Source organism: Idiotropiscis lumnitzeri, chromosome 9 (genome assembly GCF_059441095.1).
Source record: "Idiotropiscis lumnitzeri isolate Australia: NSW breed Sydney's pygmy pipehorse chromosome 9, RoL_Ilum_1.0, whole genome shotgun sequence".
Taxonomy (NCBI): domain Eukaryota; kingdom Metazoa; phylum Chordata; class Actinopteri; order Syngnathiformes; family Syngnathidae; genus Idiotropiscis; species Idiotropiscis lumnitzeri.
In genome coordinates this window covers 6,199,393-6,269,111 of record NC_142399.1, presented here as the reverse complement: position 1 = coordinate 6,269,111, position 69,719 = coordinate 6,199,393, and the positions used below count along the sequence as shown (strand labels likewise).

Sequence of the window (69,719 nt, the reverse complement as noted above, 5' to 3'; positions counted from 1 at the left end):
CCCCCTATTTGAGAAGCACTGGGTTAAAGTCATGAACAAATCTATACTGTATATAAAATTTTGGACTCAGCGCTGGGTTAGCTACTTCACCTGATTTTTTATCTAGCCGTATTAAGAGTGCAAATTGTGACAGGGTTGACATACTTGATCACCGACTTCTATTATAGCTTACATAGTAATCCAGAGAATTTTGCTGCCTTTGCAGAGGTGGAACAACATCTCACCCATTTTACCACCTGTTAAACTGTGACAGGGAATTGCTGTTAGCTAGTTAGTTTCAAGACGAGCGTGTGCCACACAGCTGGAAGAAAAGGTCAATGGGTTGGTTTCGGATTTATCACCCGGCATGTGTACAGACAGTCACTCTTGCAAGTGCTGTGAGTCACAGCACATCACTTATGCAACAACGTGCCGGCTCACAAGCCAGGGCTGGATTAAGGTTTTGTCACTGACCCACACAACACACAGTACAGTGTCAATACTGTGAAGTTTGACACCCTTTCCACGAATGCCCACAGCGACCCTCCTGTCTATTTTCATCTGAAAAACAAGCGCACCCTTTGTCTTTTTCATTCACAATACCACTGGCAGGGGAAGACAAACCGTTAACCCACTTCGGTTTGATGAAACACTTTCCACCATAATAAGCCCATAATAACATAAGTGCATCAGTAAATTAGCCAGCTAATATTTTTTATAGGGGTTGTGGTATTTCCTGCCACCCTTGTAACGGTATCCCTCAGTAGCAGGTGGGAGGCGCTGCTTAAGCGTTGTCAGAATAAGGAAATACAGGCATGCTTAAATGTGCGCTGTTGTCTCACATCTCATCTTTCAAAAAAAAAAATCATATATTTATTTATAGATAGCTACAACCTAGCTGTCTAGAGTTACATTTGTAGTCAAGCTAGCTTCCACTTGCTAGCTAGCTTTAGCTTTGACTTAGAAGCTTGTCTCATCTACAAGTCGCTAACAACATTTTAGCGACTACATTTCCATCTTGGTAGCTACGAATGTACGCGGCAGCTTGTTACCTTCCGCCATAAAGTACATTTTATAATTTTTGATGCTTTCTTCCCAGCATGATGCGCAACATCTGTGTCAACAAGTGGACATTTTGTCATGGGCAATGCTGTCAGTCAACATAAGGAAACTTTACAACGTGGATAACCTTTCGCAGCCACAAGATGACGAAGCAAAAAAGAAACAAAAAAATGTGAGCTTTGACCCTTCTGCTGTAGCCAGCGCTTTCAACGCAGCATTAAATCCTTTTCCTACATGCTTGTTTTTATCTTTAGTTGTCACACGTGAGCTTGTGTCTGTGCTGGTGTGGATTCTTGGAGATCATGAGTGATGGGAGTTCCTCTGAAAGGCTGCAACGCAAATAGAGCACAGCTGGCGAGAAGACAGCTTTTTTTTTCCCACACCGAAACACACAAGGGCTTCTTTTTTTTTTTTTTTTCACTTTTGGCCCTCTTCCCACCCCTTTTCAATGGCAAAACCTCCAACTCCTGCAAATGATCGGGTGACATAATGATCTGCCCTCATTAGCTGACGAGGGGAGAAAAAGAAAACCTGGGAAGTTTGGCCGTTTCTATTTGTCTTGGATATCTTCTGAGAAGTTTACGAAAATACAAGTTTTACCGCTTCAAACCAAAATGAGTGACAGACTTTGTGTGCCATTTCAGGCACGGGGTCATTGAGAATTTTACATTTGTCTTGATATGATAGGCACATTAAACAAATTTTGTGTCAATTTAAATAAGCTGAGGCTAGTACGGAAACATTATTTACCGGTACTAATGTAATCTAGTGAGCTCGCTGTATGTAGCGACATAGCTAAAGATAGCATGTTGAAAGTATTATATTAGCAGGCCAACCTAAGTAAGCTAATTTGCTAACTAGCTGTAGAGCACAATGTACCTAACGTAAATCTGTCCTGCCAAGATATACTTAGCAACATAGCTGACAATAGCTACCAATTTGAAGCTAATAAATAAAGCTAATGAGTTAGTCAAAATCAGCTTGGCTATTAAATCTATTCATCCATCTATTATCAAAGATTCTTCTAAGTCTAAATGCTAAATTCGTACTAATACTAATATCAAAATCGACTAAATGTACTATATCTAGCCAGCTAAGTAGCTAACATAGTTAGTGACAGATAGACATGACTCAAAGAGAAGCTGGAAGCTGAAGCTAATACAAATTTAGCTACCAGGTACTAGTTACAGAGTTAACGCGAGAAAGAAAACTTGCTAACTAGCTTTAGCCCACATGATTTGCTAGTGATGAACCTAAATCTAGAGAACAAGCTGGAACTAGAACATACTGAGCTACATAAAGTACCTAAAACAAACTAGCGGGTTCAAAATAATACATAATACGAGTTTGTGGCTAACCAGACTGAAAGTAATAAACTAACTAGCAAGATAAGGCAAGTTAAGTTACAGGAAAGGAGCAAAGGAGCAAAAAAACTAAATAATGAGCTAAAACTACAGAAAGCATATAGTTACCAAATATGTAGCTATTAAGTAGACACATAATGAACTACTAACATAAACTACCCAGCAGGAAGGCGCTAACTAATTTAGCAACATAGAATACACAAATAGATAAAAACCACTAACTAACTAGCTATCTAGCTACAGTAGCTAACCAACTATGGCTCGCAAAAGGAGTCGATATATTAAAAAAAAAAAGACTTTAAATGCAAGTATTTGGAAAGATTACAATGTGTAGCATTATTCCACATTCTCTGACCTTTTAGTTTACAAATATTGTGGTGGCTTGAGATTGTTCACCAGTTGAAATGTGTTGAAGAATTTCAGTTAAAAAAGAGAACTAAAAGTGCTTTCGGTCAGGCTCTTCACATGTACAATGAATATATGCTTAAATCCAAATGTAATTTGTGAGAATGCTGCATGATCATCATACTTTGATGCAGTGCTTTGCGAGTTAAAAAAAAAAAACGGCAAATGTCAAAGGCCTCACTTAATTACATCACAGCAAAAAGGGAGCATGACTGTAATTATGTTACGTTTACACTACGATAACCATTTCTAAAGTTTTAATGGGAGTTTTAACTATGTTGCGAGAATCTGAATTAAAAAAATACACATATAAAGAATAAAGTCAGTATATGAAATGAAACAAAACTTCACTTTCCTTAAAAATATTGATAATAAATAAATAAAATAAAAATAGTTGAACTTACATCAGTTTCCCGACATCATGCCTCCAGAAACCTTGAGGAGGGGAGTCTTGCTGGGCCTCCTGCGACACCGTGGAGGTGTTCTGCAACACTTGTGGCTGAGCAAACAACATATATATATACACACACACACACACACACACGTGTGTGTGCCGGTGAGGAGGGGGGGAGGAGAATCCTTGCATTATTCCCAACACTACACGTCACTATACTGTGTGTGTGTTGTCGTTAGCTGAGCGTTATACAAAGTTTTGACTCCTACAATGTAAGTTGCCACACACGTTACAAACAAATATTTAAAAAAATTAATTAATTCACTGAAAATGTTCAATTAACCTAAAATCAACAACAAAAATATAGTTAGTTTTGCAAAGTCCACTGTTTGTGAGTAATAAGTATTAAGAACACTGATTTCAGCCAATTTCACTTTTATTTCTTTTGAGAAAAAGTCTTGTTCAAATCATTACATATGCTTTGCACATGACCTTTTTTTGTTTTTAGTTAAAAGCAGCAGAAATGACGACACTGAGATGTATTGAAAATAGTTTTCTAACATTATTTATATCACCTATCACGCAATTGCCGTATCGTGATACCATTGCTAGTTTTTGAAAAATATTGTAATATTACAGTTTTCATTTATCAAATTTTGTATGTAATTTTTTACCATTATGTGTTAATTTTTGTCAGGGAAAAAATGTTTCGTGGTACCATTGGTGTCGTGGGAACATAATCCCATTCGACTCAGTTATGTTCGTATGTATTTATAATTAATTTTACATAGTTTTCTTCCTATATATAAATTTACACTTACCAAGTATTGTTGAGATTATTCCCTCGATATCAATTATTACACAATCGCTGTATGGAGTTTACGATTGCTATCGCTACAAATACATTATGATAGCAATGTAACATAAGTTTTCCTTAGTAAGGCCTACTTTATATTGTATGAATTACCATGCTATTACTGTATTGCAATACCATTTTGTATCGTTGGAAAAATATTGGCGTATCACATCGGGAGTTTTCGTTAATTTCAGAAACATTGCGACATATGGTTAATGACTCCCCTCCACTATATCAATTATTCTGTATCTTGATATCATTTGTATCACGATACAGACAATGTATGTGAAAGCTGGCCATGTTAAAACAAGAGACAAATTGCTGGTGTAAGATAGATCATTATTGTTATTAATATTTACAAAAATCTCAGTTTATATACACACACATACACAACTAATTAAACATGTCAAGCATTCCAGACAATCGTTTAAATCATCGTTTTATCCCCCCATATCGCTAGTTTAAAGGCTTGGACTGGTCAACAGGATGTTTGTTTGACAACCAACGAGGAATAAACTGAACAAAAATAACAATATTATCTTTTTCAAGTTGTGCAAGAGGCAATCACGTCACAATAAGCCAGGTCGACACAGATACAAAGCACTCATCGTGAAACATTTGTCCACCCGAACTGGTGTTAAATGGCCAAAAAAATGAAAAAAAACCCACGTTCGCCTTTAATGACATTCAAATAAAAATCAGCAGGACAAGATGAAAAGGAGGAGGAATTCTCTCTCGTTCCTGTCACGATTGCATATCCAAGGGGGCCTGTTTTTTTTTGTTTTTTTTAGCATGTGACAAAAATCTTACTAGTACATGGACATTAAATGGATACCAGTGATATAAATAAATGCACACCTGCTTCCATACATCAGGATGTTACCGGCAGAGCAAAGGAGCTCATGGGTGAAAATTATTTGAATATAAGGATGGTCCCAGCACTTTGTTGCATTCGCATTGTTGCTGACACAGAAATCATCGCATAATTGAACAAGGTTCAACAGGAAAACAAACACGAGAAAACAAATAATTGACATGTTCGCATGAATATCGTAATATAAAATCACGAGCGATTGTATGAGGCGTACCTTAACTTACAGGGTTTTTCCGACAAATAAAATTTGGAGGTGGCCATCTCGTCCTAATTTCGGGCTCTGACATTATGAAAACTGGCTATTCATCCGACCAGCGTTGCAATTGCTGGGTTCATTTTGAACAGAAATAGCGATATTCCGTATTAGAAATTCTGCTAAAATCCTGATTTTCTTGACAACTGCCAAATTTCGGGATGATTTCGGAATTATTACATACATACAGAATGACAGGGATGCCCATATATTTAAAATGTTAAATGACGCGTGCACATGAGCAAAATGGTGCCACCTCAGCTTTGATTTAAGCCAGGAAAAACCCTGTTTTTATATTATATGTTAGTCATTAAAAAAAAAAAAAATCTGTAGTGTGCTTGGTGTTTTTAACCACAAAATGGCCGCCCGGGAAGAACTTTTGTGGTTTGGATTTACCACATACTCACAGTCATAACAGAACTTGTAAACCAACATGAAAAAATAAACAAACAAACAATTAAATATTAATAACAAGAATAATTAAATAAAACAATCCAGTTGTATGTACAGTATCTGATGATAGTTATTGAGGTTTTTCAAATTTTAGTACCACTGCGTAACAAGAGGGTTTACAGCGCAGACATGGAATGAGGGAACAATCTATTCGGCAATATTCCGGCTTCGGAGGAAGTAACAGAGCCGTAACAAAGGCGGGATTTGTGTAAAAACGGTAAGGCCGGGATAGCGGTGGGACACGGGTGGGAAGACTTGACACTCTCTTCTCACACCTTGTTGTGGTGAAAGCAATTGTCAACGTTTGACAGCTATCATATACACGTCGGAGGTAGTATCAGAGCCGTAACAGGAGGTGGGATTGTGGAAAAAATAAAGTGGGAAGACCTGACACACACTTCTCCCGCCATATTGTGTCAACGCCCGTCCTGATCATCTGTTAAGGCTCCGCTACTAACCATTTTGTGGACTCATCATGTGCAAGAGGCAAAAGACACTGAAGTGAAAAAACAATGAGGAGCACATGTTAGGTTACAAACATGAAGGCATCGACGCCTACAGACGGTGTTACGGGGTGGTAGGGATGGGGCGGGGGATTTGAGGTCAGCGGGTTTGAGGCCACGCTTGAGCATCACCAAGGCAACAAGCACAAAAAAAAAAAGAGTAAAAAGCGGTTGGTTAATTTTTGATCAGAGTCTAGCTGATGGTTAACGTGCGTGAAACCTTTGAGACGTTCGGCTAGCTGCGAGCTAGCTTTGACTTCACGTGCAATAAACACGGATGAAAGTGGGGGAAAGGAAGGGTCCAAGAGAGCAGCAAAAATATACAAAATAGTGGATTCCAAAGGTGTATTTCACACCTATAGTTTGCTCCAGTAGTGTCATCTCAACTTGGGTCTGACCACATCATCTTCTTCTCCTTTTGGTCAGGAGAACCTCAACAGGAAGTGCGTTTGGCTAACAGGCTAGCGCTAACAAACAAGTAACAAAGACAATCAAGAGAGGGCGCGGAATTCCATCAAGCTAGCCGTGTGCACTTTTACGTTTATATCTTGACCTGCTAACGCTAACTACCTCTGGTTGTGTTACTATTACAAAGTTTTGGGTCACATCGGATTCTTACAAGACTCATAAAACATACCAGGGAGGGTAAGAACTCCAGTTTGAGGAAAAGAAATGACAGAACTAAATGCTAAATGCTAAACATTCATGCGAAAATATATTGGCAAGAGATGTTACAGAGGTAATTAACTCAAGGGTTGATGACATGGCACAGAGAAGCATAAAAAAAGGTGGAAGGAAAGTGGCAGAGGAGGTTTAGTGTCAAGCAAACAAAGAGGGGGGGGGGGAATCAATTAAGTCAAGAATCTGGCAAGGCTGTGAAACACAGCGAATAGCGGAGTGCACTTTTCAGGGTACGGTAACCATCTATGATTATTACTTTTGTTCAGACTTGACCAAATGAACCACCTGGGAAGGAATCAGTTCCATAAAAAAGAAACAATTATACGCACTAATTTTAAATTCCGAAGAGAGTCAGCGGTAGGGTTGACAGCACAAAGAAGCGTGACAGAAGGCGTAGGGACCGGCAGAGGAGCTTTTAGCTAGTTTGCTTTTAGCATCTTAGCATTAAGCATCAAATGGGATGTGGAAGGCCATGTTTAGCGCTTACTTTGGCAAGTTTCTGCCTCCTTGATTTGCAGTTGGCTTGACAGGATTACCTTTAGCTACTCGGTTAGCTTCTTGTGCGAGCTGGACTTGGATATCTTGGGACTAGCATCAACTGCTACATTAGCTTCTCGCAAGAGCTGCTCACGAGTTAGCTCCACTTTTAGCAACAAGTGGGTCCATAAATATCGGGACATGGACAGCTACATCTTGGTCCAAGTGGTGTGATGGCGAGGAATAGCTTGGCGCCGGTAAAACAAGGCAAGGAAATGCAAGACAAACACAACAGATGCTAACTGAAGCGCAGCTTAGAAGAAGACACGATGTTGGTCCACACTGGGAGTCACTGAGGGAAACAAAAAGCAAAAAGGCCACGTGCAGTGACGTTCCTATTTGACCACCATGGGGCAATTTCTGCATTAGCTTAGCCACATTTTGGCTAATCCCCTGCTCGAGTTTGTCTTATCTTAAATAGATGCCCCCTTTTGTGGGGGTGTGATGCTACAGTAGCTTGTCATCCAAAACTCAGGCAAGGACAAAGTCAATTAGCATAAATTAGTGATTACAATAGTACAACCTCTACGCTTCGATGGCTATGTACACAGTCCGCCGATAGTTTTTCCCCACTTTCTCTCGCTTTCTTGTGTCTTGTATTGATTTCTTTAGCAGCCTCTGCGGCACTCGCAGCGTTTCCAGAGTTGATGACATCACAGCATTGGAAGGAGGGAGGCCACTCAGGGGTCCTCTGTGGTCTTGAGAAGCTCCATCAACGCGCCCACGGCTCCAAAGTAACCCTGACGGGGGCCACAGGAGCGTGTTTATTTAATTTAGCAGCTTGTTTCTAAACAAAATGCCTCAATTGGCTCTTTTTGATGGATTTGAGTCCGTCTGGTCGAGACGTTGGACAAGAAGAAGCAAAGCGTGAGTGACCATGCGGACCGCTATGTTAGCTAGCCGCACTAGCCACTAGCTAGTTCCACGGCCATCAGACAACTTTTTGTGGGGGGGAAAAAAAGGACTGGAATTTCACTGTTCTCTGATTTAAGTGAGTCCAAAACAAAGAGCATTGAGTGACCTATGTTAGCTTCTCATGCAAACTGCTAGCTCGTTCCATTTACATACACGATAATCGATTTCGTCTCAACCAGCTTTGTTTCATAAGAGTCTTATGTTGTCTTGCTATGTTCAAAGAGTACGCGATTGAATCCTAATTAAAAATGGTTGAGTGCAGCTTTGGTAAGTTATTGTTGACTTTTTACCTCATGTTCTAGGAAGAGTGCCCGCAGCTGTCCTTTGGACCAGAAGTCCATGGCGTAGGCCAGCAGTTTGGTGGACACCGTGTTGATGCGCAGAAAGTTGCCCACAAACACCACACGCTCGATTTTCTGCCAATTTAAACATTTCCTGATTGTCATCAAAATTATAATAAAAGTCATATGTACATCATTAAAAGTAGATAATACGTCCATGTGTCATCAATCACAAAAATAAAGGCGCAAAGTCCAATGCCATTTTCTCGCCACATGGTGGTGTAGGTGAGCTAACTCATCAACAGATTGGAGGATTGGAGAAACCATGACAGAGTAGGTACGGGAAAACAGTCAGATTGTTTTTTTTTAACACCCCAAAAATAAAACTACAATATGCGTTTTCCTACCCAAAATAAATACATTTAAAAAAAAGAATTATGTGTTATTTAACACATTTATTACAATTATTGCTGGATTATTTTTTTAAAAATACATACTATTTCATCTGTTATCTATCAATGTATTTTTGCATTTATTATTATTATTAATGATTTTTTTTAATTTCATACAAGATGCATTACATTATAAATATAATTCTAAATGTGTTATTGCATATTTAAAAATATATTTTGGTTGAATGAAAAAAAAAAAAATCCAAATCAATAATGAGTCTAATAAATATTCCAGTCTATTCCTATATTTTAAAAATTAGCAATTTTCCACCCTATTTCTGTGGCGTGTGAACATCTGCTGCATCTCTGCTTGCCGTGATAGCCCTGTACAATGCTGCTTGATCGCCATTGCCACAAGGCAACACTGTAAAGAAGCCCACCGCACGCAGAAAAGTCACAAGTCCTTCTGTTTTACTCCTTCATAACACACCGTTTACCTCATTGACAGCGCACATGCGTGCGATGGAGCCGATGTTATTAGTGATGGTGACCAGCGTGGCTCGGGCCAGGTCCTCCTTGCTGATGGTGTCTCGCTTCTCTTTGCCCATCATGTGACCAAAACTGAAGAACAAGAAGATCACATTCAACGTGCCGGATTGTGTTGTTTTTGACACATCAACAGATAACAACGCAGCGACAGAGATAAAAAATGGCCGTGTTTTTGGTCAAACTTTTGATTTACAGCTCAACCTTTGATCTGAGTTGAACGCAGATTACCAGGCAAAAAGTCTAACTGGGGTTTGTGTTGTTTGCAGTTACCGCATTTTTACCAGGCTTTGCACTGTTTCCTGAATGTTTGCTCAGATGCATTGTATAAAACGCCGGTTGCACTCACTCACCTGGACGCCACAGCCGAGCCCTGCAGGCCGAAGCGCTCGTAGTCGCCGCCGTAGATGTCCTTGACCAGCTTGTCCACGTTGGTGGAGTCGCCCTTGCTCGCCATCTCCAGAGCTTCCTCAAACGTCTCGCAGCCCGTCAGCAGGCAGCAAAGGCCGAGGAAGGTACCACCTCCCAGACTGGAGGGGGAAAGAACACAAATGAATGACTGAAATGGTTTTATAGTTTATAGTGTCCATTCAACAAATATTATTTTTATGCAGTTGATGTCTCGCGGATTCACAGTTTGTCATTTATGAATTCACCTATGATTTTACACCCAAATATTGATAAATACATAAAAAAAATATATATATATGCGAGTGCACAGGACAGAATCCAGCTACCAAGTTGTCACTTAACTCATTCATTGCCATTGACGGATAAATACGTCATTCATTCTTTTTACAGCCCAGGTAAAATGAATGCACTTTTTGGCTTCTATAGCCGTCATCGGCAGTGGATGAGTTAAGTGCAATATTATTATTTTGATATTTAATATAATTTATTTCATTTTATGTTCAGATTATAAATTCCTATATAAGTATATCTAATAATTCAGAAATTATTTAGTCGTATCTTTGAATTGAATTAAACATTATTATAATTTAAAAATTTGATATTAGATGATACATACTTATACACATCAAAACAATTAAAAAAAAACTGAAAATCCAAGCGCAACACTAGGGCGTGATGAAGAGACATAATTGGGAAAGGAAAAAAAAAGGCAACGCAAATACCTGCGAATCAATACTTCCTTTAATTATGTTAAAATAAACTTGATGACACATGACACCTCACCTCAGGCAAAACAGCAAATCCCTTGTATGATTTTCCTGTTACCAGGAACTTGTCTAACCAAAATCATTATCACAATTAATTCAATTACATTTATAAATATGACTGAGAAAATGAAGATGTTGACAGGGACCAATTTGAACTACTATAAGTAATGTGGTAAAACTTCCCATGTGATGACATAAATGACTTCTCTAATCTTATCTTATCTGTTGCGTAATGCAAGGAGATATTACATAAAGACGAGCGGCGTAAATATCTTAACTATGTTCACCTTTAGCATGTTTTCTTTGTGACAAAGTGGCTTTGTCAGTCATATATTAGACAGTGTGGGGAAACCTTAGCGCTTTTAATCTCAAAAGACGTTTTTAGGTGTTCTTACCGCATATCTTGACCATATAGTAATATAAAATACACAACTACTGTACTAGAATTTTGACTATAGTACAGTAATAAAGAGTATCTTATATACAGCATAAAAATTTGTTTTTATTGTATGATATATATATATATATGTATAATTAATAATACGGCAAAAGATAGTGAAACTATGCATAATTTAAACACCACTGGGATTAAATAGAGGCGAGTAGAATTCATTGTACTTAAATAATTAAATGAAAATTAACTCCAAACAAGTTAAATAACAAATGTACTTAAATAATTTTTTTTTTTTAAATGTAAGCGTCAATCTTTAGTACACTCAAGTGACCCTTTAAAGAATAAATGCAAATGTACTTAAAAGTTAAATATAACTGAACTGTAACTGTACATTCATCTGCATCTCCCTTCATTTTTTGGCAGTGCAATGTTCATTCATTCTAATATGCAGTATTACAATTTATGTTAAATTAAATGTATTTCCCTTGTATATTTTTAGAGAAATTATGCTTTCACAGACCACCAAAGGAAGCCCCTGTACCACACTTTGAAAATCAGTGAAGTGTTCCTAATATTCTATTCTTCCTAATAGGAGAGGATATCATCCTCTTTTATGTGCCTATCCCTAATAAACCGCTCAAAGGCACTGACCTGGTCCCGGTGACGCGTTTGTAGTCATCCTCGGAGTAGACGGCCAGGATGGAGACGCCGGAGCCGATGTTGACCAGCAGCATTGGGAAAGGGTTGTCCAGCGTGCACTGCTGCTTGACGCAGCTCTGTGTGTCCGAAGGGTTGTGGAAGTAGTAGCACTCGGGGTGGCCGTTGAAGCCCACCCGGTCCATGAAGAGCAGCCCGCGGATTAGGCAGTCCAGCTCATCCAGTTTCAGCAGCTCCAGTTGGGCCAGCTGGACAAGAACGCAGGATAGTGTTAGGGTTGAAATGGAGAAAATAGCATTCTCTAGCTCAAGCTGTACTTTTATCCAGATTCTCACCCAAATAACACATCTGTTGCTGCTTTGATAACTAAACATAAAACAAAGAGAAACACTTTGTCTGACAAGTCTGCTAGCTTAATGCTAACACACAAAAGGCTACCAAAAAGAGCATCAACATTGCAGTGATATAACTAAGCTCTGCCTGGCTGATTCAATTGGCCGATATTAGCTCGTTTAAAATTCCTTTTTTGGTCGATATTTATTTATTTTTTACACACATAACGCATAACAAACACCCCCCCCCCCAAAAAAAAAAAGCAATAACATGTGTGGCTAAGCATCTGCTAGCTTAATGCTAACACAGAAAAGGCTACCAAAAAGAGCATCAACATCACAATGATATAGCTGAGCTCTGGCCGGCCGATATTAGCTCATTTAAAATTCATTTTTTTGGTCGAGATTTATTTATTTTTACACATTTTAACACATAACAAACCTTCCCCCCAAAAAACAATAACATGTTCTGTGGCTAATCAAACAGTAAAACTTTAGCCTAGCGAAGGTTTGCTAGCTCGATGATAACAAACAAGACAAGAAAAAACAAGAGAAAGGCTACCAAAAATATCACCAATGATGTGGTGATATAATTAAGCCCCGATCTATTAATCAGCCCGCCGATTAGTTCTTTTAAAATCTTCTTTTTCTTGGTTTACACATTAATTAACACTTTACAACATATGTCTAAAGATAATGACATTCAACTCAGCGCATAAATCGGCCCATTTTTGATGACTTTTTCTCTCTGATGTAAAGTTAAACAAATATAGCGAACCATGCCTACTGATGTTTAGCCATATCGTGGATTTTTCCCCAATATTTTTTACCACTTTTTTTGTGTTTGTTTTTATCCCCTCATTATCATAGAAAACACATTGAATGTTTATTAATGCTTTTCGGGAAGAATTTTCTCTCCAATCAATTCTAAACGGCCTTTCACGGTCCCTAGGACATGGCGTGTCTGTGAGGTAACACTCACGGTGCGGAAGTCGTCCTCGAACTTGTATGCGCCGCCGCCCGTGGCGCAGAGCGTGGTGTGCAGACTGGAAAAATTCTTGTCGTGGCCCATCTGGATGAAGCGCGGCATGGCCTGCGTGGGGAAGCGGATGAAGTGCAGGTTGCCCGTACGGCCGCACATGGTCAGGTTGCGCAACTCCAGGTGGACGTCGCGTACGCCCGTCTTGCCTGGCAGAGGGGACATCGTCTCACACGTCCGTCCATAATCGTGTGCACGGTCAAATCTCGCCTATTTGTCAACTTTTGTGAGGAGCGTAACTAAAAGCATTCACTTAGAAACCCACGAAATGGTGGATTTTTAAGCGATGTTTTTTTTTTTTAAATGAATTTTTTGACACTATACAGCCAAGTCGAAAATTTTGAGTCACATGCCTTCAGTGTATTGTCACATTTAGGTTCATAATTACGGCGATGCTGTTTTATGTTTGCCCCTCTTTAACGTTTCACACTCAGGTGCACTGTGTGTTTGTTTGTCTTTTTTGTTTTTACCATAGGCTACATTTGAGGTAAGGTATCTGCGGATGGACTTGAGGTTCTCCACCTCCTCCTGCTCTTCTTCCGCCGTGATGTCCACCGGCTCAAAATAGACCAGCTTGACTAGCGTGCCGCCGATGTCCATCCCGAACCATGGGAATGCTGCCGGGAAACAAAGGAGGATGCGTCATTTCTTTTCATCTCAACTACAACAAAAGGCTATCGAATAACAAAAGGTTATCTCGTGTGACACGGGTTGCCGGTGGGTATAAGGAGCACAACCTGCTCGTCGGGTTGCCGAGAACATGGAGTACTGCGCGGTTGCCATGGAAACAGACAAGACTCCATAATCGCCATCAATCATCCTTCTTTTTTGGTTGTTTTTTTTACACGTCTCTGTGGTCTTCATTCCAATATCTTCTAATCCCAGATTGATGAAAATTGACAAATGAAAATTTTTAAGACTGTGAGAAAATTGAATTTTATTTAATTTCAGTACATTTTCAAGAAAGTCAGAATTTTACAAAAAGTGTAAAAATCTCCCGGAGGTAACGTAAATTTTTTTGAAAGTATGAAATGATCATTTTATTATAATAAAATGGTAATAAGGAAAAAACAAATATTCTAACTTCATCCTCAAAAAAAAGGATTAAGGACAACAACTTTTATCATATAAAATGATTTATGTCATATCAAAAATTCCTTGTCATATGACATATAAATATATATTTTATAAATATTTATAAATTATTATTTTCCTAAAATTGACATTTCTTTCCCTCTTAAAATTTGGGTTTCTTTCCACATATTTCGACTTCATCCCTATTAAGATAAAACTTCATTCTCATTACATTATGACTTTTTATTTTATATACATAAAACTAGGACTGTATTGTCACAAATTTAAGACCCTCATAATAGTCTAACTTCACTCCTGTAATATTACTTCACTTGTGCAATAGCTTCCTTTCTCATAATATTCAGACTTAATTCTCCTAAAATTTACATTTTTTTATCCATAAAACTAGAACTTTATGATCAACAGCTTAAATATTTTTCCCCACTTTTTATTATGATTTTCCCATAAAATTATCCTTTTATTCTTACAAGAGGATTATTATATTATTTTATTCTCTCTGCAAGTAAAAATCAAGGTGTAATACAATAGAAGAGTAAAAAAAAAAGCAAGAATAAAGGCGTGATTCTGAATACTGAGAGGGGGGAAAATTATAATCCTCAATGAGTAGAAGTTGTCATCGCTCCAAAGGAAGGAACTACAGAGTGTATCGTCTTTCTTTCACATATAATATTTTACAAAATACTGTATGTCTTAATATTTCTCCAGGGGGGCGCTGCTATTTTTAGAAGCAGCACAAGCATGTCGATCAGATGCGACGAGACTCGACGCAGGCAACAGACATGGCGAAGGAGAGTGGCACAGGAGGGTTTGCTCGAGGTCAAGTGGAGCCTGTCATTTGTGTGGCGTGAATCCATGTTGTGATGACATTTCCACCAATTACAGCGCCAACAATGCAGAGCTTGTGCGCCTGCTAGTGAAAGCATGTTCACTATTTTGCAGGAGTGTCATAACTGACAACCTAATCACGTGCAGGTAAAAAAAAACAAAAAAAAAACAAAAAGAAAACAGATAAGCAGCACTCAGAGCAGGGGTGCCCGAGTCTGGTCCTCGAGAGCACCTATCCTGTCTGTTTTAGATGTTTCCCTCCTCCAACACACCTGACAAAAATGATCAGCTCACCAGCAGGTTTTGCAGAATCCTGTATATTTTGAGCAGAATTTTATGCTGAATATTTTACTCTCAAATTTTACTCACTAATCACTGTAAAATGCTGCGTAAAATTTACTATGAGAATTTTACACTGAATATTTGACTCTCTAATCAGAGAAAAATTCTTTGTTAAATTTACTCCGAGAATTTTACGCTTAATATTTTACTCTCAAATTTTATTGTGTTTAATAGTGTTGAGTTGTTCGTGAGCGATTCATTAAAAAAGAAGGAATTTTTTTTCCCATTTTTTTCCTCAAGTGATTCGTTCTGTTCTCGGTACATTCGAGCTCAGGAACGCGTATTTCGTCAATCATCGTGAACGGCCAATCAGCAGCCAGAGTCAGGTGGAGAAGCAATTCTACTGAAAACGATTCAGTGAACGAATCTTTTGAACGATTCTTTTTTATCAACTGATTCAGTTTACTAAAAACGACTGTCTTGCCCAACGCTGCTGTTTTCTGGGATCAAATAGTTTTTTTTTTACAGTAAACTGTACTCTACAAAATTTGCTGTGTAGTTCTTTGAGTTAACAACCCTGCTAGCTTTGAGAGGTAACCTTTGAGCTAGCGTCTGCAGCTCCGATTAGGTCCTTTAAGTTCCAGAAATCACACGCACCCTGCTAGTGGGGTTGTATTTTCAAGGGTCTGGACCATTAGGAGACATGCTAACCGCAGGAACAAGAAACTAAGTTGACTGGATAAAGTACGGTCTCAAGTAAAATCATTGGGGCAGAAGAAAAACCCTTTTAGAGTTAGTAGTTTCAGAAACCTTTGGGGCCAATCTGACCAGATCTGATCGACGACACTGAGAGACTTTTAAACCTATGACAACGTTAGGCCAATGGAATCTCTTTAGGGCCAGGAACTGCAGCTGCTAATTAGAAAACGTTTCTGGAAAATCCCTTCCCACGTCATCACAATAGCCCGGACAGGGCAGTCAGGAGATCAGGAGATTTTCATTTCCACCATGTTGCACCTGCTGCTCATGACGCAGCCAATGGATGAACAGTGTCCCGTTTCCAAACCCGGCCGGGTCACCTCGACTCTTGTTCCGCTACCCTCTCACCTACTGACCTGATCTCAGTTCTGTAAACATGAGCTCCCCCTCCCGAAAAAACACAACATCAAACAACAATGTATCAAATCCACATCACACGCACAAGTATGTCCTTGCAACAGGCAGTCGTCTCTTTTTTTTTTTTTTTTTTTTTTTTTAAATTTAGTATAAAGTATTAGGACCATATTGAACGGAAAAGTAAACACCCAAATAATTGGTGTTAATAAAAGATAAAAAATATAAATTATTTATTAAATATTTAAACCACATACCACAAACCGTGGTCCCATAGCATTTCAAACAAATTTTGAATTTTTGCCTTGACAAAAATTTAGTAATCGGGCTAGGATCCAAAAGAAAATCCAGAATTAATTTACATTTGCAAATGCCGAACTGCAACTATGCGGGGGAGCAATATAAAAAAAAAAAAAACAACACGTAATATTACCAAAAAAAAACGTTTTTTTTCCTTTGGTGACAAAATAAATGAATTCATTTTTAGAAGAAAAAAAATGCCCCAACCTAAAAAAAAATCATTAATTCATGCATGAAAACAAGACTAAAGTCTTAATCTTAAAATAGCATTGTCGCAAATTTAAAATAAAAAAAAAAAGAATGAAGTTTTAATATTACAAGAAAGTATCATTTTACAAGAATAAGGTTGCATCATGATTAGAAAATACAATACCTGAAAAACACGAGCTCCACATGTTTCTTTGTCGTTTGTTACTTCGTTGGTTACATTCATTTCATCTGTCATGACTGTGATTTTATTATCCTTTGCTTTAAAATCTGGCACAAAGTGTTGCTTGCTTGTTTTTGAGGTAATCTCGTAGCAACTCCACAACATAACTTGTTTCTATACAGTCAAAAACTGATATGTCATGCTTATCACCCGCACACACGGACAAACACACACACACAGAGACGTTTTGTCATCCAGACAAGGGTCAACATGACAAGGAGGAAGATTTGGGAGCGGGTGGCGTTTACGTCCATGTAGATTAAAACGACTGTTTGTGTGTAATAGCTGACCAATCTATATCCATGCTTCTTGATCAGCCTCTTCGCACGACTTTGCTTTTTCTCTTTACTTTCCACTTAACTAACCTTTTAAGCTCATCTTTCACTTGAGTCGTAAGAGTGATAAAAAAAAAAAAGCGGCTTGATTAAAGTGACGCACAGTAAGTTCAGTATTCGTCACATTCTGATTCACAGCTTGTTGACGTTTAACTTTATGATTCCATCAAAATCATTCACCGTCGGAACCTTGAACAGCGGCGCCTACTTCCCAAACCGAGCGAAATTATTCATCAACTTCCTGAGCGTCCCACCGATGACTCGAGGGTGAGGCAGGCGTCCGTCAAATAAACTAAAGTCAATAGTTGCAATTACCGCATAGTTATCAAGGACAAACAGAGGCGCCACGTTTAATTCCAACTACAGGCAGTGTTGTACAACAAGTCGACTGAGTCAGGATTCTTCTGAGTGCGTTTTACGGCAGGGCCCTGTTAGACATTTCTTGTTGGCGACAAAGTGCAAGGTTATATTTGACTCATAAAACAATCAGATTGAACAATAGAGTTGGCGACAAGCATTTATTGGACTGGCAAATTTGGCTGCAATCCATGACAATTTAAACCAATTTAAGGCTCTGTGTGCTGTATATAAGCAGCAGATTTTGATTTTTTTTTTTAATTAATTGTTCACTGCACGTACAGAATGATTTTGTACTGTGAATGCACATAAAGGTCCATAAACGGATTGTTAAAACAGTGCCTTTTAGCAACGGCAACAACTTTGCTAATTAAAAGAGAAAAGAAAAAAAATAAATCAATAAATCAAGATTTATTTCGCGTATTTTCTGAAGTGTAGAGTGCCCCTACTGGTGAAAGAAAAATCCACAGAAAAGCTGCACCGTTGTATTAGCCGCATGGTTCAAAATCTAGGAAAAAAATAGCGTCTTATAGTCCGGAAAAAAAAACATTGCATTTTGATGCAACTGCAGCGGCTCGGCTTCTTAAGGCTAATATTTTTGGGCAATCTGTCAAATTTATTAACTCGTTTCAAATGGTATGTTTTATTGGATTTTTCTAAATAGGAAAAGCTTTTAATTATAGCTGAAGAATTTTTTTTCTCTCTTTACTTTTTCATTTATCGGATAACTTACAAATAACTCAGTATTTTTCCATTTTATATGTCATGAAAACTGTTCCGGTTCACGCAAAAAAAAAAAAAAAAAAATATATATATATATATATATATACGTTTTGCAGTTTTTGACCCTTTCTGGACGCAATGTGAACCGCATCACAATTTTAAAACCAAGGTGACATGATTTTTTTGCCATCCCATTATGCTACTTCTTAACGACCAAATCAACAAAGGTGGCCAACTGGGTTACTTGTGCTAGCATCACTTCTTCATCTTCATCTTTCCGAGAGCCATCTCCATACTGAACTCTCACACACACACGAGACCACCCTAACCTTGCAAAACAGCATTGTGATGTGTTTCTATATGCCCTATTCAGTACTGAATTCCATTGCACTGTCTTCTTTATTTATCTAATTTATATATTTGTCTGTATTATTGTTGTATTGCACTGGAGAGGGGAGCCCTCTAATCTCGTTGCACACTTGAGTACAATGACAATAAAGGGATTTCTATTCTATTCTATTATATTCTATCTGTGTGCATTTAATACATTCATGGTGGAACATTACTCACATTACTTACGAAAAGGCAAAGATGAAGGCTGATGTACAGTAGGTTATTATTTCTTCCCATAATGACACCGACAATTACCGGCCTGGCATACAGATTACAGCAGTGTCATTTTTACTGGTTTGTATGAATAGCGATCGTTTTACGGAGTCGTTTTACAGACTTTTCATAAAAGGTCGAGGAATAAAGTTTCCCCTCTTATTCTACGTCATTTAAACATACCCTAAGGCTAATGCTATGAGATAAAAGAACGGCTTTTGTGCTAAAATGTGGAGCAGGAAACAAACATGGGGTTCAAAATCACACGCTTGAAGGGACAAACGTTCCTGTCGAAATGCTCTCAGTGGCATTTGGGTTCATCGGGATGGCGGACTGGCCTTCATCCAAAGATAACATGGCCATAAAAGAGGTGGTGGTGTGTAAGCGGGACCCCCGCAACCACAATTACGTAAGGGGGACGGTTCTTTGGATGTTTGCAGCTTGCTATTTAATGCACGTTCATCGTTGATTTTGGTTAAGTTGTCATTTGTCACCTGGAAGTCTACTTTGTGTACACTGGGATGGTTCCGGTCTTGAGACAGAATGTCACTCACACTTTAGTGAAACTATAACTAAATTAATGTAGTCGTGTAGCTGTAAAGAGGTTAAAAATAAAATCCCGAATTTTTTTTCACCTTTAATCTGATTTCCGATTTTTAACGATTTATGACTCCCCCAAAAATGATTACTCGCTCAGCCCCAAGCTATAGTAAAGGTTTTATAATGCATTCTTTGAAAAATATAGTTAGAAAGCAAAAATTGCCCCAAATACCTGAACAAAATGATGAAAATTATCTAGTTTGCGTTTATTATTTGTTAAAACAAATACGTTTTTAAATACATATTTGGTTGCCACAACTCCCACCCAATACACAACACTATATTAGTGACACATGATTTCCATCGTCAATCAGAAAAGAACGATTCACATAATGTAAAAAAAAAAATTAAAAATCACATTATACTGTTTTATACAGTAAGAATTATGACAACAATAAAACCTGTTTTGTGTGCTTAATTTCTTTTTAATCTTGCAACGAGGACAATCATTATTTCCCTCATATTATTCTTACACTTTCTCAAAGGTAAAACTTCTAAATGGTTGGCTTGATATGTGCCAAGCTTAACATGAATTTCAAAACATCAAACACTTGGAGTGACAGCATGCTGACATTTTTGCGGTTTGATGCGATACGCGATAAACTTGAATCATTATTTGAGACCAGATAAAAAAATTTAGTGTATGTGGCCAGTAGCTTTTTACAACAAAAAAAAATAAGTTATTTGGAGCTTTCCAGATGAAGAGAATATTTTTCAAGACTCACAGTTGCATTTTAAGAAAGACAGAATCATTAAAGAACAAAAGACATGTAAATACTTGTGCAAATGACAAGAATGCTACCACCTCTGCCTCACTTTGAGCCAGGAAATACCCTGCGATTATCAAGAAACTTTCAGAGCAAATAAAATGGTGAGGAGGGGGCAATCTGTTTGAAACAATAATAATGTAGTCTCGAACCAACTCACTGCAGTTTCCTTGAGAGTGGAAACACAAAATGCTAAAAGCCATGTACCCAGTCACACCCAGCCCCCCCCCCTTCCTCCGCCTCCTTTAAGTTCGGAATGTTGACAGTGTACACTTATCACCAAGCCCCTAAACGTGCAACAAATCTCTGCCAGCTGCACAATAATGGCTGGTTTTGTCACAACAACAAGCCCCCCTCTGTTCATCTCAATGATATGCCAAGAAGCGTCATACCGGAGAGACATAAAACCCTGTAAAGTCATTATTGTTTTAAACTTGGATTAAATATTAAAATGGTGAGAAAATATCATGTCCAGACGCATTAAAAATGTGGCAAAATACTACAAATAAAAAAAACACTTACCAGGTTTCTTTTGATTTCTCAGCTTCATAATGAGGCACAATATCAGCTCACGAACTTAAAACAACGGTCACAGAAGTGTACTAAAACTGCAAAACACTCAAGTGTAAAAGCCCACTCGTGTACTTTTCAATATTCTGCACTATTAAAACCCTCCCAAAGTTTTCAACTGGGTGATTATTTTCACTCACATTGCCCAGGAACGCTGGGTAAATACGGGGGCGTGGCCTTGTCCCATTCGCACGCCGGCTTGGAGACAAGAGTCGAATGCTGATTGGCCGCCCCAAGCCAAGCCCACTTATCAGGAGCTTTTCCACTGCCGGGTGTCGACCAATCAGAGCGCGGCTAACGCAGGCGAGGGTATATAAACGCAGAGAAGGCGATATCGTCTGACTGTATACGACACAGGTTGGTGATACTAGACTAATAAAACGATGAATATTCAACCACAACATGTTTGTACAGTCTTTACTTTTGCTAAAAAAAAGACAAAGTGACACGGCATTGTTGTGCAAATAATCATTGATTCGACAAACATTTGCTCCCAAGTGTGGCCCACACTTACGTGGTCTGTGCCGCCTAATCGATTCGGTCCTCCTCCGCAGCCTGGTCTTCTTGGCCGGCGAGCCGTTGCACTCCATATCATCCGCTCGGTGCATATGGCGACTGGTCTCGTACTGACCGCCGTCGCTGCTGCTGATCGAAGCGAGCGCGCCGCTGTTGCCACCGCAACCGTTGATGTGCCCGTTGTAGCTCCTCTGACTCGGGCCGTTGTTGACGTGGAAGGGTCCCGACGCCCCCTTTTTATCCACCATTGACTTTGCTTTATCCATAGCAAGCAGCAAGAGCTACCCAACCTGGCTTCCGCAATGGGAAAGCGAGTCTCTAAAACCGGGTAGAAATTGGCCTAGTCTCGCTGTAGCATCTACGGGTGCCGGGAAGCGAGCGGCAAGCGCAAAATTAGCCTAGCTTCGCTTTGGCAACTATGGGGTGAAGGTAACACGATAGCTAAATTAGCCTTAGCCTGCTCACTGTAGAAACAGCCGCGCCGTCCTCACAAATGAGCCGAACCGAACCCCTACCTGGCGGGTCGAACGCCTTCTATCGTGGGCGCATTTCTTGCCAGATAAAAAGCATTAGCGACGCTGATTGTTGCTAAAACAACACAGCAGTCGCTTCGAGGTCACTCGCGGTCATTTCACTACATTAACAAAACGACGAGAACCGGGAGACGGACCGATCGACTTCTGCGTTGTCCGTCGACGTCAGCAAGCGAGGCCGCGACAAAACCCGTTCACCTCCTTGGACCGGTTTTCTTCCTTACAACTCTGTCGAAACATAAACGAGTTCACTCTGCCTGCTCCGATCCGCGTTAAAAACGAGGGTGTATTTTCTCATGCAGACAGGCAGACAGGGAGTGCAGCTGCGGGGGGCTTTATTTATAAGAGCCGCTGTCATTCCCTGTGCTGCGTGTTGTGCACCCCCTCCCCTCTACATACCCGACTGATGTGCACAAAGCCGCCTGTCAACACAGAGTCGCAACATGGTGCTGTTATTGCATGCCAAAGCAAAATTAGACATTGATCGGTTCAACGCAAGAATACAAAGTACAATGCAGAAAAAAAAACGCTCGGTTCCAATTGATAAATTGACAATCACAAGGGATCTTCACGAAGCAATTGCCATGTTTAAAAAAAATGCAATGATCGTTTATTTTGCGCGTGCAAGCTTGTCGCGCAAATGGAACTGCATATGTTGTGGAAATGGATGGAAATGAGCATTTTTTTTTTTGCTCGCGCTTTTGCGCAATTTCATTCTTTAATAGCGGCAGAGTTTTTTTTAATATCAAGGTACCTTTCACCATCTGGCGTTGGGTTGAAGTAAGACACACAGGATAGCTCCTACTGCACACTAGTCAGAGGGGCCCACATGGGACCATTAAGTACAAGATATCTTTTTTTCCCCACAAAAATCAACTCAGTCGATAATTTAGTATTTTTTGTAAAGATTTTTTTGTGGGTTTGTAAAAAAAAAAAAAAATTCTGTGGGCCACCAGTTGACCATGCCCAGTATAATACAATCTTTTTTTAAAGCAGATATAGAAAATGTGACTCACAGTTGAAACATGGGCTGTCAGTAAATAATAATCAAATGGTTGCCATCAGATAAAAATGGAGAAAATACAATTTTTCTTTTAAATTGAGAAAAACAAACAGCATTGAAATAATGTTAAAAACGTTTTCTTTTGAGAAAACAATGCCCAGTGTAGTTTCAATGAAAAAGAAAATGACTTTTTCTGGGGTATGACCCTACACCCAAAAGTTATACGCTAGCTACTATCTAATAATAGAAGCGGGTTGTTCTCAGATAAATCTAAATAAGACCTGTAACCTACAAAAGAATTTCTCCCCCTTTAAAAAAAATTACCCAGATTTAATGAACGAACTTTTAGGAATTACTTAAATTTTAATGCACTTTCAATCATCACACTGTACTATGTTGTTCTCGTTAGTTCACAGAATTTGGCAGAATTTCCAAACATGAGTGGTCAGGCAAAACACATTCATCTTAACGGGATTTAATTCAACGTTAAGGCATTTCAGAGTAGCACAATCGTTATACAAAAAAAAACAGAAAATAATGAAATTGTCCCTGATCAGTCATATTTTCTGGAAAATTGTCAATATTTCCCAAATTCTACCAAGGATTGTAAACTTAAGAGCACAACTTTACAGTATTTTAATCAAAATCCCTGCACACCACATTATATAACTCAAATGATTAGGATTAAAATGAAACGTCCTTGTTCCTAAATCTGTCGCCAAGCAATTTGCTACCAGGGCAGTTGAGTACCATCCCAGCTGTAGGCGTTGCCCGTCTTTTCCACATCCAGCGCTTCTACGATGCCCATCAGGTATTCCACAGAGCTCTCTGTACTGAACAATTTCCCCTCGGGTACGTTCTTGTGATACGGTCTTGACAAATCTGTGTCTAATGTTCCTGGGTGCAAGGAAACACACAGCACCTGGGGTGAAAAGAAAATGAGCAAATCATTCGGCAGGCCATTGTTATTTTATTGAAAAATGCAAGTAAGGATAAATTACCTTGGGTCGACTGCGGCCCAGCTCGATGGAAAGATTTTTTGTGGCCATGTTTAAAGCCGCTTTAGACATTCTGTAGCTGTACCAGCCTCCAAGACCTTCAATGTAAAGAATGGTCATTAAGTGCACTCAAACACAATCATATATACAGGATGAAGTGGAACCTCAAAATAAGTCAGAAATTAAGCTTTGGATGGCCGAGTGGTCTAAGGCGCCGCGTTCAGGACCCAGTCTCCCCAGGAGGCCTGGGTTCGAATCTCGAATTTCCCCATTGTGGGACTAATAAAGGCATTATTATTATTATTATTATTATTAATAACATATAGTAGTTACTTTATTGTTTTTACCCTTTTAAAACAGTTCAAATGGTTTCAAATATTTACCATTGTCGCCAATAGAGCCGACTTTGGCTGTGACATTGACGATAATGGCGCTGTGCCGCTTGGCCTTGTCCGTCGGCTGTCGACCGAAGCCACCGCCGCCCTTTTGCAGGAGAGGAGCAAAGTACTTGGCCATCACTAGAGGACCCACAGTGTTGGTTGTCAAGGTAGCAATGATGCCCTAACCGGAAGAAAAACACAAATGTGGTGACAGCAGAACATAGGTTGAGGAGTAACATGTAAGTAAAGTGATGGAAAAATCAGCATTCATTCAGGATAAAATTGCATAAAAAGATGATGATTTAAGAAAAAGCATTTTTTGTGAATGGAGTTAGGGGGAGACATTTTATAATGAGGGAAATTTCAATTAAAACTGACGTTGAAAACACACACACAGTAAAGTATGAGCAACAAATACAGAGATGGAAAAAAATGATATTCACCCATACCACGCGACTTAATCTAGCAGGCAATTTTACAGCATTTGGACGTTGGCCCGCATGACTTTCGAAACAATTTGAAGGGCAAAAGTTTAATTATAAACAGATGTGATTTTAAAACCTAGAAGCCGAACACCATTTAAAAATTAAATGTAAATACAGCTATCAAACAATCAGGAAAACTAGATATCTAAGAATCAGTATTTTTGTCAATGGCGTTTAGTCCGTAATGTGAGACTTACTGAAGGGCGACAAATTTCAACAAAACTAACGCGACATTAAAATCCAGGAGCAGAGATATTCTTTGACGAGTAACTTGAAAATAAGTTGATGAAGAAATAAAGCATTCATTAATGTGAAAATGTGTCGAGGTGCAATTTAAGAAACAGCGTTTCTGTCAATGGAGTTTGGTGCGACTGTTTACATTTTCAAGCGAATATCATACATGTGCAGAAACATCCCTCAGGCTGGTCTCTCCTTTCCCGGAGGGGTGAAGCAAAGCAGACGAGTTGACCATCAAATCAAGCCGTCCAAAGCTCTCCTTCACCCGCTTGGCTGCCTCCCGGACGTCCTCCTCGCGATTCACGTCCAGCTGAAGCACCATCAGCCGGTCCGAGTGTTGTCCGACCAGCCCTTGAAGCTCTATGGCCCCATCCGGGTTCCGACATGTTGCTATAACACTTGCTGGGTGTTTATTTTTTAAAATATATTTGCAAAACTGCAGACCGAGTCCCCGACTGGCACCTTGAACGAGGGCCACGGGGGCCGCCATGATACCAGAATGACATAATGCTAAACAGAAGATAGTGAAACATGTTTGTTGCGTTCACGGTCGAAAAAAATCTTTGGGATTTTAAATTACTTACTTGTTCTCGAATGTGGTGAATAATACTAAACCACCTAGATGGAGTTAAAGCGTTCTTTTATGGATGAATATTCACAATTGTATAATATTATATTTTCACAGTCAATTGAATACTGCTCTCATTTCGTTTTGACGATGAACATAACCCGGAAGCAGAAACAGGTTAGAGTAGTTTGACTTTACCCGGAAGTATACCTTGGCTGCTTAGCAACCGGCGGACCAATGGGCGCGCGGCGTCGCATCGCAGCTGGTTAGCTTACTAGCTTGCTCGGCTAGCTAGCATTTACAAATCGAAATGATAATGGATAAAAAGGGCGCTTAAATGCCGCCCAGGGGGAAGGGCCCCCTCCAGCAGGTCCACAGAGAGGTGGACGACATGAGGGTGCAGGTTTGTCATAGAAAGGGCTCACTTTTATGACGTTAAACTCGAGAGGGTGTTTCGGAATATGTCAGAAACAAGCTAGCTTTAGCATCTAAACACTTTTTGCTGGATAATATGGCAATCATACAACCTGTAGACAGTTAAAAGCTAAACTTGCATATATTTTTTGTTATAGTTGTTCAAATGACACATTCTGTTCATATGTAGAGACGATTCACATGTGTTTATTTCTAGCTGGAGAGTCTGTTGAAAGATGTTAAGGGTGAGGTGGAAACCGAAGAAGAGTCCTTTAGGAGGTGAACGACTCCCCCTTTCAAGACTATTTAACACATAAATTAGTTATTTTTCCATGTGTGCTGTGTCTAAAAGTGTCACAAATTTAAACAGATGCCAAGAACTTCAGATATCCGCAGAGAAAACACTGAAGAATTTGACCAAACTGACCAAGGTGACAATTTTTACAATGTGCATTTAGGTTGCTTTGTTTCAGGACATTTATAGGTAACAATTTGTGTGCATTTTAGGCTGATGAGATCGCTCCAGTGGGCAACTACGACCAGAGAAAACTTGAGGAGCAAGGACGACTGCACAACGTCCTGGAGCAGCTGAACAAACTCTCGGTGGAGCTCTCGCCACCGGGACCCAGCACAGAGCCACCTACAGGGTCTGTAGCTTTACTCACTTCACCATAGCATGGTTTCTCAAGGCAATACCCCTCACAAAGTCATGGAATAACCTCATTTTTTATCATACAGTGATGCCCAGAAGGAAGTTGGTGGGAATGCAACTGAAGACAGTGATGAGGACGACAGCGATGAAGACACTGCCGATAAGGACGAAAGCCCCAAAAGCGAGAGTCATGCATCAACTGCGCCCCCGCAGTTGGTGCCCCCGCAGTTGGAGCCTTGCGTCTACACAGTGCTCAGTGATTTCAAAGGCGACCAGGAAGGAGATTTGGCTGTTCAGGTGATGTGATGTATTTATATTGGGGTTTGGAACATACCGAGAGTAGCTTCCAATGTTGTCCTTTAAACTTTTGTAGGACTCTCATTGATACAATTTATCTTTTTCTTGAAATCAAACAACTCTTTCAAACATATCTAATCCATATTATAAGTATAATAAAGTATAGAGCACATAGTGTCCTATTTTTTAATTATATTTAATGACAGTGCAACCGCGATAGCCCCCAAAGAAGGCTTAAGCTGATGTTTTCTGCAGAAATTTCTCAAGTCTCATGAGACCTCAGTTGATTAAGCGCCAAACTACAAAAAATGCCTAAAAATAAAAAAATACACGACAAAAACATTCAAAAAATGAAATGTTGGGGAAAAAAATATAAAAAATTTTCATACGAGATTAGAAAAAATAAAAGACTATAAGTAAACACTTTTTAAGAGACAAAAAATGCAGAAATATTTAAAAAAAAAAGTGTTTTTGTGTGTGTGAAAAAATATAAAATTAAAACTGATAATTACCACATAGAAAATAAATAGACAAAAGTACTTGACAAAAAAATACAATACAATATATTCCAGAAAACAGTTTAACAACAAATCTAAACTAGATAAAATTACACAAATATTGCAAAGAGAATAGTAGATTGAAAACACCCTAATATTAGGGATTAAAAAAATATAATTTCACAAATTTAATAATACTGTTTCTCTGCTGCTCCAGCGGGGTGACACATTGAAAATCATCAAGAAGACAAGTGACGGCTGGTGGCTTGCTGAGAATGCCAAAGGCGACAGAGGAGTGGTGCCAAGAACATACCTGAAGGTCTCCACTCACCATTCCAAATATTAGGCACAGCTGCACAATTTAATGAGACGCGGTCCAACGTTGACGTCATCGGCGTACAGGACGGTAACACTTTCCCTCCACACAGATTGGTTCTGTCCTCAACAACGACGACAAAGATGAAGAAGATGACGAGTCTGACGAGGCTGAGGAAGAGCAAGAGGATTCCGACGAGCAGGACAACGGAGAAGATGAGAAGCGGAGGTTTGATTTGAATTTGATTCACCTTGTAAAGCCACCGAACGCCCCCTTTATTCATTCATTGAAAACAGACTTGCTTTTACGCAGTTCCACTCCTCATTCCAACTGGTCCACTTTCAGAAAAGCTCTCACTGAGGTACAAGTCTGCACGTTCCCCAAAAACAACGACAAAAACAGGCAGGATATTTGTTTTGATTTCCACTTGCATGATTTGTGTTTGTATGACAGATTGACGCTACGGACGTCCTCTCCGCAATGGGCGCCATCCCTTCCGGGTTCAGGCCGTCCACTCTCAGTAAACTGCTGGTGGATGAAGGTTAGTTTTGTCTCGTACCGGTCCAAAACAAACTAACCGCTAACAGCTGTCAATTTTTGGTTGGACGAATATCTGCAATATATTATCAAGCCAGTATGAGTGATCGCTCAAATTTAATTTAACGAGGGCAGCAGGTGGCCTTTTTATCACTTGCTTTATCTTACCTGTTTTCCTGGTTTGGTCATGTGACATACCTAAGGTGGGCCATTTCTTACTAGCTGTAATGTCCTTTAATTCTACAAACCTTATAAGCAAATTAAACCAAATAAATGCTGCAGTTGCTCGACTTTTAATTTCATTTCCAAAATGAAGCTGTTAAATTTATTTATCTTTTTGGCTCATTGGCTAATTCAAAATGATTAGTACTTGCTTGTAGCATTTCCTAAAAATTGCAGTAGCTTATTTAAAAAAAAAAAAAAAAAGGAGCTATTCCTATAAAATGATTTGTTTCTTTAGGATGAGTACATTATCTTGTATACCCTTGCATGCTCTTCTTTTACAATATTAATATTAATATTAATGTTAATATTCATATTCATAATCATATTCATATTAATATTATTGTGTTTTTTAGGTGCCAAATACAGAGGAAGTCATTTCATGCAACCGGAGCTCAGCCAATCACAGCTCTCCTTCAGCGATCTCTTCCTGGATCCTGACACTGGCAAGGTGAGGAAATGTATAATTGTCATCTCTGTCAATTCCTTTCTTTTTTGCTGAAAACATTTAGCTTTTTTGCCTCTGACATGTTTATTCGAGTGACGTAACCACAGGACGTCCCGTCACTCTCTTTCTTCTTCCTGCCACGCAGGTGCGCCCACGACACCCCAGGACGTGCGTTTGCTTCACCCTGTGGAGCTGCAAGAGGATCCCCACACCCGGGGTCGGCGTTCAGGTTCTCAGCAGACACATTCGCCTCTGCGCATTTGATGGGAATCGGGTATGTTGACAATATTTTTTTTTTCATTATTGCAACACCAGTCGAAGCAGCCATTTTGGTCATTTCCAGGCATCCTTCAAAGTCATTTACTGCAATGGTTTGAAAATTTAACAGAAAATAATTGAGAAGCACTGTACTAGATAGATTTTTGACACACTAGTGAAACTTGTAACAAAACAGAAAATGCTGCTTTTGTTACCCTCCAGGTGCTGAGTAACATCCACACAGTGAGGGCCACCTACAACCCCAAAAACCCCAGGACCTGGCTCTTCTCCCCGAGGGTACGCGGGCGTCGCCTTTTGTACGTTGCAGACGACTTCTCGTTACACTGACGCAAGTCCTGTGTTTGTCGCAGACCACCGGCGTCCTGCCGGCCCTGCTGGACGGAGACTGTTTCCTACGCTGCAACGCCGACAACCCCGACCTCGGTATCCTCTTTGAGCTCGGCGTCACCTTCATACGCAACGTAATGACGAGAACTCAAGAGGGGAAATTGAAGGGACTGAGCCGAGCGGTCGTTTAAATGAGCGCTCTTTGCTGTGTTTTAGTCCACAGGCGAACGGGGAGACCTGAGCTGCGGTTGGGCCTTCCTCAAACTGAGTGACGCCGCCGGAAATCCACTCTCTAACAGGTACATACACACAGTCTCAAATCGTGGGTAACTTTGTCTTCTGCACTAAACTGATCCAGCCGCAGCTTTTACAAGAACAAGTAAAAGGACTTTCTTTCTGTTCTAAGCACTTTTTCAGACCGATCACAGTAGGAGTATACACTATTGAGTACTCAACTGATACCAATACTAAGTACCGATACCACTAGTAGTGGAATACAATGACAGATCCAGTAATTCTCAACAAAGACCTTTCTGTCTTCCTGACTCACATGATGATGCGCTGATGTGTCAGACAGCAGCAGTGTACCACCAACTACTGGCAAGGAAGACCAATTCAGTGTCAAATTTTTTTTTTCTGTCTTCACCCAATCCCCAATAAAAACAAAATAATAAATGAAGTTGAAAAAAACCCCCAAATAATTAAAGTACCCCAAAAACATCAAAGACATACTAAAAGAAAAGATCTAAAATGTGATATCTAAATGATAAATAATCTAAAAAAACAATAATAAAGAGATCATAATAAAAAAATAAAGTCATTAATACAATTGCAGCTAAAATGAATACAAATAAAACATGAAAAAAATGGTAAAAGTGAAAAATTAATCATATAAATTTATGTTTATGAAAATAATATGCAAATATGTTTTATTTTTTAATTGATTAAAATAACCACACAATTAATTTTTTTTTAAAAATGCACGCTATGGGGCAGACTGCTGCTTTTTGGGCACACCTCCGGTCATCCATTGTTGACTTGTGCTTAAAAAAGCGAGGATGTTTTCCTTCTGTAATCCCGCACGTAGGACCTATGAGATCTCGGTGAGCGGCGGCACTCCTTACGAGAAGGACGTCGACATGGAGGGCTCGCTCGCGCGGTCATGTAAGAGCAACGCACAAACCTGACCATTCGCCTCACAATTATTATTACTATTATTATTATCATCGTAAAATTGATTAGCATCTTCTTGTTTCTGGCAGCGGCTGGCGTGTTCCAGCAGATGCTCAAAGCACGACGTCTGTCCAAACTCATCGTCAAGTTCAAGACGCCCGGCAGCCGCATCAAGACGCAACTCAGGTGAGAGGGTTGACGTACGTGCGTGCGTGTGTGTGTGTAAATAAACCAAGAGTGTATTTTTTGTTTACAGCCTCCTACCCGACACGCTGCTGTACTGCCTTAGCTGCGTCCCTTTGCTGGCCATGTACCGGCAACTGCTGGCCGATGCGCTGCTGGTGGACCGGCCCACCATGCAAAACGCAGGTAACACACACACACACACACACACACACACACATTCTTTGTTTCCACAAATAAGCGTCACTCCTCGACTTTCTTTTGTGCAGATTTGATATTCAGTCCTGTGCTTGCCACTTTCCCGATGCTCGTGGACCAACCCGACCTGCTGGATACCCTTCGAGTGCGTATACAGGAAAACACACACTCACCATTCGGTGATTATTATTTATATAATGTTGCATTAGAGCAGCACTTTTCAGTGTTGTATTTCACTTTTCCTTTAAACAACTTTTTAAGTCTGCGTGTATTTTTAAAACATGCCCCCCCAAATTCTACTATGTTGAAAAAAAAAGGAAATAAAATTTACAGCAGTGTACATATTTAATTGTCAGTAAGAGGGCATATTGAATTCCTTTTCCTAAGTTGTGTACAAAATAGAAAGAATCAAATTCCACAATAATTATGCTGTTATTTGATCACAAATACTTTGCTAAAAATTTTTATCAAATAATTAATGGTATATAGCTAATTAGCTATTCTGTAATCTTGTTTTAAATTTTTGGTAGAAACTAAGTACAAAAAAATACTTTAAAAGGTGAATACTTCACAAATGACGTGTTTTTTTTATCAGAGTGCCTGGATGGATGCAGAAAACAACATGAAGAGGGCACAGAAGGTGTGTAGTACTTGTTTTCACCGTCGGAGGGAGCTCGGCTACCGTCTTAAAGTGTTCGCGTGTTGTTGAGTGCGTGTCCAAGCGTGTACTTGTTTCCATGTGTCTGTTTGCCTTGTGTTTGTTTGCGCGTAGCGAGACGAGGCGCAGGTGAAGCAGGAGTTTGCCAAAGCCTTCCGGTCGTCTGTGTCCTTCCTGCTGCACTTGTCTTCATTCCCGTTCCACCGTTGGGCCGACCCTCCCTCGGATGAGCAGCGATCCCGCCTCATCATCTCCTCGCTAGAAGCGCTCAAGCGGGCCCGCGGCCAATCAGGGAGCTTGGAGGTGCTGGCTGACCCCGCCCACACTCACCTGGCCTTTGACATCACGGAGATGACTTTTGACCTCCTACAGGAGGCGCGCTAGCGCAAAAGCGAGAACGCTGCTAAACCAAACCTTTTTTTTATGGACGTGTTAAAATTATTAAACGCACATGAATATTTTTGTAATGTTTTTATTTAGATGCCAACTGATGATAGCCTCAATACATCTGTTACCATTAAAACAATAAATACTAAATTGATTTAATTTTTCTTACTATGTCTGACAGTAGGTTAATACAAAATGTCTTTTGAATCTTTACAGTTTTTTTTAATATTATTAAACATTTAAAATCAGAATCATGAATGATTTCAATCATTTAGTTTGTTCACTGTTACAAAACTCTTGAATTTACTTAATTCAAACATTCACTCTAGACTAAACAATTAGACTATTTAAATGTTTTGGGTCTAACTAAGCCATGAACATCACAGCACGCATAGCACGTCCTCATCGTCCAATCGCAAGTCCTCATGTTCCCCTGCAATGTGGGCGTGGCTATATCACATTTTTCTTTGCATGCCAATGAAGTGCTCACTGAGCTGAATCCCTTTGCCTCCACCCGTTAGGTCAACATCACTGTGTGTGTGTTACGGGGTACCAAAGGAGTGTTGTGTGTTAATTATTAGTGGCAGTGTGCGCTCTTTTTATAGTTTGCTATAAAAGAAGCCATGTTGTCAGTCACTGGAATGTCTTCGTAACATTTGTGGGCTTTCATTCATGCATGTGATAAATACTTGTTTAAAAAAAATGTAATAATACATTTTTAATCCCTTATGATCCCGTCATTTTTAATCGAAAATGTATATTTTTCTAAATAAAATTTTCTTGGGTAGCTAAAAATGAACTTTTATTACTAACCTATTGAAGGAACTACGGAAGAGGATTAGGGCCAGTGAAAAAAAATAAATTCGTCGGGATTCTGAATTTATTCTCAATTCTCACTTTAAAGAGGGAATTCTGAAAATAAAGTCAGTATGTTGCCAATGCTTATTTTTTTTTTATATCTTCACCAGCCCTCTTCCGTCTGAACTGATTTTTTTTAACAAGTCTAAAAAAAAGTCTATAGTGCATTTACAAATATAAACTGAATTTACAGTGGATTTATGCTTATGCTTAGAATTCTTCTTCTTCGAGTAATTTGTGGTTGGCACGCGGTGGACGACTGCTTTGCACGTCAGCCTCAAAGTACCGAGGTGCCGCAGGTGGAAGAGCCGCATCAATAGCCCTTGGCCACAAAAAGTCTAATATTAGCCTTTATTGTATTTATTCTACTTTTTGTGCAAAATTGACATAGTGCTGATGTGTAAACAAATTACTCATGCACCCCCCCCCTCTATGCCACACACTCTCACAAGTGCAGGTGTTTGCGGGCAAATAACACGGGCCGTCCTGTATTTCCACATTCCATTGCCATCCCCCAGGTGACCACGCAGTCTTCTTCGGTGGTTTTTACCCTCATCGGTCACGCGAAAACAAACTCAGAACATAACAGCACAGATTTAATTTGGATTTCTTCCATTTTGAAAGAAAGTCTGTTTTCTACCTGGCTAAGTTTGGTGTGGAAGAAGAACTAGAAGGCAATCGATGGGCCAGCGGGAATTTTTCACTTTTTCATTTCATGTCGGTGGAAACAGCCAAGTGTCCTAATACTTCTGTTATTTTACTCAACTCATCCACAAACAAAAAAAACAGACTATTGTGGTCATTATGAGACTGACAGGAAGTTTTCAGCTGGTCCAACAGGAAGTGAGCATTTATGGAGGATTAGAAAAACGAGACGCAAAAATATGACGTCGTCCTTTTCTACGACCGCTGCCACTGCCTCCAAAACTGGAGGAAGAAAACTCATAAAAAGTCTCTCTCCAACAAAAATACGTATCTCCACAACATTCTTAAAATTGAAAGTAGTCATTTGGAGTTTTTTCACAAAAAAAGAGAAAAAATGGAGACGCGGGAAAAAAATCAATGTTGTGAAAGTTAAAAAAAAATATATATATATATATATATTTTCTAATATATTTTTTGAGAAATTTAAATAGGACTAATACAAAATTTCACCATTAATCCCAAAATATCGTGACTTTCTCTCATCCTACTCGTAAATGATTTTTTTTTACTGAAAAAAAAACATTCTTAAAATGAAAAAATATTGCATTGCAAAATAGTCAGTAGTAGGAAAAATAAATTTTGAGGGAGAAAAAAAGGTTGTTTCTCAAGAAATTATTTTTTTTCTGGCATTTTGAAAAACATCAGAATTGTACTACAAAAACATAATTTTAGAAGAAAAAAAACACTTTATTCGGATAATAATCCACCATTTATCCACTTAAATATGCATTCATCTAAAAAAAAATATTTTTTGATTTCTGTCAAATAATACAACTTTCTTGTGAGAGTCTGTACTTTCTTTTTTTCTTGAAAATACAAGAAAAAACCTTTTTATTGACAAAATATGCACAGATTCCTGTAAAAGTTAACATACTGACAAAAATGTTGCAATCTTATATTTATTAAAAAAAAATCTGAATTTTTTGAGAAATTGAAACAAGACCATCAAAAAATTTAACCTAAAAAAATTTAATCTCAGAATATTTTGACCTTTTTTTATGTGCGACCAGTTTCTTGTCACAATAAATACAATCAATGGCAAAAGATGAACCGAAAGCATTGAGACACGTGTCAGGAGCGTGACAAAATCAATCAATGGATCAGTTGAGTATTTTGCGTGTAATTCGTGCGCTAGTGTGTTTGTGTGTGTCTCCTGGCAGTTGTGCATCCAAACACAATGTAGGTGGTTGCCATGACGACACATTCTAAATAGCCGCACCCGTGCACAACATGGCCACTTTGCATGTTTTTTTTTTTTTCCCAACATGGACATAATTATTAAGTTGTCGAATGAGACAAAATAAAATCACAAGTTAAACAAAGTATCGTGACACATGTTACACTTCTGTACATGAACACAATTATTCGGACACATGACAGGAAGTGGTCAAAATAAATACTTTTTAGACGTCTGAGATGAAAGAAGCCTGTTTAATTATAAGTCGGAGACAGAATGAACTTTATTCTGATGTAATACTAGTCGTTCTTCACAGAGGATAAAGAATATATGCTTGTGAGTATTTCCGTATGCATTTATTAGCCCGTCTATGGCGTTTTGCTTTGTGTGTTAGCATCAAGCTAACTGTGTGTGCTTTTGTTTTAGGGCTCTCGACTATAATTGTCTGTGCTTTTATTTTCTTAAGCACAGCCAAACAACTTGCATCTCCTTTTCATGTCCCACATGCACGACTTGCCTCACAATCACTTTTTGTGTGTATGTAAACAGCCACTTTGCCTTCTATAGGCCCTTCTACAAACACACACACACACACACACACCCACACACACGCATGGACGCACACACCAAGACACATGGATGGTAGGCGGAGGGCAGGTGGTGGAGGAGGAGGTGCGGGAGGCGGCCTTTACATAAAAAGCATATTAAAAGTAGTTGCATCTCATTCTGCGGCCACACACACGCACACACATTGATAGTGCGTTTGGGACGATGGCTTCTACCACATCGGCAGATATTCTGCCCACCGGCGGCAGGATTTTCACCAGCATCCCCGACTTGTTCTTCATCCCAGAGTTTGTGAGTCATTTGGTGGTGGTTTGAGATGCGGAGAGGAATGGCAAGCCGCGTGTGTCGTGTTTGTGTGTCTTCCTCCGCTCGTGGTTTGCTGTGTAGGGTTGTCTTGGTTTTGCTCTCAAGTGAGGGGCGAGTTACCAGTGTTGTGTAGTCACACAAGACTGTCTGATCAATCACGACGAGGAATTGAATGTTGAGCCTGGAAAACTGGGCCCAAAAATCATTACAGAAAACATATATCGTACATTTACTTAATATAAGATTTTTCTCATTTTTACTTTATTTTTCAATTGCTGATGATCTTTTTAGCAATCTTTAATGGTGTTTTTCTATTAAAATAATATTTTATGTATTATTATAAAATGTTCTTTTACTTACTATTTTAAATGCAATTTATTTCTATTTCAAATTGTCTTTACTTTTACGTTTTTGGTTTGCATTTTTTAAAGATAATTCATTTATTTTCCAATTATCGTTATATAAATGAGTCACTGATGGTGTAGTGGTACATTCGCCTGACTCGTGTGGGGGCAGCGTGGGTTCGGTTCCCACTCAGTGACGGTGTCTATGTCTGCCCGGTGACTGGTTGGCGACCAGTTCAGGGTGTAGTGCGCCTTTCGCCCGTAGTCAGCTGGGATAGGCTCCAGCACCCTCTCGTGACCCTGGCCAGGATAAGCGGTGTGGATAATGACATGACATTAAATAACTTAAGAAATGTGAGCTTTTATTTTAAAATTATTTTTTAAATTTAATTTTAATGTATTTTGTAATAATTTTTTATTATTCATATATTTTCTATTGTTAATTTTTCACATTTATTTTTGATCAAATTAAAGTTAATTTTATTCTTATTTTTAGAATGAAGTTTTATTTTCTCTTGATTTTTTTGGGGCTATATTATCTGTTTTTTGTATTTTATTTCACAAATATGAGCTCATATATATTTTCATTGTTTTTTCTTTTTAGTTTTTAAAAATTTTTTTTCTTGCCAATTTTGGCTCAGATAATGTATGGATGGGAAATTATACATCATTCTATTTTTATATTACATTTGTATTTCACAAATATATTTGTACTTTCTAAAGTACATTTTCTTAGGAATTTTTAAATTTCATGTTACTTGTATTATTAAATTGTCATATTTTAAAAATACTTTTGATTTTCATTATATTATAATTTTTATTGTTTTTTGCATTTACTAACTTATTTTTAAATAAAAATAAAAATGTATATTTTTAATTATGCTAATGACTATCTTACTGATTTGATTATCTTAATGATCAGGTAATTTAATAATTTTTTTCCATTTACTGTTACCATGGCAACTAGTAGACATGGCAGTTGAGGCCAGTCACTCACCACAGCAACAACAAAACACTCACAGAGAACTATCCAAATGTTCACATGTGCTGTATAATATCGTAGCAAGACATTGGTTCATTTTGTGGATTCGCTGCAAACTTGAGCAGGCTGCTGTTGACTTTTTGGCTCATCGTCACGTCGTAACGGTGACAAATAAAACATTTGACTGAACAAACCAAAAACAAACTCGTCAGGTCAGCTAAATCGTGGTTATATCCCGGAGCAGGATAAATGTAGGAAAATATGTCCTCATTTTGCTTTAAAGGCTCGGAAATGTGGCCTTTCATGCGCGTGATAATTGGACGTTAATTGCATTTTTTGAATCGACACTGTGCTGACATTGAGCATCGTGAGCAAAGGAAAGCAAATATCTTCCGGTTAGTTTTCATAAAAAAATGCAACAAAACTGTTTTATTTTTGTTTTGGAGAATAATTAGTTACGCACACTATTGGGAGTTTTTATTAAATGCTAATCTCGATAATTGTTTTTACCAGAGGGAAAAAGTAAACCACCCAAAAAATCTTTGCATTTCGGTCTCTCGATTTGTTTGTTTTTATAAATAAGGAACAGTACTTACAATTATTTGTCAGATTTTTTTGTGTGGTTTTACACAAACGTGTAAGAGATATGTTCTTCAAAACACAAATTTTTCTGTTCATGACTGAAAAACACACACACAAATAAAATCTCAACAGAACATTTTCTACCTGTTTTGGATGAAAAGAAAAGATGCACATTTGGAGATACAATACAAAAAACTAAATCATCGTTTGGAGATAACTTTCTATCCAAAAGTAAAAAAAAGCAGTTATCTATCCACTTTGAAAAAATATACATTTCATTAAAATTTCATTGTTGATTTTCTGATTGAAAAAAAAATCCATAATATTTTCATAATCATTCATGGGATAATTTTGTAGCTGTTGAAGTTAAAGTGAACTTAAATAAATAAATACATTTTTAAAAAGTATCGTTTTTTTAATTTTTTATCCAAAACAACAAAATCTCTTAATAAATAAAAAGAATAAAAATAAAATGGAATAACATTTACGGTACATTGAAATCTGAAATGATGTTCAGCCATGACTATGCATTGGTATTTCGAAAGTGAAAACTTATTTGCATTTCAACTTTTACGACTTTGATCTTTCTTTTATTGACCTGCTTCATCTCCACCCTTTCTGCCACAGTTGCTGGCCATTTTTCTTTGGCACGGCAGAAGGAAGAGAGATTACATCCCTTGAATCAACTGGAAAACAAAAATTAACTCCAAGAGGCGGGGGAAGGGCGTAAATCGAAACCGGGCATCTTCTCGGCTCCTTTTACGGTGTGGGCCGGTCGGGTTGATCCTTGGAAAAACCTGCTGGTCTGGTTTTGGGACAAACTCGCCGTGTGTTTGCCGACAACAAGTGACCGGAGCGCGGCAGACGGGGGATGTTTGCTTTTGGTGGTGGGGATTTCGTCGCATCGCTACGTGATTTGCGCTTATGTTGCTTGTGTTTCCTCAGCGGTTCGTGGTGATGTACATTAAAACAAATATTATTAAGAGAAGTCCAAATTTAGAAATGGACGCCCTCACTGTACTACCACGTCGTATCGCAACTTGCAAGTTAGCACTATAGTATTTTTGCATGCTCTTTTTATATGCTAGCAGTGATGCTAATTTCCTTTAGCCTCCCTAAGGTGTTTCCCCATTGTATGCTAACATTAAGCTAGCTGAATTTTGTTCGATGAAATGATATGATTTGATTGGTTTTAAAATGTACTAATTTAATTTTCTTGTATTGTTTGAGTGCAGTAAATCTTGAGGGTTAGCCTTTGCGAGGGAGTCTTCTTTACATTTCTTCAAAGTGATGTTCCAAAATGTTTTGACAGCAAGCGAATGAAAACAGGTGCTTACGAATATTATACTGTGTTTAATTATTTTGACCTTGTTTTAATAAATGTAAAAAATGTTTAAATGCTACATACTGACTCCCAACTAGATGAGTAAGCTAACTTAAGAGCTATTTTTTTTCTGACTAAGCTATGCAAAGCTAGTCACACCTCTGCCGTGGACTCGAATCTCATGAGGTGGTGTGCCTAACGAAGTGGCCAGCGAGTGTACCGAGCAAATTCCTAGCCAAGAAAATTCCTTATAGAGCGTTTGATGTTTGCGAAGTACATGAAGCCACTTTTAATATTTGGGGTGTGGTGCCGATTGTGAGTCATTGACCCATGGCAAGAACAGAGCGGGACAGAAACGTCGCTGTTTGCTTAGCTTTACTGCATTTGTGTCTCTTTATGAAGCATAACAGGACTACTACTGCACTACTTATTAACTCATGGCTATGGATTCAAGATAAGGGGAGAAATTGTATTCAGTGTGGATATGTGGAATGTAGTTGACCATAACCGTACAATTGTTCACTTGAAATACAGAACGTGAGCCACATGCTGCTTCACCAACATCATTTTCCGCTCTGATGAATGGGCCCATAGACTGATTGGTCATTGTGCGCGATCACATGACTAGAACAGGTGGCAATGATAAATGACAACAACGGTGGTCTTCTATTCTCATCTCGGTGTAAAATTCAACTTGTTCATGCTTTAATGAATGGACTGTGAGGTTAAATATTCACCATTGTGTATTGTGTTCACGTCTCTTTCAGTGGGAATGTTTGTCAAAGGAGGGGGCCGGTTGTAGCTTGAAAGTATTTTTTTTTGAAGGATGGTTGAGTGCCATTAGGGTTTCCTTAAAGGGAGAAGCCGACAAGTGCTAGCAACTGTTTGAGAACCGCTTCAGGCTCAAAAGGCTTGTTAAAAAAAAAACAAAAAAACTCAACTAACCCTGCAACACAAAACTTTAGGGTTTCGGGTTAGGGGTTCGTGTTAGCGTTAGGGTTAGGGGTTACCAATTCTTATTTTTTTCTTAATTTCACTCAAAGTCATATTGAATGTGCCTAACCGACAACAGCAAACTCTAACCCCAAACTCCCTAATTTAGTAGACATATTCATTTTTATTTAAATAAAAACAAAACATAAATCTAAACCTAATCGCATCACCCAAATTAACCCTGATAATTTTTTTCTGTTCCTTTCCACCAGGTGTTTGGCGGTCTGGTGTGGATCCTGGTGGCGTCCACTCGCGTGTACCCCGACCACCCACTGGGGTGGGTCATGTTCGTGTCGGTCTTCTGCTTCGTCTTCACCACGCTCTGGTTCTTCCTCTTCCTGTGCGGAGCCAATCAGAGCAGCATCTGGCCCGCTCTTGTAAGACACTCCCCGCGCAAATGCTGACTGGCTAAGATTCAACAGTTGGAATTCCCGCTCCATTTTCAGCTCCGTCGTGCGTCCGCTTTATCCTGCAGGACACGTTCTACCATTTCTTGGCGGTGGTGTTCTACCTGAGCGCATCGGTGATCCTGGCTTACATCACCGTGCTCAAAGGCTGGGGGGTCACCGTCAACTCGGGGGGCACCCTGTCCATTGTGCCGCTCATCGGAGAAGGCCTTAAAATCTACAGGCTCGACATAGCCGCCGTGGTGGGTCTCACACAAACGCTCAAAAAGTTCATTTGTGGGAAAAAGATTTATTTTCCAGGTTTTTAAATAGTAGTTCTTAAAATATTATTTTAAATTGATTTCTTTGCGATTTTTAAAAAATATTTTGTGAACAATTAAGCGTTTTTAGCGTAAAGATGTCACCATTACAAATGTTACACAACAGCCTCCAGTTAACAAACTTTATGTTAATATTGTATATTTACTGTAGATTTCTTTTTAATTACAAAAGGAATATTTCTTGAAAATGTAAAAACAAATGTATCAAAGGATCCTTTTTTTAATTTATTATTATTATTATTAAAATTTTTTGGGGGTCATTTTCCCAACATTTAAAAAAAATATGATTAAAGTATTTAAATTGCTTAAAATTTTAATTCTTAATGCAGCGTGTCCACCTTTTTTTCAATGCCCATAAAATTAAAAAAAAAAAAATCAAATTTTATTTTTTTTTTTTTTAGAAAAAGTAATAATCATAAAACACATAATGAATTTGCCCTGCAATCATTTCAAATGAAAAATTGGTAACATTTTGTCCCTTTATTTATTATTCAATTAATTAAACATTTGACTAATTTAAAATCCATATTATATTATATTATATTATATTATATTATATTATATTATATTATATATTTTTATATTTTTTATATTATATTGTATTATATTATATTATATTATATTATATATTTTTATATTATATTATATTGTATTGATGCTTCATTCCAAGTAAGACATCTTTTAAAAGGCCAGCTCCTTTTTTTCTTGATTCTGTTGGCCTAATACTGACCTGCTGCTGATCCGTGCTTATGATGTCATCCAGGTGATGTCATACATGGCCACGCTCCTCTACTTCCTGCACGCCATCTTCTCCGCCATCCGATGGCAGAGAGCCTAAAGGGGACCCCAAAAATGTCAGTCGACTTGTCCTGAACACAGAACCACTTAATCATATTTTTATTATTAGATAGATTTTTTTATATAAGCTGTTACAGACAAGTTACAAAAGTCACATGACTGAATGAGCAGCAAACAAAGTGTCACATGTGAGAGTTTTACTAATCAAATTTGCAAATAATATTAAATTATGATAAATCTGGCATCCAAAAAGCATATTTCCTTTTTCCAGTTTTGCCCAACAAGACTTTTTTTTTTTTTTCACAGAAGGCTTATGTCAGGTTGGAATAAAAAACAAATGTGTTTTTTATGACAAAGTAAATAAAAATTCAAAAAGTCATCGTCACTTTAAAATTTGGGGAAATTTTAAATCTGATTGTTTTCATTAAATGGAGAAACATTAAAAAAAAAAAAATAACAAGAAAATATTTTTACGATTAAAAAATGTTAATGCATTGGAATTTTTTTTTTGACACAATTTGACAAAAAATTTAGCATTACACATCGGCCATGTGTGAGTGTTGTAAAACAACTTCCAGTTCAAACAGAATTAAAATTGGATTTTGCAAATCTTTTAACATGCATATATAAACATAATTTTGCTTTGCTAAATTAGAATACATAATACATTTGTCTGTTTTTAAATTTTGTAAAAATAATAATTATAAAAAAAAAATAAATGCAAAAAAGCAGGCAAAGCTTTACATTTAGATTAAAAAAAATATCTTAATGTGACCTTTTCTTTGAAATGTGGGATTCATTTATCATTTTTAGCACCGCATGTCCGTTTCTGAAATGTAAAAGAATTATAATGGATATTCAATTCAAATCAATTTTAAATATGGCTTTATGATTTGATAAACATAAATCAATAAAAACACCAAATCAGCCAAACCAATTTGGCAGCGCGTCCTCCATTTTCACGAGCTACAACATTTTTTTTTTATATGATTGTCTACTAAAATGTCATGAACACACAAAATGTTACCAATGATCATTCTATGTTTTACAATAACGTCCATTTTTTTTCTCAATAAAAATTGAAACGAAATGTCGACAATATTGGTGACCTTTTGCTACGCGTGTGCAAAATGTTCCCAATTTCATTCTTTTGTGTTTACAACCAGCCTGTAAAACATCCTCACGCTTTTCAACCCTACTTTTTATTTTTGAAAGGATCACTTCATGTTTTTTATGGATCCGACGTGATTGTTACATGTCTGAAAATGCTCACTTTTTTTGTATATACTTGATGATTCCACTTTCCGCATATATTTACAAATCTACAATGTGAAATAAAATAAGGAATTTCCAAAAGTGTCTGCAGACTATTTACGACTCAACAAAGAGAGAAGTGAAAAAATGTTGCGACATGAATTTAAAGAGATATTATTGAACTGAAAATATTTAAAGACACATGGAAAATGTATATTGGAGCATGATTGGCATTTTTGGTTGAATTTTTGTTAGGGCTTACAAATTATTTTTTTTCCCCACGCAATGCATTTCAATGGGCAAAAATTTCATGTGAGTTTTTGCTATTCACGGCTCAGCCCAGCCCCTATCCCCGTAAATTGTTTTTTTCCACTGTATAGCTTTGAGTTGTAATATTACCATTCACCACTAGTTGGCCGACTTGTCTTAGTTGCATTTAAATGTTTGCCGATTTGGAATTACATGCAGTGGAGGGGCGGTATCCTAGCGCCCCCTATTGACAAGCCGCAACCTTGCCTTGCTGCATTAGAAGCAATTCTCGCATACTGACAGATTTTTGTCCAGTGTGTAAAACGCAAACAATATTCCATCTGTCTCCACTTAGGCCCCCGGGGCCACAAAATTTCACCTTAGCTGCTCAAAAAGAAAAAAAAAAGAAAAAGAAAGAAAGAGGGCGTTATATGGACATGTGGGAAACACCAACAATACCAGAACTGGTTTGTCGGCTAAATTCGCCTCTGTGGCATTTCCACCTGCTTACGGCTCCTTTAGTCCCCACCGACCGGGACAAAAAAAAAAGGGTCCGACTATTCTAGGATGGCGGCGACCACTACCCAGTCTATGGGGAGTCTTCCCAGCGGACTGGCAATATGCGTGACCGTGCCCGATTTGTTCTACCTGCCCGAACTGGTGAGTGACCTTCACCTATGGTGACATCCTTTATATGAAGAAAGCTCACATGACACACGCTTTCATTTGGATTATTGCTATGAGAGACATTCTGTGACTGAATACATAGTTGGTGTAAGAAAGATGTTTCTACATAAACACACTGCTGGCCTTGTTGGCGAATCGGTTCTTGAGCCGGCAGGTAGCAAAATCAAGTAAAATAACGACGTGAGCCCTTTGAGTTTTTGTAGAAATGTGTCCAAAAAAAAAAAAAAAAGACAGACTGATTGACTTTCAAGCCATGTGTGTTTTTAATACACATTGAGCCTGTTTGTGGCAGTTTTTGGCAATGTACAGAAATAATCTAGAGATTTTTGTTTTTTGCTTTACTGCTCAAACCAGACTTTGAACTATTGCCAGGTCTTACCATTCGTATAAAACAGCAATTCATTTTGCAAAATGTTTTCAAATTCCAATTTATTTGCACAGAATGCAGGATGTAGAATGAACTAAAAAATTTAAAAAAAAATGCAATTTGTGATGTTTTCACCTCCTGGTTGCGTGCAGGTGACAGGTGGGCTGGTGTGGATCCTGGTGGCGTCCACCCACGTGGACCCCCCCAACCCTCTGGGCTGGGTGATGTTCGTGTCCGTCTTCTGCTTCGTCATGACCCTCCTCTGGGTGGTCATCTTCATCGCCGGGTGTCACAAGAACGGCTCGGCGTGGGTCGCCGCTGTAAGGTCACATGACCAAAATGGAGAGGAGATGAGATTTAGAGATGAGCATGTGAGAATGAGATGAGTGATAGCACGAAAACCAAAAATAGAGAATGAGATGAGGCGTTTCGGTGGATAAGAATTTTTCAAAAATAATGAGAATGGAGAATGATGTTTTTTGAGATGTTTTCATTTTTTTGCATTTTCCCAGAAATCCACCTGTTGCTGAATCTAACCCTTAATTCACTAAATCGACATGATTTGACATTAAATGATTGTTACATCATTATTATGAAAACGTGACGCAAATTCTGAATCAGCACAAAAAAAAATAATTAAGTATAAATTTACTTGCGCCTGTCAAAATGTGTTGACCAATCAGATGGGACTAAAACAAGATTGTGATTTGATTGGAGAATGAGGACACGTGATTAGTAATTCCTTTACCCTCCTGTGTGTGTGTGTGTGTTAGGATTTTGCCTATCACGCTTTGGCTGCGTTGTTCTACCTCAGTGCTGGGGTCAATTTAGCCTTCATCACCTTCGTTATGAAATCAGGAGCGTTCCAAATCTACCAGATTGACATCGCTGCTGTGGTCAGAACATTTACACACACGAGCAGTAGCTCAAGCTATCCTATTTCTGGTGCGTTATTGTTGTGTGTGTTGCAGGTGTTTGCCTTCATGGCCACGCTGCTCTACTTCATTCACGCCGTCCTGTCGTCCCTGCGGTGGAAACACTTCTGAAAACAACAGTCCTCTGAATGAACATTTCAATTAGCATAGTATTAGCATTTCGTAGTTAGCCACACAAGCCCATTTTTATTTTTTTTGTAAACATTTACTTATTTTCTGTTGCTCCTTTGTATTCTCAACAAATAGAACCAAACAAGTTTGTCAGGCTTGTTTTCCACTCCTGGGTTGCTCCCTGGTTTTCACGTTGGTTCCACCGACACTGAAAACTACCGTATGTTGTGTATACTGATTATTTTAGGGCACTTTTTTTTTTTTTTTTACTCAGCTCTTGGAAAGCACAAAGAAATGAGCCATTGATACAGGTTAGAACTAATGATATGAAATTGGGTGGACAAGTCTATCATAACAGGATACAGAAAAGCGTCAAGGGCCAACGGTCAGCCATTGTGACATAAAAAGTCTCTCAAAATTATTATTTAGTTGATGGCAGAATTCAAGAACGAGTAAAGAAATCCAGTGAATTTTTAAATGATATTTTATTTTAATGCACATCACAGATATCGTGGTGGCCTGTGACATGTAATCATGATTCTCATCATATTTATACAATTCATTCACAGAATTAGAAAATAATGAAAAAAACAAAAGAGCTTTTCACATAAATTGCAGTTCTACCAGATGGTTCTCTTGACGCCCGCCCAGATTGAGCGTTTGAGTCCCTGGGAGGCACGGACATCGTCCCAGTGCAGACGCGTGTCTGGGATCTCGTCCTCGGGCTCCGGTTGGGCCCGGACCCCCTCCTCGGGGGACGCCACCACCATGGGCAGCGGGCCGCGCTCCTGACGGAACTCCACCACGTGGAGCTGCTTCTTGTCTGCCAGCATCTGGTGCGTTTCCTGGAAGATGGATGAGGATGGAAATAATAATAATGAGTGAATTATTTTTAAATAATTACACAAAAGGACATCGTCATCTTTATCTTTAAAACAAATTACTATGAAAGTATAACATATATAACTACATAAATACAAGATACAAATATGTCGATAAAATTTATTTGTGAGATATAGTTTGTTAATACTGAATTAATTAAAAAGAATGAAAGAATCGTTATAATGCATGACACAATTATTTGATTATTTAAATTCTCAATAGTAATTGCATTTATTATAAGAACATGAAATTAGGCTAATAAATATATACATTTCCTTCAGCCCAAAATATAGATATTTTTTACCATGGTACTGAAATAAACAGCATTCATAATAATATAACTACATACTGCAAAACATATTTTAAACCATAATCAATATTTGGTGCAGTTTTTTTTTTAAACCATTTAAGCAAAACAATAATACTACAGTGTATGATATGATATGATGTGAACAAGCGCCTGCCATCGATTACCTGCTTGGACAGGCCGGAGAAGAGCGCCCTGGTGATGTTGAGCAGGTTGACCGATCCTTCCACCTTACAGTACATGTCCTTCAAGCCGATCAGCTTGCACATGGTGATGACGGCGCGGTGGCAGTGAAGGCCGTAACCTAGACGCACGCACCGGATGAAAAGAAAAGCATCTTTTTTTAAATCATTTAAACTATGACAATAAACCCTTTGTTGTGCCACAAACCGAGTACCTTTGTTCTGTTTCTTCATACGAAGCGTCGTCCGTTTAAACTTGGATTCGATGTCGTGATAAACTGTTGACAAACACAAACAGATTTTGTTATTGTGTGCTTGCCTCCCCCCATTTGTTTGTTCTCAAATTAAATACAGGGTTACCATCACTATACAGGCAGCATATGAAATGCTCACAGACATATATTCTTTATCCTCTGGAAAAAAATATTCTAACATTGCAGTTTAGTCAGCCCCGATCAAACCAACTACCATGGAGCTGCTCTAACTTTTGTTATTTGTTTTTCATCTTGTGGGGAAAAAAAAAGACAATTAAATGACGGACAAATAAAAGCTTTTGGGAACATTGTGTGCCTTATGAATCATACAACATGACTCAAGCAGAAAACAATAAAAACAAAAAAAAAGGCCAAACCTTCCGTGTTGCTCACTTTGTTATGTCAACGTGCTGAGTTGACTGACAGCGAGGCGGACAAAAAGCCTCATTGACATCTTAAATGGCACTTGAGTAGCCAATTGTACATTTCAAGGCGAACAATTTTTCCCCTACAGTTCGCTTCTCCAAAGTGGCGACTAACAATGCAAGTGTGTACTTACTAGTGTGGTTGTTGTATCTTTCTATGTAGTACAAGTAGTGGATGGCTCGATTCTTTGCCTGCACAAACACACACAAACAAAAGTAGCAATTAGGATTTGAAAGTCAATAAAAAAACAAGAACAGGCAATTCAATATCTGAACGATTAAGCCTGTAATTTAGGAGCCGAAAGAAAAATTCTGCTCTGAACGACACCACAGGACGATTACCTCTGCCAATAAGTTGAAGCGCAACAAAAAGCAATGTTCAAGGCGATCATAATGTCAAAGACTTTTATAATCAGCGCCCTCACCTTCCTCAGAGCTGTGTTTCTGTCTGCCGCCTTCCCCAAGGCAAAACCTGCACACAAAATTTGGTCTCCTCATTCACACATTGTGACCTTGTAAAAAATTGGAAAGGAAAAATAACTAGTTATTGACAGCTTCACTTGCACTGACAATTATTCCCTTTTAATCTATCCTCTAAAGACCAGTGTTGAAATAAAAGGCCACAGGGCGCTGAGCTGAGTCAACTTTAGATTCAAGATGGAAAGCGGAAAATTGATTTATTTTTCGCTGAATGAGCCAACATAAATATTGTCATAAAGCATTAATATAAAATAAGCCCTAAAAGCTTCGCAAAAGAGGATCATTTAAATAAATTTTTTAAGACAACATTATCTTCTACTATTTCATGTTTTTTATCGTGATCTGCAGAGGTGGACAACCGCACTGCGTCCAGTTGGACCTAAAGAAGCGCCCGGCAAGTTTATCATACCTGCGGCGCCTTGGCCGTTGCCCACGGCGACCAAACAGCTGATGGACCTCTTCCTGCCCTCTTTTGCCGTCATATTGAAGACGCTCTTCACCTGCGACACAACAACAATCGATTAAGGACATTCATGCATATTGGGGAAAAAAAAAAAAAAAGTGTACCAAGGCTTTCCAAACACTAGGGGGCAGCACTGATTCACTACAGAGAAGAGGCCAGTGGGATGAAACCCACCCAGTTCAGTGCTAGCCCACTCTCGTCTCATGCGAGTCAAAGATGCGGAGCAGACTTGCTTTCATTCAACCATTTTGCTTTCAAGGTTGCACATTTCACTGATAAGAAGAAAATAATGACATCCGCATTTATTAAACTGAAGCAAAGCTGAGGCAACTGACAAGCTTGGTGGTCATGGACATCATCACCTCTCTGTTCTTTTATTTCGTCTTATTTTTTATACTCCCTCACACATTTTCTTTTGTCTACCTCGCTAGATGTCTTTCACCATCTTTTTTACACAATTATGAACACACACACACCTATATACAAAAGATTAAACGATCAGTACGCCATTGCACGCGCACTAGTGTGACAATTGGTGGCTAACGAACATCACTCACCTCAATAACACGTGAGTCGAAGTTTTCGTAGGTCTCTAAAAAAAAAAAAAAACAAAACAAAAATTTTGTGACGCTACTTTCCAGCTGAACCAAAAGTAACCATGAGCCATTTTGGCATCACTCTGAGTGACCTTTAAAAATATACTTTTTTGATAAAACCTCTTTTCTGTTTTAATTAAAGCACCCATTTAATAAAAAAAATAAAATAAAATTACCCCCCCAAAACTACTGAATCCCTCCCCCAAAATTTCATACAGTCATTAAACATGTTCCAAAAAAAATTAATTAAAAAACAAAAAATATATATATAAACGTTACCTCCATTAGGTCCGGGATCAGGCGGGCCCAGACTGATGCCGCCCCAGGAGTTGCCCGTCCAGCCTCGTTCCCGCTTCACTTTCATCCTCTTCCTCCTCTCCCACTCGTCTCGCTGACGCACTGCAAGGGCGGAAACAACATCAATGCATATTTTCATATTTTATTTCCTAATATCAACAAAAGAGCGTGTGCGTGTATACGGACCAAGTTCAGCTTGCACTTCCTGTTGCTCGGCCTGACCTCTGCGGTTCATACTCTGCACGGCGCCGTCTTTTAACACCGGTGCATTCAGACCGGGCCATAGGAAACCGCCGTGACCTACGCAGTCAAGTCAGGGACAAAATTGTCTCCAAAAGTTCACTCTTGATCACTTGAGTGGTGCAAAGTCTTCGTCACCTTCTCCGATGGTCTGGCCTCGGTTCAGATCCCGCTTCAACTTGCGTTTGGTTCGCTTCCCTCTGCCCTTCCTGGCACCGGCCCCTGACTCGGCCAGCACGCCTTTCCAAAGCTCTTCGGCCGTCACTAGGTACGAGCAAGTACGCAAACGACATGGCACTTTAGCAAATGATCACCTTTAAATGTAAATGCTCACAAAGGCTGTTGCTAGGCTCAAATGTAAAAAAAAAGGCATCATATTCTGATCCAGTGCAAATAAGCCCCCACAGATATGGAAGTAGGAGGCAAAACAAGAAATACATTTTCATGCAAGATAAGTGCCGCCATTGGTGCCACAGTTTTGGTTAGCAAACACAGTTTAAATAGGCTCCGCTGGTAATGCTTTATGTCCTGATGTTAATATTTATCCTTACGCTTGTTGAAGAAGCTTCCATGTCTGCTTGATTGCCAATACGGCGCTGGCATAAGAGAAGGTGAGGCCGTCGTTCGGCTGATCAGCTGGAGGGGAGCTGCAGTTGAGGAGACACGTAGCAGTGATTAAACAAATGCAGTGAGTGTTAGTGCAAGTCTACATCAAATGCGTTCAAATTGCACAAGCAACAACATCGATAAAAAACAAACACAGACCAGCCGCCTTAATAGGTACGGTCCTAATGTGTGTGTTTGGATTTGACACGATTGAAGAACGGACGTCACATTTTTATCACAAGCACCGTATTACACCACGGAAAAGCGACAAATCAGACTGTAAATAACCCAAAAAAGAAGATAAATGACAAATACATCACCTCCAACGACGATACGGAGGGCACAACACACGCGTACGGCCGCCGCCATATTGGATTCTGACGGGTCCTCAAAAGTCAGAAGCCAGACGGCTGATCTTCGCCTGTTCAAAAATGCCAATTTTCGAAGTGAAATATTTAATTTATTTCATTATTTACTATTCGCATTGCACTATGTAATTATCTTTAGGCTTATTATTACACCACTTATTTATAATTCATTGTATGAATTTATTTAAGAACAAAATAAAAATCACATGAGTCCGGCTTTTGTCTGCTCACATATAATCTAAGATCAATAGATTTCCACAACAGCCATCAAACGTCGTGCACGTATTTAAATTATTGTATTCTAACGTATTTTAATTTTAATTCTAACGTATATAATTTACATTTCGAAAGGGACGTGCGGTCAGGCGAGGCAAGGAAGGCAGTGCCTCGATGCTGCCCACTGGTGTAAATTCCTTTCCCCTGCATGAGTACGTAAATAACAATTTATGATTACATTAAATTATGTTTTATGTTCGTGATTAAAATAGCTGAATTTGCTTATTCCTGTTCGAATGCATGGTAAGAGCAGCAACAAGAGTCACCGGTGCCATCGCTCCCTTCGTTCGTTCTTGTATTGCTGTAATTTCGGCTCTGTCCAAATTCGCAAGCTGCATCCTCCGAAGGACGCATTTTCGGACACGGCCAAATTCTGGAAAAATGATTCGCAGACTGGGTACTTCGGCGCCTTCAAAGGCTCCTCGTCATGTAGCCTCATTGGACCGAATAAACCGTGGTGAAATTTTTACATGAATAATTTGAATTTGGACACCACGTGCGGTCGTGTGGCGCCGGGAACTGACGTCTGCAGCCGAAAATGCCACCTTCGGAGGAGCCACAGCCAGTCTTCATTAACGCCCGGTAAAAGGACACAAAGTGCTCAGCGGAGTCTGGTTATGAACCGTACCACGGCCACCAGATGGCAGTGTTGAGTTGATCGTTATTGCTCCGGACGTCATGTGACTGATCGCCCGCGTGCGTTTGTGTACGCAGCCATGTTGGCAGTAGCAATATGCAGAAAAAGGCACTCTTACATTGAAAAAAACAAACAAACAAAAAACGCCATGCAACATTAGCATATTGATATTGTCTGGTGCAGAAAAGTTTGTCACAGACAGACCAAGCACAGTATTTCCAACAAAATGGAAGATGACAGCTCAAAGGATTAAAAAAAAGAAAACAAGAGAATTTCTGAAGAGGAAGACCAACAATGCAGCTAGAAGATTAGTTTCAGACAGCCATAAGTGGGAAAAACAAGGTAATTCGATCCTTTCAACTTACTAGTCTGCTTTTCATTCCTTTTACTTTCAAATTGTGACAACATCTGGACAAAAGCAGTATTTTGTGACATGAAAAAAAAAATTACCATGGAGAAAGACTGTCTCCTCACACCCAGACAAACTTTTGAAAATGAAGGAAAATTATCCATTTTTTTACGACAGTGATGGCGATATTCTTGGAGAAGGACGGCACATGACTGTTGTACACAAGTGAAGGTAAGTCCAAATGCATTTAAAAAAAAAAAAAATCGGTGCGATATCAACTAAGGGAAAAAAACCCCAATGAATTTGACTTTCTTCCACAACAATCGCGCCTTGGATCTTGGATCAATATTCTTCCGCTTGCATCCTGAATAACAACAAAAGCCATTTTCATGAATCCAAGCTTAAATGCACTGCCATTGACGTTCCACTTCTGACCAAACGGGAAATCTTTGTACGCATTTAGCAGCGGGATAACGGCCGATTTAAATCTTTAGGTGTGATGTCATCATGTATTGTTCGTACGAGTTCTGTGAGCGCGTCTCACACTGTATCGTCGTTATTGTGAGTGAACTGTTGTGTCATGTTATCTTCCCTTATAGCTTTGAAATGTAGTGCGTATCACAACCAGGCCAAACAGGCACAGAAAACTCGACTTGCGATGTCACATTGCATGAACACGAAGAATTGACTTCTGGGCATTAATTGTCTTTTCTGACCAGGGCGAATATTATTATTTATAGTAGAAAATAAAGTGAAAAAAAAATCACCAATCTGTAACATTTAGTGAATGTAAAAAGTCTACGCACCCTTTTCAAAGATCAACACTTTGATGACTAATGTGAATTTTATAGCTGAATTTTATAATGGAAAGCTTTAAATGAAAAGAAAAATATGAATCTGGTAAAAAAAAAAAAAACAACTATAGCGATCATGTGGTTGCGAAAGTCTGCACACCCTCTTATAACTGAGGATGAGGCTGTGCTGGGTTCATAGGCTTATTCCAACACACCTTCCAGTATTTCAAGTTAACCTTAAATGAAGTTCAGATGTTCTAGTAGGCTTTTTATAAGCATTTCTTTTGAAGCAGCAAAGTGTAAAAAATAAGAATCATTCAGCAAGGAATGCAGAGTGGACTTTAGTCTTGGGACAGCAGCTCTTAAGCAGTTACGGATGGACTAGCCCCCCCGAGTTGTCCATGCGTAATTATGTTTCTTAGTAGCAGGACAATTTGGTATTATTTTATTTTATACTCTGTTTTATTTGCAATGTAGTTTAAGAAAACATTTATTTATTTATTTTGTTAAACAGTATATATTTTTTAGTATGAACTATTGTACAATGCAAGGTCTATGAGTACATGTATCCGTTACTTTCTTACCTACCTACTTACCTACTTAATGTATTTTTAAAATATATTTTTATACATTTTTCCACTTTAATGCATTAGATTTTTTTTTTTTACCATTTAAACGTTTACGATGGCGTTATAGTTTTCTATATATTTATTTATTTTTAATGAAAGATGTTTACATCGTATTTTTATTGTGTAATCACATTTTCCATTTTTTTTATTTTTACCATATAGACGTGCTCATTTAAAAACAAAACAAAATTCTTATTCTATTCTATTTTTAAATCAAGATTTCGAATTTTGGGCTTCCATGTCTTCATTAAAATGTTTTTTAAAGGTATTTTTTTGAAATATATATCGATAAATCACACTTTTGAATTTGATATTACATTTGGACTTTCTTTTTAAATTTTTTTCATATTTTCTTTGAGGACAAGTGACGTGCTCAGGCTGGCTTTTTTCTTTTAACAGTCCATCAAAGCATGCTTAACTTAGTTTGGTGACAAACAAATCTGCCAGACGACCCTTTACTGCTGTAGAATTAGTTGTTTTTTTTCACCCTCAGCCTATAAAATAACCACACATCCCGATACTTTAGCCCGCATGGTTCAGTATAAGTCGCAAGTTGTACACAAAATGAGTTTGCTCCGCTTTTAATGGCAACTTTGGCCTGAAGTCGAAAGCATATGAAGCAGCACCGTTCAGCGAGTCAGAGACGGTCTTCGTTTGCTCTCAAGCGGCGGACCTTTAATTCTCTTTGACGTCCGGCTACTACACGTTTGTTGGCTTGGGGGCAAAAAGCATGCACGCCGCTATTAATACAAGCGCATCACTATCCCTCGGTAGTTCCAGTCTATGCTAATGTCAGGCAGTCCTGTAGTTCTCTCATAATCTCTAATATCTATTTATGACGGTGCTGTACTTAATAAAACTATATGCGAAATCAAAGGGCAACGGCCTGCGAAATGCTGCACTAGGAAGATTGCGATATACGATATCATCACAATATGAGTCTCATGATATGAGAATTATCATCATGGTCATGTGCAGAGGTTGGCGATGTAAAAAAAAAAAAAGAAAAGAAAAGCTCACAATATTATAAGAAAAAATCTCATGATATTGAAAGAAAAATAATTTAAAAATAAAAATAAAACTACAAATTCAATTTAGGAATTGAAATCAATCAAATTAAAAAAACAAAAAGTAGTAAATTGTTAAAAAATATAAATATTTTTGAAATTCGAATAGATACTAAAATGAAAATGAAAATATATCCTCAACACTATTATCTTTATATTACAATGTTTCAAAATAATACACAAACCAAATTGAATTAACCCCCCCCCCCCAAAAAAAACATCAAAAAGTATTCATGAGTTCATAGTAATTATAATTTTCAATTTCAGCTTAATTTTAATGGAAATAACATTTTCACTGGGGCTTTTTTTTTCTTCATTTTTTTAAAAATTTGTTTTCTCTGTGATGCCACCACAGAATGATTAATGATGACTAAGATGTAAAGTGTGACAATGATCACAGAGCAGGAAATGAAATGACTGTGAAATAAGGACGTTGGCAAATCTCCAGCATGAAATACACTCCACTAAGTGTGTACTTTTCTGTTGGTATTTTTTTAACGATTTTTCCGTGACCCCCGCCACCGAAGTGTAATGAAAATCATTGTTTGAGCACTAAGATAAATCACAAACATTTCCAACACAGCCGACATGAAAGCGATGATGTTCACACACAAAAAAGTCAATAAACGAGAGCGCGAAAGGCCAAATGAGAGAGCAGGAGAACTGCTTAGTCCCCCCCACCCAAAAAAAAAAAAAGAAAATCAATAAGCAATTTTGCGGGCAAACATCCTCAAACATGACACAAGTGGACAAGTGGACGCTCCAAGATGGATTCATTCCTGTTCAGCTTGATGACTTTCCCGCTTGATGAGAATGTGTTTCACGCAGAGATCCTGCAAAATGGCCTGCATCGGTTGCTGTGACACTTGCTTTCAGTTCGACGGGGGGGTCAAAACATTTTTTTTTCTCAAAGTGATCCTGCATTTTATTCCTTTTGATTTGCCGCCGTATAAAAGAAGAAAATGTTTATGTGTAAAAATAAATAAATAAATAAATAAAAAATATTAAGACAAATCAATTATTTGAAACACTATAATTATTTAAGTTCCTTTTGGAACAAATGGGATTTATAAAATTTGTTATTTAAAACCCAAAAAATTGTGCCAAAAAAATAAATAAATAAATAAATAAATATTCCTCAAATGCAAATTTTAAACTAAACTATGCTAACTATTGACTAATTTGATTAGACTTTGTAAAATGAATACTATTTGATCAATGTTATATAATCGCTTTTTTTTTTTTTGTTTATGCCAATTTTGTCATCATTAAGTGTAATAATCGTAATCCTAATTGAATTTCGTTTAATTACCCAGTCCTAGGACAACGTCTCATTAACTTCTCCTTGCGATAGGGATGAGGCAGAACCTGTCTCATTTCTGGCACAGATACGACCTCATAACTATATAATTAGTTTTTAGGCGAGCCGTAATACAAGTGTTACAATGTCACAAATTTAATATCCCACCTCTGTTATCACTCGGATACTTCCTGGCAATTTTCCACCTTTCGAGAGACATAACACAAGACATGAATCATTTGTCTCCCGCCACTGCTTAAGGCTCCGATTTAAACTCCGAAGGGGAAAAAAAAAATCTACTTGGAACTAAGAATGGCCTTAGATAACGAGCCACATGCTGCTTCATCAAATCTCTAGACATACACCTGTTGATTTCCATTCCAGTCCGATAGCTTTGTTCCCTTTCCCGAGCCGTTCGAAGCAATAGTGAGGTAATATACAATGTTCCGCTCCCCGTGAGACTAAAAACAATCAGTGCGCAGATGAAAACATCAAACACGGACTTTTCGCTGTGGGCAAAACAACACGGACGCTAGCCGTTAGCCATGAATCATTGACGTATTTGCAGGAATATAATACAGTGTGTGTGCGTGTGCGTGCGTGTTTGTATGCGCATATGCATGTGTGCTTGGGAGCCAGTGGCCGTAAAGTTATTCTCAGCTTGTCAGCAGAGTGATGAGTGGAGCTGTTTGTGATTTTTAGACAAAAGGAGCAGCAAGACAAACAATAAGCTTTATAACGCAAAAATGAGTTCAGGTATACTTAAAAAAAAAAATAAATATCATTACAATGTCGCTCATGTAGAAATGTTTCCGTTTTTCAAAGAAATTACGATTTCTTTTCTCGAAGTCTTCTTTATTTTTATATTATTATTTTTATTATTATTATATAACATTTTCCTTTGAACATCCAACTTTAATCTCTCATTATATTATTGTTTACGGAAAAAATACTAAACATTCCATTGCTCCTCTTGTGGAACTTTGACTGTTTTTTTTTTTTTTTATGATAACTTGTATCTTATAACTTTATGTTTAATGTAGTAACTTTATGATTGTCCTCTGCAAAGTTTTATTATAATATTTTAAAACATAATATTTTTTTCCCTCATAAAATACAACTTTCATTTCATAGCATTTCAAGTTCCCCTTTTCTTTCTTTTTTTATTTTTTTTAATTTGTGTGGCCCTTGAAATAAATTCCCAAGTTTCCTTCCAAGTAAGCAACATGGCGTTCTTCACCTTCCCTTGAAAGTCAAATCATTGGCCGCCTTAAAGTTGTGAGCGGGAAAAACTTGGTGGACGTTAAAAAGTTGCGACGCTTTCAGGTGACCGCGGCAGGGACGTCGACACTTTGATTTATGGCCTCCTCTTCCGCTTCACTTTGAATCACGTTTACACGGCAGCGCTTGCGACCTTGAGTGCCTCTTCAAATGGGCTTTGCGACCTGCCGTGGCAAGTTGTGTGTGGGAAGAAAAGATTATTGCAACCAACTAGCATTTCATTTGCTCATTCATTCATTTAACATCCATGAATCTCATGATACGTGTTCCTCGTATAATGCGCTAATAAGTCACGGCCATAAGATACTGTCGTCAGAGAGGAATGTGTCCGATCTACTTGGGCAACAGGAGTATTTGACTGGCTAACGCCTCAGCTGTTGGCCGGCTAACGCCATGCTAGCAACACACGAAAGGGAGTTTTCAAATGAGGATGCCGAACCTGAGAGGCAAACTAGCTTAGCGCTATCTAGGATTAGGCTAGTAGCATGGATTTAAAATGGGATGAAGGAGAAAAAAAAAACTTTTGTTTGGATCCTGTCGGTTAAAGTAATTTAATTTAGCAAGCTTACGCTGTATTTGCTCATGCCCTGTACAGATACTTGATAATGTCATTACATCTAGTAATTGTGATAAAAGTTTTTTTATTAGTATTGTTAAAGTCTTGAAGTGGTATCGGTGTCATAGTATCGAAGAGTTTTAACAATCAAAAGTTCTTTTTTCATCTTTTTCTTTCAAACATTCATTTGGTCTTTCATTTTTTTCTGCATTATTAGCATACAAACTTTAATTAATTAATTAATTAATTCATTCATTCATTCATTATTCCGGCATATTTAATTCATCGAGTCATTCATTACCTTCCAATTGGCTTGCTGTCTCCAATCCTCTGGGGAGGGGGGGTCGCATCACAAGTGTGTGTGTGCGCGTGGTGGCGTGTGTGCGCGTGTGTGCACGTGTGTGTTTTAGATAAAATGGTAGTATGCATACCTCCCATTCTCATCCTCAGAGCAATTTCAGGAGTCATTGACAGAGGCCATTGGTGCAATGGTGCTGATTTCTCCATCCGCGCTGCGTGGGAAGTGTGTGTGTGTCTGTGTGTGTGTGTGTGTGGATGTGTGTGTATGCGTAAATCACTGTCCTAGCTGATCGTGTGCACGTGCAGTGGAGCGTGATTCTGAGAGCCATAAAATCAGCCCGGGAGATTATTTATGTGCCATCACGTGAACAAACACAGATCATAAATAGTAGTTACAAAAGTCTACACACACCCCTTTCAAATGCGATTTTTTTTTTTTTGTGGTATAAAATGAGACCATCCATCGATCCATGAGTGACTTTTCACATTTCATCATCATCCATCATTAGTTCATTCATTCATTTTTGTCCACCTTGTAACCATTCATTAATCTAACATGTAAACAACAACTAATTAACAAATACGCATACAGATTCACGAACATCGTTTTCTTCATTGAACATGCATGTACGTGCATCCATCCAAATGGACGCAAAGACTATTTTATATTTCCTTTGAACACACACGTACACGCACACAAAGTACATAAATGAACATATACATATATATGTGTATATGCTTTATGTATGTATGCAGGCAGTTTTAATCCATCAGTTTAGCCGATGTGACAGCTCCATTTCCTCGCAGACGTAGAAGCTGATTTGGTTTCTTAGAAATTCCAAGCCGGCGCAATTTGTCAAGGCAACACACGCACATTTGGCTGGTGGCTAACTGCTAACCGCTAAAGGCACTAGCTGTAGCGCTAGTACAGTAGCGCGGTTAGCTTAGCATATGTAGCATAAAGAACTCTGGTGACATCACCGAAATAAAAACAACAGCACTTCTTTGTCTTTAAAAGATATTTATGAAACATTCACAAAGTCGTAAGCGTTCTTTAATAAATCTACTCACATTTCTTGATGTGAAGAAAAACATTCAGAAAACAGAGAGTTAATGTATTTTTTTCTGACACCAAATGCATCAGGGACTCCCCCCCCCTCCCCCTCACTTCTCCCGCCTTCCTTCATGCTTCGCCTCTTCCTAATCACTCCATCTTTCATAATCTCGTCATCCTTCGTTTTTTCCTCCGTTCTTTGTTCATTTTTGATCGTCCATCCATCTTGTGTGCCGCTTGCCTTGGTCACTGTTAAAAGCCCTTTCTAATATTTGAACCCCTTTTAATAATAAGCACAAAGAGTTCCTTCGCCAAGTCTTGAACGAGCCGAACATTACGGATGTTTTGGAAATGTCAAAGAAAATTGAAAGTCGTCAGTGAGGCAAACGCGTGTTTACGTCGACATTGAAGAAGATTGAGCATTTCAGGAACCGGTTGCGTGTCGTTTTTCTGTAAACATCAAACACAGTTAAAAACATTTAGTGAGCCAAACATGTTTTTTGTAAACATAGAAAATATGTTTTGGGTCTTTAATTTACATTTTTGCAAAGTTTATCATCATTTAAAACATCAAAGACCATTTCGTCGGCATTGAACATATATGAAATCTGCAATGAGTTTTTATGACAATTTACAATTTTCTTTTAACCTTATGTGTGTTATAGTATTCATCAAAGACGAGTCCTTAACAGACCAAGCATTTTGGGAAACGTCAAAGACCATTTAATGAACGCAAAAGTAATGAAAAAAACCCAAAACTATTTGATGTATACAGCAGAAGCCTGGAAGACGTTTCATCTTCCATGTTGCAAGGACGTGCCACCTTGTTGCCAACTCAGCTTTGACTTCCTCTGCTTGGGCCGCTGCTCTGTCACTAGAGCTTATCCTGATCAATGGGAGTGCAGAGGGGGGAAAAAAAAAATCACTGCATGAATGAGCCTGCAGTTGCATGTTGCATCACTGAAGCCACCAGGGGACGCTGTCCGCTGATAGGTCGCTTTACAGTTGAAGTTTATGTAACAACAAACTGGACTGGAACTATTTTATCATGCTATAATGATTATTAATAAAGTCAATATTAATATGACACACTTGATGATCACCTTTCCTTTTATTTAGTTTTAATTCTGAAAACGTGTTGGAAATTTCAGTCACTATGATTTAATATAATTTGAATATTAGTGATATCATTACGAACACCACTCCAATGCTTCAGTCACCTGTAGTTTTTATTTGTATTTCATGTTATTAACATTTTCTGAAGTTAAAATGTTTATTGCACAGGTCGCCTATTTTATTTTAATTTTTACTCAAGAAAAATAAAATTAATGGTGCAATTATTTAAATTCTCAGTTCATATTTTTATTTTACGTAAATATGAATGAAATTAAAGAATTATTGAAATGGTAACACTAATTAAATGCTAATGTAACCTATTAATTTGTTTTCACATTCATTCAACTATTATTGGACAATTGGTAGGCTATTATTAATCTATTACTGAGGCCACACATTTATTTTACAATATCCATTTTATTTTATGTTAGATTTTATTATAAAAAAAAACAAACACAAATAAATATGGCATATGGAACACATTTCATTTCTCAGGTTACCTATTGATGAAAATATGAGCAAAATTATTGGTAGCACTCATCAAATACGGACCGTTTATGACAATATTTATTACAATCTTATTACAATCTTATTAAAATACTTATTACAATCCAACGAAATTCAAGATACAGTACTTTCAATTTTTTTGTTTACTATTTCATTAAAACAAGATTCCAATGATAATTCTATAAAAATGCTTTGCTGTAAATCAACGAAATAAGACAAGTGTATTCTAGATCCAACTTGAGTGTCTACTACAGCATGAACACTTATCTTTCCTCCTCAAGCCGCAAGCTGGCTATTTCATGGCCAGGCTACGCTCCAGACGCTATTTTTCCAATGATAAAATGCTTGCTTGTGAAAATCTGTTTTTGTGTGTGTGCGTGTGTGTTTGCGCTCGCATTTAGCCAGCAATCTGTATTCTTCTCTTCCATCTTTATGCTTTTGATGAAAAAGCATCTCCCTGTTTGCTGCACTTAGTGGAATTGAATGGTGTACAATACACACACACACACACACGCACGCACACCCACCCCCGCACACACACACACACCGCAATACTAGCCACTTTATCCTCTCATCCATCCATACAGCACTCTTTCTTGTCTGTGTGCCGCCACCTGTTTTGGTGCGGAGATTCAAGGTGGAAAAGTGGACTTGATCCATATTTATTATTTATCTCAAATTGATTATTTATTGCCCCCAGCTGTCTCTAACTCTAAACTCTCACACACACACACACGACCACCCTTACCTTGCAGAACAGCAACGTGATGTGTTTTTATATATCCTATTCAGTATTATTTTCCATTGCACTTTCTATTCTCTTATTTATCTAATTTATATATTTATCTGAATTATTGTTGTATTGCACTGGAGAGGGGAGCTCTCTAATCTCGTTGCACATTTGAGTACAATGACAATTAAGGGATTTCTGATTTCTGATTTCTGTTGTGTCTGTTGTTGTTTGTCTGGTGGGTGACCTCAAGGTTTTTTCGGGTCACGTGAAGCCAGTGGCAACTCTCGCCTGATTGTTGTTGTTTTTTTAAAATTGCAGGCATTAATCATGGCAGACAAGTTAAAAGTGGTTACGCAACTCTAGGTGTACTGGAGCTAAAATAACAAAAAAAAAAAAAAGACAAAAAAACAATCGCATTTTTCCTTCTGTGCTGCTTTAAAACATACACAATTCAAATTTCCAAAATTGATTGAATTCGAGACACAAGATTCCAATTCGATTCAATTTTCGACTTTGAGGAGCTTAACATTTTTCGGTACCCTGTCAAGGATGAAAATGTTTGCGTTTGGTTACAATCCAACACAATTTAGAGACAAATCACAAAAATGAAGTTTTCATAAAAGTCAGACAGTTACAGTCTTCCATTTGGCTATTTTTTTTTAAATAAAAAAAAAAATAAATTTTTTAAATTCAATTTAAATTAAAAAAATGAATTTATAATTTTTTCAAATGTGTATTTGGAATCTACAATAACCTTGACATATATTGAAAAGTCTTGATTGAACGTTATGATTTCATAAACATCCGACAAATTTGTCTCTATCGTACCTGTTTTTTTTTTTTTTTTTTAACATTAAACGTTAAAAGACAGTTTCAGGACTTGTGAGAATCATTGAAGACTACATTGTCTTTATTTTTATTTTTGTATTTTTTTAAAAGATATTATTGACCTATCAAAGACTCTACATTCTGCTCAGCATATCTCCTCACGAGCACGATTTCCAACCACCCCCCTCCGGCCCCTCCTTCTTATCTCCCGCTGCTGCACATGCTAATTCGTGTTAGTGTGTCGTATTGCAAATACCCGGTCAGCCTCGCACTCACACAATGACTGAGGTATGGCATCCAAAGCCGAGGCCACGCACGTGTGTGTGTTGTTTGCTTTCATGTGTGCGCACACAATGATGAATGTCCATGCATCAGAACCGATTCACCCGCAACCTTGATCAACAAGGCAAAGTCACGTTGGTATTCCAAAATCTTTTTTTTTTTCTACAAATTGATGGATTTTGCTCATGCTTATTATGCATTTTAGATGAGGAGGAAGTCGTGACGTCTCCTCAAGGTCATGGCGACCTTCTCTCGTCGTTTTGCTGGCCCCGTAAGAAATGTCAGAGCGCTAACGACGCATGCTAACGAGGCGTGCCGCTGTCATGTGTTGGGCTAAATGCCAAGCGTGGACACGGAACGTAAAGAGAAAATGGAAAGAAATGAAACATTTAATAGGAAGACAAAAAAAAAAAATATCACAATTTAAAATAATGATTTTTTTCATTAATTTCTGAGGTGAATCCCCAAAATCAGTTTAACGAAACATCACCTAAAATTCAACAATTTTTGTGAGGCTTTTGTGAAGCGAATGAGACGATAAAAATATTCACAATGACATGAGTCAAACCTTGATTATGTTGCTTGATCCATTACAGAAAGCCTGATGACGAACAGACAAAATCCAAAGCAATATTTGCCATAGGAAATCATATAAATACAATTAATCCGTTCCAGGCACCACAAAAAAATGACCCAACAAAAACATTTTGATGACAATAAATACAGTATTACATGCAGAACAATGTGAAAAAAAAATACATTATAAAATTAAATAAAATATCAAATTTGGCTTTATGCGATACTATACAACTTTATTTATATATCACATTTCACAACAGCTGGAGCGATAACAAAGCGCTTTCCATATGGTGTAATATAAATTAGCAGGAAATTAGAACACAAATAAAACAAAGAATAAAAATGTGCTTTCCCAAAGACTATCATTTATTGTCAGTCGGCACAAAAAAAGAGACATTTCTCTTTCTTTATCTTTCAAATTTCACTTTTTTTTTGGTCTTCTTTTTATTGACCGGCTGGCGCTCGGAACCTTCTGTCAAATTGTGTAAAAATCGGTCAGCTTTTATAAACAACGCAACGCAATAACAAGCCTCCGAGTGTGCTTGGCAACACTCAGTCAGGTTGGTGCAGTGAAACATCCAGGCCTTCAAAATAAAAGCTTTTCAGTGTCTTAACCGTTTTACAACACTTTATGATGGCCAACGGGAATTTCCAAAACAATGGAAAATAGCTTCGCCATACAATGTTCATGACTGTGTGCAACCCAAACATGTATAAGGCTGACTATCTGTGAAAGATGCCTGCACTCGTATGCCATTGGATATGCTATATAATGTATATTTCATCTGCGCGGCGTGAGATGTGCTTGCGTTGCGGAAAATATGTTTCCAGTGTAAACATGCGGCAACGGAAACACACTCCGCAAAACAAATGTGCACAAAACATTCCGACTTTCCCACGATGCTACATGGCGTTCAATGTCAGGTGTTGCCGTAATAGACACGCTCCCTGTTGGAGCTCAATTCTCACTGTCAAATAAAAAAAACATGTATGTCACACAGTGTAATACGAAAAGAAGTAGTCAGCAGATCTATCAAAATATCAACGCAAACGTTGGTATTTATTGATGCATACATGTCATAAAATCGATACTTTTTCTCCTGGATGCACTGCTGCACTTTCATCAAATATAGGCCTCAATACCGATATTGATACCTCACTTGGGCACAGCATTTTGCTTAACAGCTTCAACACCACAAAAGGTCATGATGTTCCTAATTTAAAAATGGTCATAAAGTGGATGGGAAAGATCCAAAATGTTGCCTGAAGATGTAACCTTAAAAAAAAAAGACTGTTGGCAACTCAAGATTTTAATTAGCCTCATTTGTGCAAAGGCACATTTAGTTTTCTACAGGAGTTAGTCATATTTTCATAGAAACATTAAAAATAATAATGTGTTTAATTTACCTCACCTTTCACAACACCCAAGTGTATTTGAAACCGTACTGACATTTATAAAAAGAAGCAAACATTTATAATATAGTATAAATAAATACTAAATCAGATTTTAAAGCAAAGATATGTAACAATAATAATAATAATAATAATAATAATAATTAAATATTGCAAATACAATAATAATAAATAAAAATAAAAGAGAATAAAATAAAATAATATAATATAATATAATATAATATAATATAATATAATATAATAAAATATATTATATTGTAAACTATGCATAATACATGTAACATAAATAAACTGAAAATCTAGCATACACGATTTGAATTTTTGAAAAAAATATCGACTGGGAAAAAATCCAAGTTAAATATAAAAAAAATTGTAAATACAATGATAGATCATATTTAAAGCAAAAAATACAGTTACTAATAAAACTATTGCACATTCAAATAAATACAGATTATAAAGAGCAAAATCGACTTAAAATGAAAACAAATAAAATAGTGTAATTAATTATAACTATACTTCGAATAAATTACAAAAAGATATGGAGTATAATAATCGGAGAGAAAAATGTTACATTTAAAAGTGGATAGGTACAAATATAAAACAAATAAATGATGGAATGGAATATTAAGATTTCTGCCTTTCCCCTTGGCTTCCAAGTTGTGAGTTTGTTGGTTTTCCACCGTCTGTCTCCTTTATTTATTGCTTTTACAATATTCATTCGGCGTTATGTATTCTCAGCCGGAAAAACATGACCTGCAGGAGGGGTATTTATTTTTTTTTATTCGATTTCTCAATCAACACATTCACAACACTCCAGCTTCGCTGTGCATTTTGTCAGGATTCAGCAGCTTTATTTCCAGAATTTGCCACATCATCAAACTCTTGCAGTTTCATTTAAGAAATAGGAATAAGACGGTCGCAACCGTTAATGGCGTTGTCCATTTGTCATTGTTAGCGGGAAAGAAGTCGCCGAGGGTTATTGTGTTGAACGCGCTCGAGCGTGCACGCGTACTCTGTGAATGATGCGCCGCCATTCCAAACTGGCGGAATATGCTAAAGAAGATCATCACTTTTGAACACAACGGCCAATACGCTGTTAGCGTTTGGAAATAACCCACTTGAGGGAAACAAAGCATCAGGGCAAAATGTCATTTAGCAAAATGCATTCACTTCTGGAATTAGAGTAATAAGTGTTTTTCCGTCCAGCACCTAATATTTCCTTAATATGCCACGAATAGGATATGTGTGGAAAACAAAAACTGGAAAAGTTTTGAAAGAAAACTTTCAGGCCACCAGTACGTAACAGCCACAAATATTTTAATGTCAAAACTTTCCATCCAAACGACTTCAATTTGGTCGAACGAAAGTCTTCTGGTTTACATAAAATTCACAAAGCCGTACATGGGCAAATAGAAATTAGCATACGCTAAAATTTGTAACCTTCAAACAACTCGTACTTTACGTCAAGCCCACTGTAGTAAACTAACAAATAGCTAACACTAAAACGGAAAAAAACATTTTTGTTAACGAAATGAAATAAACATGAGCGTGTTTTTCCAGAAAATAAAATGGAAATTATGTTGCACGTTTATAAAACTATATTTAATATGAAAATGTTAAGAAGAAATTAGCAATTGTTGTTTACTACCTTTATTGCACAATATTGTACTTGGGGACCTTTATTTTTATTTTTACCCCACAAATACTCCGTAAATAAAAACTAATACTAAAACTAATGAAAACTCAAATAAAACATTTCTGAAAAAAACAAAACAAATGAAAACTAATAAACCCACTCTAAAAAAACAATGAAATAACAATAATAAAAAAAAACAAAGTACTGCCTGAGTACTGCAAGCATTTCGACACGAGTCAGCACGTCGACATTGACGAGCCCCCATGCTGGAACAAAACCATGTTCACTTACCTGGACCAAAGTGTCTAACTGGGCCTGATCCATCGGTGAAGGACCTCACACGCTTGACAGCTGCGCTTGCGACGCTTGGTCTTCGTGCAACGTTGCTATTTTGAAGGCGTAAGAAACTATATCTCAGGAATTACACCCTAAAGGTGAAACTGAGTGTTGGGTCATTAACACCAAGCGGTGTTACTCAACCATGTCTACTTCATGGAATTTTAAATGTAATATTGCTATTTTGAAGGCGGCAGAAACTATATCTCAGGACTTTCACCCTAAAGGTGAAACTGAGTGTTGGGTCATTAACACCAAGCAGTGTTACTCAACCATGTCTACATCATGGAATTTGCGCTTGATTGTGAGCCTTTATCTTAGGGCTGGGCGATATGACCTCAAATCAATATCGCGAGAAATTGAGCAATTTTATCTCGATGACGATAAATGCACGACGGCGCACGACGGCGCTGAAGCGGTATAAAAGGGGCATGAACATTGCTGCAGACAGAAAAGGCTTTTCTTTTTTTTTTTAAACACCGAATTTACCGACATGGGCAAAATTATTTCGTCATTGTAATAAGTTTCGGTAACGGTGAATTTTCGGTTTATCGCCCAGCCCTACTTCATCTCCTGATGCTTCATTTCCAATCCATCTCACCGTCCGTCTGTGTGACAACTCAAACATGAACCTCCTCTTTCAAATCCTCAACAACGCCGTTGTCACGTGTATAAAAGGAGACGGACAAATATTTAAAGGAGACATGGAAATCACGACTGTAACTGTTGCACTTCCTTGTTCTGCAGCGGTGCGGGTCTGACGAGTCCCACTGGATTATTTTACAAGAAATGAGTCACGTTTCCGTTATACGTTAAGTCAACTTTAATCCTTTGTGACAGTCTCGTGACGGTTCTTATTATTTAAAGCCCCAAACAAAACCTATGGAAATCACCTGTCATCACAGAGGTCACTTCTAATGTGTGCTTGCACACACACACACACACACTTCATGTTATCATAGATACACGCAATCCTGCCAGACATTAATATTCACAGATGACCGCTTTGTCGTGCCTCTCATCTATCACACTCGGCGTCCATTCATTAAAGACGTCGTGCATCATACTCCAGCGCTTTCCAGCAAGAACTTAACGTGCTTAGGCATGTTTTTTGTCTTCTGATAAGGTCCGAGGGGTTTCCAGGTGCTTCTCATTTTGTCTTTGACTTTGGTTATGTTTGCACAAGATCCACTCACCGGCGACTGGTCATACGCCAATCGCATAACTGTGCCCAATCTGTCGGTTTTCATCGTGTCAGTCTTTAGGTTCTGGGAGGTGTAAGAGCCCGCGGTCTTCCAGTCCTTTGCTGGTCTTTTGTTACCTCTGGAGGGCAGCTGGTCCTTTGCGTCATGGGTCGTCCGGTGACTGATGGAGCTGGTCGGCGTCCAGTCGTATCTCGTGTTTGACGTGCCGTTGTCGTCCGTCTCTATAAGACTTAGGTAGGTGAACACCGACTTCATGGGGTATAACGGAAATTGGGGCGTGGAGACGTTCTCTGGCGATTTCCTGTGCTTGCGCTTTGGTGTTTTCTCTCGACTGTGATGCGCACGAGGGGATGGGTCGGACTTGCCAGGTCCTCTTCGCTGCTTTTTAGTCTCCCAACCATCGTCATCCTTGCGAGACGTGACGATTTCCGCCCTTTCTAGCATTGTCTCAGTCTCCTTGGGATTCGTGTGCGAGTGGGATGGGATGGATTTCCGGTGGGTTTCACTAATTTTAGCCTGTCTTATGTCCATAGTCTCCTTAAGAATGTCGCTCATGTGGGACTGGGCAGGCTTCCGGTGGTTTCCGTTTGCTTTATTCACTCGTGTCAAGTCCTTCGTCTCTTTAAGATTGTCACACTTGTAGGACAGGGTAGACCTCCGGTGGTTTCCATTTGTTTTATCTGCTCGTATGTCTTTAGTCTCCTTAAAAGTGTCAGGAAAGTGGTTGTTTCCATTTCTTTTATCGACCCCTTTTCGCTCTCTTAGCAGCTCCTTAGTCTCCCGAAGACTGGCATGCGCGTGGGATGCAAGATGATTCCGGTGCGTTCTACCTGTTTTGTCTCCTCTTATTAACTCTGTCGCATCTTTAAGACTGTTCGGAGTGTGGCTGTTTCTGTTTCTCCTCTCGACTCCTTTTCTTTCTCTTATGAACTCCTTAGTCTCCCGTAGGCTGTCATGCATTTGGAATTTATGGGGTTTGTGGTTCTTTCCGTTTGCGTTTTCATCCTTAGGACTGTCGCCCATGTGGGACGCAAGGCGACTGTTTCTCTTTGAGTTTTGAACTTTTATTGGCTCCTTTATCTCCTCGAGATTGTCACCCATGTGGGATGAAAAGCTATTGTTGCGAGTTGTGTTTTCAGCTTTCGTTAGCTTGCTCATCTCTTCTAGTTCGTCGCCCGTTTGGGAGATAAAGTGGTTGTTGCCGTATGTATTTTCGAATGTCATTAGCTCCGTAGTCTCATTAAGATTGTCATGCAGGTGGGACGCAAGGGTCAGGTTTCTTTTGTTTTCACATAGTTGCATAGTCTCCTCACGATTGTCACACATGGATGTTAGGGATTTCCGATTGCTTGTGTTTTCAACTCCTATAAACTCCGTAGTCTCCTTTAGATTGTCACGCATGTAGGATTCAGCGGGGTTCTGGTGGTTTCCACTTGATTTGTCAACTTCCATGAAGTCCTCAGTCTCCGAATTACTGTCGTAGATCTCGTATGTGAAGGGTTTCCATTTCTTTCCATTTGTGTCCTCAACTCTTATCGTCTCCTTCTTCTCCTTAAGACTCAAATGCATGTGGTGGTTTGCATTCCTTTTGTCAACTCCTTTTCTCTCTCTTCTTTGCTCCTTAGTCTCCATTGCACTTCCCTGCAGACGGTGGTTATCCGCTTCTATTAAGTCCATAGTCTCGTTAATGCTCTGATGAATGTGGGATGCAAAGGTCTTCTGGTTGTTTCCTCTGGCTTTTTCAACTCTCTCCCTTATCAGCTCCTTCGTCTTCTCCAGACCGAGATGCACGTGAGGCGTTGTGATGACAATCGGCACATGCCCGTATGTTCTGTAAACTCCCTTTCTCTCCCGTAGCATCTCTTGAGGTCTGCGAGGCTTCCGGTCGGGTACCTTGCGCTTTTTGGTCATTAAACTCTCAATCTGCGAGCACATCCAGCGCAAAAATGCCGCCTCAGACCGGTTGCGTAGCGCCGCCCCGGGCTGCGCGGCGTGGAGGCGGATGCACTCCACGACCACGTCGGGCAGCGAGGGCAGCAGCTCCGGGGGGATATGCCCCACCAGCCGGGACAGGCGTTCGCTGTAGACGTCCATGGGGAGTAGCGAGCGTAGCCCTGGCGTGAAGTATGCTCTCACTATAGCTGACACGTGGCGATGTTTGCTGTGGTGGTGTGTGTTCAAAGCCGAACTCTGATGTAACAAGGCTCTGATGGCATCATCACATGCTTCCTGGTGACATCGCAAGTGAAAGATCCACCGTGTGGAAAGTTGACCTCCAATCATCTGTGGATGTGCCACCGGTTGCCCGAGCGACGGCCACTTCTCCACCATGCGGATGAATTCCATGTCCTGCGACTTATAGCCTGGTG

General features: G+C 38.5%; 7 protein-coding genes and 1 long non-coding RNA gene across 19 annotated transcripts in view; 4 read left to right on the top strand and 4 right to left on the bottom strand.

Moving 5' to 3' along the window:
- The window catches only part of slc16a12b (solute carrier family 16 member 12b), a 9,002-nt gene extending 5,652 nt beyond the window's left edge, over positions 1–3,350 (bottom strand). The window contains exon 1 of the mRNA XM_088305083.1: positions 3,215–3,350. The gene's annotated coding sequence lies outside the window, so the exon portion shown is untranslated. The remainder of the gene's footprint in view (positions 1–3,214) is intronic.
- A 3,348-nt stretch (positions 3,351–6,698) lies between these two features.
- Positions 6,699–22,530, bottom strand: LOC148330002 (pantothenate kinase 1-like). Of its 2 annotated transcripts, none has more exons than XM_088305320.1 (8): positions 21,613–22,530; positions 13,566–13,712; positions 13,039–13,244; positions 11,719–11,972; positions 9,849–10,025; positions 9,447–9,570; positions 8,567–8,692; positions 6,699–8,101 (listed from the first exon to the last, which is right to left on the bottom strand). In XM_088305320.1, exons 1-8 carry the CDS (start codon positions 21,878–21,880, stop codon positions 8,042–8,044), a joined length of 1,362 nt encoding a protein of 453 aa, XP_088161446.1. In that variant the 5' UTR covers positions 21,881–22,530; the 3' UTR covers positions 6,699–8,041. The 2 variants fall into 2 exon arrangements, with proteins under 2 accessions (XP_088161446.1, XP_088161447.1); XM_088305321.1 differs by lacking the exon at positions 21,613–22,530 and adding an exon at positions 21,051–21,410.
- Positions 22,531–23,490: 960 nt separating this feature from the next.
- Positions 23,491–25,978, bottom strand: LOC148330001 (uncharacterized). 2 transcript variants are annotated; one of them, XM_088305433.1, is made up of 5 exons: positions 25,835–25,964; positions 25,414–25,760; positions 24,532–24,709; positions 24,152–24,246; positions 23,491–24,072 (listed from the first exon to the last, which is right to left on the bottom strand). In XM_088305433.1, exons 2-5 carry the CDS (start codon positions 25,738–25,740, stop codon positions 23,881–23,883), a joined length of 792 nt encoding a protein of 263 aa, XP_088161559.1. In that variant the 5' UTR covers positions 25,741–25,760; positions 25,835–25,964; the 3' UTR covers positions 23,491–23,880. The 2 variants fall into 2 exon arrangements, with proteins under 2 accessions (XP_088161559.1, XP_088161558.1); XM_088305432.1 differs by having other exon boundaries at positions 25,414–25,978.
- Positions 25,979–26,128: 150 nt separating this feature from the next.
- Positions 26,129–32,657, top strand: nphp1 (nephronophthisis 1). Its single transcript, XM_088305431.1, has 20 exons — positions 26,129–26,221; positions 26,450–26,511; positions 26,603–26,663; positions 26,740–26,879; positions 26,971–27,181; positions 27,896–27,997; positions 28,107–28,222; positions 28,307–28,355; positions 28,448–28,535; positions 29,110–29,204; positions 29,347–29,475; positions 29,682–29,756; positions 29,831–29,941; positions 30,024–30,106; positions 30,895–30,971; positions 31,070–31,166; positions 31,237–31,349; positions 31,433–31,506; positions 31,957–32,001; positions 32,134–32,657. Exons 1-20 carry the CDS (start codon positions 26,156–26,158, stop codon positions 32,401–32,403), a joined length of 2,064 nt encoding a protein of 687 aa, XP_088161557.1. The 5' UTR covers positions 26,129–26,155; the 3' UTR covers positions 32,404–32,657.
- A 3,218-nt stretch (positions 32,658–35,875) lies between these two features.
- LOC148329999 (myelin and lymphocyte protein-like) lies at positions 35,876–43,125 on the top strand. 8 transcript variants are annotated; one of them, XM_088305494.1, is made up of 5 exons: positions 38,351–38,881; positions 39,240–39,256; positions 40,457–40,621; positions 40,691–40,893; positions 41,735–43,125. In XM_088305494.1, exons 1-5 carry the CDS (start codon positions 38,799–38,801, stop codon positions 41,807–41,809), a joined length of 543 nt encoding a protein of 180 aa, XP_088161620.1. In that variant the 5' UTR covers positions 38,351–38,798; the 3' UTR covers positions 41,810–43,125. The 8 variants fall into 8 exon arrangements, with proteins under 8 accessions (XP_088161622.1, XP_088161620.1, XP_088161621.1 ...); XM_088305504.1 differs by having other exon boundaries at positions 38,359–38,814; positions 39,163–39,256; XM_088305503.1 differs by having other exon boundaries at positions 38,359–38,874; positions 39,163–39,256.
- Positions 43,126–43,721: 596 nt separating this feature from the next.
- On the top strand, positions 43,722–46,950 carry malb (mal, T cell differentiation protein (MAL blood group) b). 3 transcript variants are annotated; one of them, XM_088305325.1, is made up of 4 exons: positions 43,722–43,932; positions 44,479–44,646; positions 45,100–45,222; positions 45,298–46,950. In XM_088305325.1, exons 1-4 carry the CDS (start codon positions 43,840–43,842, stop codon positions 45,370–45,372), a joined length of 459 nt encoding a protein of 152 aa, XP_088161451.1. In that variant the 5' UTR covers positions 43,722–43,839; the 3' UTR covers positions 45,373–46,950. The 3 variants fall into 3 exon arrangements, with proteins under 3 accessions (XP_088161451.1, XP_088161450.1, XP_088161452.1); XM_088305324.1 differs by having other exon boundaries at positions 44,479–44,697; XM_088305326.1 differs by lacking the exon at positions 45,100–45,222 and having other exon boundaries at positions 43,723–43,932; positions 44,479–44,697.
- On the bottom strand, positions 45,841–51,005 carry mrps5 (mitochondrial ribosomal protein S5). Its single transcript, XM_088305323.1, has 13 exons — positions 50,814–51,005; positions 50,425–50,525; positions 50,050–50,145; positions 49,637–49,762; positions 49,445–49,558; positions 49,241–49,360; positions 48,923–48,957; positions 48,312–48,402; positions 47,848–47,894; positions 47,557–47,614; positions 46,959–47,021; positions 46,729–46,865; positions 45,841–46,217 (listed from the first exon to the last, which is right to left on the bottom strand). Coding segments are annotated over exons 1-13 (1,215 nt in total). The 5' UTR covers positions 50,816–51,005; the 3' UTR covers positions 45,841–45,992.
- A 419-nt stretch (positions 51,006–51,424) lies between these two features.
- LOC148329996 (uncharacterized) lies at positions 51,425–59,647 on the top strand. The gene is made up of 3 exons (XR_015845129.1): positions 51,425–51,727; positions 51,912–51,965; positions 59,381–59,647. It is a non-coding gene; the product is annotated as an uncharacterized LOC148329996 (long non-coding RNA).
- Positions 59,648–69,719: the final 10,072 nt, after the last annotated feature.

Excerpts from the sequence above, each read along its gene's own strand:
- LOC148330002 (XM_088305320.1), bottom strand. The coding sequence starts at position 21,880 with ATGGATAAAGCAAAGTCAATGGTGGATAAAAAGGGGGCGTCGGGACCC. Across the intron at positions 9,571-9,848 it reads GGCTCGGCTGTGGCGTCCAG|TTTTGGTCACATGATGGGCA; the intron begins GTGAGTGAGTGC and ends CTTGTTCTTCAG. Across the intron at positions 8,102-8,566 it reads CACTCTTCCTAGAACATGAG|GGTTACTTTGGAGCCGTGGG; the intron begins GTAAAAAGTCAA and ends GGCCCCCGTCAG.
- LOC148330001 (XM_088305432.1), bottom strand. The coding sequence starts at position 25,740 with ATGGCGGCCCCCGTGGCCCTCGTTCAAGGTGCCAGTCGGGGACTCGGT. Across the intron at positions 24,710-25,413 it reads TGAGGGATGTTTCTGCACAT|GGCATCATTGCTACCTTGAC; the intron begins GTATGATATTCG and ends TCTTCCGGTTAG. Across the intron at positions 24,247-24,531 it reads CGGCTCTATTGGCGACAATG|GTCTTGGAGGCTGGTACAGC; the intron begins GTAAATATTTGA and ends TTTACATTGAAG.
- nphp1 (XM_088305431.1), top strand. The coding sequence starts at position 26,156 with ATGCCGCCCAGGGGGAAGGGCCCCCTCCAGCAGGTCCACAGAGAGGTG. Across the intron at positions 27,182-27,895 it reads AAGGAGATTTGGCTGTTCAG|CGGGGTGACACATTGAAAAT; the intron begins GTGATGTGATGT and ends CTGCTGCTCCAG. Across the intron at positions 30,107-30,894 it reads GGAAATCCACTCTCTAACAG|GACCTATGAGATCTCGGTGA; the intron begins GTACATACACAC and ends TCCCGCACGTAG.
- LOC148329999 (XM_088305494.1), top strand. The coding sequence starts at position 38,799 with ATGTTTGCTTTTGGTGGTGGGGATTTCGTCGCATCGCTACGTGATTTG. Across the intron at positions 40,622-40,690 it reads GCAGCATCTGGCCCGCTCTT|CTCCGTCGTGCGTCCGCTTT; the intron begins GTAAGACACTCC and ends CTCCATTTTCAG. Across the intron at positions 40,894-41,734 it reads GGCTCGACATAGCCGCCGTG|GTGATGTCATACATGGCCAC; the intron begins GTGGGTCTCACA and ends GATGTCATCCAG.
- malb (XM_088305324.1), top strand. The coding sequence starts at position 43,840 with ATGGCGGCGACCACTACCCAGTCTATGGGGAGTCTTCCCAGCGGACTG. Across the intron at positions 44,698-45,099 it reads TGAGATTTAGAGATGAGCAT|GATTTTGCCTATCACGCTTT; the intron begins GTGAGAATGAGA and ends TGTGTGTGTTAG. Across the intron at positions 45,223-45,297 it reads AGATTGACATCGCTGCTGTG|GTGTTTGCCTTCATGGCCAC; the intron begins GTCAGAACATTT and ends TGTGTGTTGCAG.
- mrps5 (XM_088305323.1), bottom strand. Across the intron at positions 49,763-50,049 it reads TGGAAGCTTCTTCAACAAGC|TGACGGCCGAAGAGCTTTGG; the intron begins GTAAGGATAAAT and ends GCTCGTACCTAG. Across the intron at positions 46,218-46,728 it reads TCTCCGGCCTGTCCAAGCAG|GAAACGCACCAGATGCTGGC; the intron begins GTAATCGATGGC and ends TCCATCTTCCAG.